The sequence below is a fragment of the Chiloscyllium punctatum genome, chromosome 10 (assembly GCF_047496795.1).
Source record: "Chiloscyllium punctatum isolate Juve2018m chromosome 10, sChiPun1.3, whole genome shotgun sequence".
In the NCBI taxonomy this organism is placed as follows: Eukaryota; Metazoa; Chordata; class Chondrichthyes; order Orectolobiformes; family Hemiscylliidae; genus Chiloscyllium; species Chiloscyllium punctatum.
In genome coordinates, this window is record NC_092748.1 from 8,118,431 (window position 1) to 8,179,378 (window position 60,948).

The following is a 60,948-nucleotide window of genomic DNA, read 5'->3' on the forward strand; positions in this document are numbered from 1 at the left end:
GTGCTTGGATCGTTTACGATTTATATAATGATTTGGATGAAGTGTTAGAAGGTACACGGCCAAATGTGCCAATAATACAAAGACAGGTGGGAGAGTAAATGGTGAAGATGACGCAAAGAGGCCACAAGATGATGTCAAATGGAGTATTATGGAGGAAAAATGTGAAACAGTTCATTTGGTAACACGAATAAAAAGTGTACTGTAAATGATGAGAAATTGCAGAGCCTTGAGGTACAGAGGAATTAAAATCTAGTGCATGAAACACAAAAGGTTTGAATATAGGCATAGCAAGTAATTAAGAAAGCTAATAAAATGTTATCATTTATCAAGGAGGAAACTGAATACATAAACAGGAAAATTATGCTTCAGTTATATGGGGCACTGGTTGAGATCACATCTGGAGTACCTTGCACAGTTTCAGTCACCTTTTTAAGATCAGAAGGATGCAAATATGTTGGAAGCCGCTCAGACACGGTTCACCAGACTAATACCTGGAAATTGCTTTATGAGTAATGATTGGACAGGCTATTGCATCTGTTGGAGTTTGGAAGAGTAACAGGCAGTTGATTGAAACATTGAATAACTTGAGGGGTCCTGACAGAATAGATGCAGAGAGGATCTTATGGAAGAATCTAGAACTATAGGTCACTGTTTAAAGATCAGGATCACCCATTTAAAAACAAAGTGAATCTAAATGTTTTCCCCTGACAAGGTCATGAATCTTTGGACCCTTCTTCCTGAAAAGGTAGTGGAAGCAGAGTCCTTGAAAGTTTTTATGTAGAGGTAGGTAGATCCTTATGATGCAAAGAACAGAGAGGCTGTCAGGGTAGGTGGGAATGCAGACTTGAGGTCAGAATCAGACTGGACCTTATTGAATAGCAGAACATGCTCAAAGGCCTGAAGAGCCTCCTCGTACTCCTCGTTTACATTTTGCATGATAGTGTGCATTGAACCCATAGTTCATCAAGGGCTCACATGGACAGAATCTTGTATCCCAGTGGAAGACAGTACATGAGGAATGCGTAACCCAATGGTGTCAGTACACGAGGAAGCTGTCCCCCTGTGACAGTCAGTATGTGAGGAACCCATGCACACTGAGAATTAGTACAAGGAACCTGCCGTCCTTGGAGAGTCAGTACCTGAGGAAGTTATTCTTTCATCAAGGAGCTGGAACTCGCAGGAACTTAAGCACTTTGAGTGAAACAGCCAGGTGTACAAAAAGGAATTAAGTGAGCCATGCTGCGAGAGATCAGTTCCAGATCACTCCACAGGCTATGGGAACAGGAAGCTACATGGCAAAATGGGGGAAAAGAGGTAAACTCATCAGAAATGGAAAGTGATTTTGGAGAGATTCCTGTAAAGAATAGGTTGTAATGTATAAAATGCAGAAGAGTGTTGTCGGTCTTTATTCAGATTGTTAGCTGCCTACTCAGTAACATTTACCTGATGATTTTAGATAAAGTCTTAAAACTTGTAACCTTCTGGCGATGGCTTTGAGTTGGTTAATGGGAATTCAAATGTCTTCTAAAAAACAATTGACCTGTGCTCTAACTAGACAGGGATCCAGACAGCAGGTGACATTTCAATCTGAAGATCAATGATTGGCTCTCACTGTCACAGATTCCTTTGCAACAGTGAGTGTAAGAGACTGTGTGGGGTTTTTTTTGGGGGGGGGGGGTGTGTGTGTGTGGTGGTGAGGGGTGGAGAGAATGGACCCAACAATGTCTTCCTCTGATGGCCACCTTGGTGTGCGGTTTCATCATGCTGTGCATAGACCCTTGGTACATAAACATCATGTTACCAGGTGCTGAAGTTGTACCTTTCAGAGGTTGTGGATCCAGTCATATTAGTTGGACTGTACCATAACACCTGTGCTTCATGGAAGAGACTGTACAGAATACCATCTTTGACCACAAGTCCATCAGGCAATGGTTAACACATAACATCATTGAGGCCTCGCAGGGAAAGGAAAGGGTCAATCCTGTCAGATGGTTCCAGGAGCAGACTGTCACAAGTTATGTGGCAGGATACCACATCACCAGAACTTTCTAACCAAGACATAGCTTGACCTGATCAATCAGATCATACAGGCACACGTGGATTCTTTCTGCCACTTTAGAGACTGCTGCAGTGGTAAAGAGACCGGCTCACATCTCCACCTCGAATGTGCTTTTGCAAAGAAGGTCTGGAGATGCAGTGGTTTTTGTCAATGTTTACCATGAGCAGGAATGTATAATGCAGAATTCTGTACTCTACCAGCTGTTACCATGGATGTACACAAAGACAAACATCTACTGCAGCTGAAAGGATGATCCACTCAGTGACAGACACTCTTCAATCTGCTCGAAACTGATTGATCTGCCGGTGCAAAGAGTTGACTCAAATGAGTGTTGCAGACTGGCACGTTCCATACTGAAGGACACAGTAAAGCTTGGGACAGCCATCACAAAGGCACAGTGGGGAAAAACTACTATCGAAAGCCTTTCTGTCCTGATATCCTGACAGTCTGTAAACTTATAGAATCCCACCTACACCTTATTGGAATTCAAATAATTTCAGGTCATAAATGTTCTGCACTACATTTACAAGTCACTTATCACAAAGAAGAAAAAGTGTGATCTTTGGACTGTGACCAGACTAAACCTGTATACTGGTTTTTCAACTGAGCAGTTTCAGTCCCGAGTACCAAGTCCATTACACTTTGTAAAAATTACATTCAGTCCACCTCAGTTCAGTTATTTCATATGCCATGGCACTGGGGCAGATAATTATGTTTAAGAAGGTGCATTTCAGAAGTGCATTGTGTCAGGATATACATACTCTCAATTTATTACGGTACACAATCTGACAGAAAGCAGTGACTCAGAAAGCTCTAGACAAGGTAGTTTGCAAGATTGATAGAGCAGTTAATCATGGTCCCTGATCCTCATGACACACAATGCACTGCTTGAGTGAGCTGGGGTGTATTTTCCATCAGTACTAGGTTTGACAACAGTCTGAAGAGCTATTACTGCTGACGATCACAGAAGCGTGACTGAAGCAGATGATCCAAATGAACATGCCCCTCAGCATGAGTTACAAACATGCTGCTATCCATAGACAACTGGGCAGCTTCGTGACTTTAAGATGCACAATCACACATCCACAAACACCAACCGGTTTAACAGCTGCTAGGGTCAGTCATGCAATGCTGAAGGGAGACACTGTAACCAAGCCAGAAAACAAAGGCGAGACCCTGGCAGCGATGAGGATCACAGGACCTTCCAGGAATTGCAGACTGGGTGCTAATGTTACCAGACATGCAATCAGAAACCTGGGCTTGGGCTGCTTAATCCACTGAAGTTATTTTCAGAAAAGAGTAGACAGCCGGGCTCAAGCTCAGAAAGCATAGCATCACCAAATGACTAAAAGGAGGCCATTCAATCCATCACGTCAAAAGGAGGAATTCACCTAGTGCTACTCTCCCACCTTCTTGCCATAACTCTTCATAATCGCTTTTTTAGATAATAATCAAATTCCTTCCTGAATGCCTCATTTTAAGTTCAAATCCCACCATGGCAGCTGGGTGAATTCAAGCTCAATTAACTAAGATACCTGGAATTAAATTCTAGCCTCATTAATAAGAATCACAGAGCTATGAAACTGTCATTTAAAACCAGTTGGTTCACTAATTTCCTTCAGGAGAGGGAAGGAAGTCTGCTACCTTTATCTATTCGTGTGCATGTGACCACGGAACCACAGCAATTGTGGCTGGCTCTTTACTTGCAGTCGCCTTTTGAAATGGCATAGCAAGCCACTCAGTTGTACCAAACTGGTATAAAGAAAGCAATGTGGATGCATCTACACTTCACAGACTGCAGCAGTTCAAGAAAATAGCTCATGATCAAATGCAATGAGGGATAGGCAATAAATATTGTTCTGGTCAGCAACGTACACATCCCACAAATGGATTTTTTTTAAAAACTCCTCAAATTGCAATATTGTCCAATAAAACAATAAGGTTTAATTTCCACTGCACTCCTCCTGCCACAGTTGTTACAGGTGCAACAGAGCGTTTCCAAAAAACAATTATTAAATCGGACACCCAGTCTGGAAATTCTGTTGTATCCAACCTCTTCTCTTTTAAATAAACATTAAACAGGTCAGACAGCCCATGGTGAGGCACTGCAACAAAGTTGTCTACAGAAACTAATGTTAAAATCTTATCAAAATGTCATTACCACAGTGATGATGTACCCCAGCCTCTGTGGACCCCAGCGTCCCCAGAAAAAGTATCACCCTCCATCCAGAATAAATGTTACACAAATGATCATACAGTGACATGTGACATAGGATTCAATTCACACACGGTTCAATTTTTGATTCACCCTGCATTGCAGGTTACCACTGAACATTTCAACACAACATATGTGTATAAGTCATTGAAGTTAGCACGACAGGTTAAGAGCATTATTAATAAAACATATTGGATCTTGAGAATTATCATTAAGGACAAAGAGTACAAAAGCAATAAGGTTATGCTAAACTGGTATAGAATTCTGGTGAGACCTTAACTGGAGGATTACCTCTAAATCTCGATCCTGTAATTTAGGAAGAATGTGAAGCAATGAAGAGGTTTCAGAAAGGATTCATTAGAATGACTCCAGAGATGAGGACCTTCAGTTATGTTGACAGATCAGAGGAATAGGAACCGTTTTCTACAGAGGACAATAGGTTGAGGATGGAGGGATTTAAAGTCTGACAGATCAGATAAGGAGAAACTGTTCCCATTAGTGGAAGGATCAAGAACCAGAGAATTCGACAACTTATGATGTTTGGCAAAAGAAGCAATAGCAACATGGAAAAAATCTTTTTCCACACGGTTGGTGGTTAGGATCTGAAACGTACTGCCCAAGTATGCATGAAGGCAAATTCAGTCAAGGCATTAAAGAGGGAAGTGAACTATCATTTGAAGAGAAAGAATGTGCAGGGTTATGGGGAGAAGGCAGGGGACATGGCACAAGGTGAACTGCTCTTTTAGAGAATCAGCATAGAAATGGTGGGATCGAATAGCCTCCTTTTGTGCTATAACCATTCTCTGATTCTGTGACAAGACACTGGGGATTCAGCTCTGAGTGACAGCTGCAGCTGCTAATCTGCCAGTCAATATCCTGAACTAGTGCCTAAGTTTTGCAGAAGAATCAAAACCTCAGTCATTGAATGAGGCTGGTGTGATAGAGAGGGCTGCATGTCATCCAAACCCAGGTCTGACACCCTGGGAAAATGAACAATGTGCCACATGTGGCACAAGGGTAAATAACTGGCAAGTTGGTAGCAAGCACAGCTCTCTCCCCACTGCTTTTGGATCAGTAGGAAGAGAGTTCATTTCATCCCATCAGAAAACTGCCACCTCAGCTTCACCATTTAGAATTAACTTCTGACATTAGAAATCTCCGTTGGCCAAAAGGCCTGTTTTTATGTGGTTATTACTCTATGATTCTATTCTATCACTCTGAACCCTCACAGAAATTGGAAAAGCAGGCCAATTGTTATGAGATGTTTGATGCCCAATGTTGCAAAGGGATCAGTAAATTCCAAGGGTCTGCATTTAGACCAGGACTGAGAGTTGACAAGAGGGGGAAAAGGAGAGGAAACTGGAGGCAAATTACTAGCAATTCTCAAGGTGCCTATATAATTTCCAAAGCACAGCTAGCTCCCTCATTACAAGAACAAACCCATGCAAATGAGAGGGCAACACAATATGAGGTCTGGATCATGGAAACAGATGACAGGAATATGTTGATAACATCACGTTACAAGCTGCCTGCACTATAGTCCTCCACATCATAGCTGTGGAAGTGACCTCTGTTGCTGCCTCACCACTCAGAGTCCCGAATGGGAATCAATAAATCACCTTCAATGTGCAGATTGCAAATGAGAATACAGAGTATGACAGAGGTAAAATATAATTATAAACTCAGCAGCACACAGTCACCACAGAAGGGCATTGAATGCGCACAGTAAACAGGAAAAAGGTTGGACATATGTCTTTAAAAAATTTAGAAGATTCAAAATCAAGCCCAGATATGTGTAAGTACATACCTACACATACAGGACTATAGACCTGTATTTGTGAGATTACAGAGCTATACTCAGACACACACAGTTACAGGCCCACAGAAAGTCTCATACACAGGATTACAGACAGATGCTCTGACACACACACACACACACACACACACTGCAGTCAATACATACAAATGAGTTCAGACCGTAAAGTTGACAGGGCAAGTTTTAAAATGTACAAGGGGGGCAACTATTTTCCCCACAGTGTGGTTTGTGTGTGGAATGAATTGCCAGAGGAAGTGGTAGATATAGGTACAGTTACAACATTTAAAAGACATCTGGATAAGTACATGAATAGGAAAGGTTTGAAGAAATATGGGCCAAACGCAGGTAAATGAGACTAGTTTAATTTGAGAAGAGGGTCAGTTTGGACGAGTTGGACAGAGGATGTGTTTCCAGACTGGATGACTCAATGCACACACAAATGCATTAAGTAGTCCAGACCAACACATAGACACAGGATTCAGAAGCATGAGGTGCACAGAGTGAATACAGACATGCACACTGTATTACAGTTCAGCACATGTGCATGACTGGATTAGAGCTACACACTTCCAGATTACAAAAGAAACACACACACACCCATAAACTTGATTACAGACCCAAGGTCACACATGTATGCTGGACTTCATACCAACACCTCATCGCCAGCAAATTCCTAGATGATTCACAGAACAGATGGCAAACTGGTTAACGAATGCCACATTTAAAGCAAGGCCACACCAACATCATTGAGCTCCAATGTGCAAAAGACACCTGTCTATGCACCCACTCAGAGCCTGAGCTCCAGGTCATTGGAGACTCCATTTCTGAAGCACACAAGAAAATGGGTCTTTCACTGAACATCCAAACAGCTCCAAAAAGCATGAGAACACCCACATTTGGTTAAGGCCAACTGCAACACATTGGAAAATGTCATTTTCCTTATGTTTGGAGCCTTCTCTCCATGATAGAGGCATGGACGACCATGTCAGTCATCACCTTCAATGTGCCATCTCAGCCTTTGACTGACTTGAGAAAGAGTATTTGAAGACCAGGATCTGATGCCAGAGACACACCATATAGAAGTATGGGATTACAGACCCCTGCAAACAGACAGGCTATGTGTTAAACACAGTGTATGCACAGAGTTACAGACAGGGGAATCCTTTCCCTCGCCGTCCTTGTCCCACTCACCTCCAGCTCTAGGCCCGAACCTTCTTTCCGAAGCCTCTCAGCCCACGCCTTCCCTCGGCCCGTCCCCCGGAATCTACCTGTGCTGCCGGCAGTGTATGTCCTCCGTTGTGCGGGGGTACACCCTGACTCCTCAGGCCCGGCTCCGGTTTCCTGGCTTCATTCCCCTCCTTCAATAACATCCAGGAGCCGGCCCCTTCCTCCACTCCATCCGCCTCTCCCATTGGCCCTCCACCCGCCACAATCCGCGCCGCCCATTGGTCAGGGGCGCGGGTGTCACACTCTATACCCACCGGCTACCAGCCGGCTCGGTGTCACACACTAAACCCTCCGGGTCTGCAGGTTTCTCGGCGTCCGCTGGCTGTTTCGAGCTCCACAACCGATACAAAGACCTTTTTTGATGTCTCCGGATCCCCTCACTACGCTAGGCATGTCTTTGCCATTTCTCTACTGTATTTCCAGTTTGAAACGGTGGTTGTAATGGAGGGGGAGTTATCCCATTATCCACCGCGGCTGCGGACCCTCTCCATTGAAGCCCAGGTTCCTATTGTATCAATAGGGGGGTGTCACCAGCGCTCTGCATGCTGGGACCTCAGGATTGCCATCATTGGCAGCTGGCGCAAATGAATACATGACAGCTGAAAAAAAACAGGAGAAATACACACTGTCGTGTAATTCCCACTTCTGCACTGCTATGTCTCCATCATTTGCAGACTTTTCAAACGGTGGCATAGTGGTTAGCACTGTTGCCTCACAGCGCCAGTGACCCGGGCTCAAATCCCGCCTCAGGCGACTGTGTGGAGTTTGCACATTAGACAATAGACAATAGACAATAGATGCAGGAGTAGGCCATTCTGCCCTTCGAGCCTGCACCGCCATTCAATATGATCATGGCTGATCATTCCTAATTAGTATCCTGTTCCAGCCTTATCTCCATACCCCTTGACTCCACTATCTTTAAGAGCTCTATCCAATTCTTTCTTAAAAGAATCCAGAGACTGGGCCTCCACTGCCCTCTGGGGCAGAGCATTCCACACAGCCACCACTCTCTGTGTGAAGTAGTTTCTCCTCATCTCTGTCCTAAATGGTCTACCCCGTATTTTTAAGTTGTGTCCTCTGGTTCGGCACTCCCCCATCAACGGAAATATGTTCCCTCCTGCCAGAGTGTCCAATCCTTTCATAAGCCTATACGTTTCAATCAGATCCCCTCTCAGTCTTCTAAACTCAAGGGTATACAAGCCCAGTCGCTTCAGTCTTTCCGTGTAAGGCAATCCTGCCATTCCAGGAATTGACCTCGTGAACCTACGCTGCACTCCCTCAATAGCCACGCTGCACTCCCCGTGTCTGCGTGGGTTTCGTCCGGGTGCTCCGGTTTCCTCCCACAGTGCAAAAATGTGCAGGTTAGGTGAATTGGCCATGCTATATTGCCTGTAGTGTTAGGTGAAGGGGTAAAAATGAATGGGTTTGGGTGGGTTGCGCTTCGGCGGGTCGGTGTGGACTTGTTGGGCCGAAGGGTCTGTTTCCATACTGTAAGTAATCTAATCTATCATTAACAGGTATTACTAGAGAAGGACATGAACTCTCTGTGACCTTAGGATGTACGACAGATTGATTACGGCACAGAAGGACCCCATTTGGCCCGTCTGTCTGTAATGCCTCTCAGAAGAAGCAATTCTTTTGGGAGCTTTGCACATTCTTTCTTTTTTGGACAACAATCCAAATCCCTCTTAAATGCTTTGATTGAACTTGCCTCCATCACACTCTCAGACCTTAACCACTCAATATGTGAAAGGGCATTGCCTCATATTGTTTTTGCCAAACATTTTAAATCCATGTAGAAAGTGAGGACTGCGGATGCTGGATAACAGGATCGAGAGTGTGGTGTTGGAAAAGCACAGCAGGTCAGGCAGCATCTGAGGAGCAGGAGAATCGACATTTCAGGCATGGTTTCTGATGAAGGACTTATGCCCGAAATGTTGATTCTCCTGCTCCTCGGATGTTGCCTGAGCTGTTTGCTTTTCCAGCACCACAATCTTGATTTTAAACCCATTGAGAAACTCAGCAGGTCTGGCAGTATCTGTGGAGAGAGAAGGCAGGGTAGATGTTTCCAATTCCTTGGCCCTTCTTGAGACTGGACCCGAAATGTTAATTCTGCTTTCTCTGTCTGCAGATGCTGCCAGACCTGCTGAGTATCTCCAGCAATTTCTGATTTTGTTTCAATTTTCCAAAATCCGCATTTTTTAAAACTTTAAATCCATGTCTTCTCTTTTATGACGCTTTCATGGATGGGAAATATTTCTCCCTGTCTACTCTATCCAGATCCCTCATGATTTTGATATCTCTATCAAATTTGCTCTCAGCCTTTACTTCTGAAAAACAATCCTGACTTCTCAAATCAATCTTCATAACTGAAACTGCAAAGCATGTTTTAGCCCATGACACATTCCTGAAGTGCTACAAGATCCCACAAACAGTCTTATGATAAGGATCAGATAATCTGCTTTATTTAATGATGTTGACAGCGCAAATATTAGACTGAATACTGGGCAGCACTCCCTTGAATAATACAATGGAATCAGATGTCAAATTAAGTCCCTTTCTGACTCTTGAGTGAATGCGAAAGATAACATTTTAAAAGAAAATCAGGGGAATGCTTGATGTCCTGGCCAATATTTATCCTCAATCAACTTCTCAAAAAAAGACTATTTCCTTATTCTCACATTTGGTTTGTGCGAATTTTTTATGCACAAAGAGGTTGCCTTGTTTCCTACATTACAGCAAGAAGTACTCTTCAAAACAACTACTGGTTGTAAAGTACTTTGTGACATCCCAAAGTTTTGAAAGGCATTACTCAAATGAAAGTTTTTAATCATTTGCATCTTCCACAAGGAGAAGATAGGGCCTCAGTTACAGCTCTCATTCTCACCTTTGACAGTCCAGCCCTCCATCAGTAATGCACTGGGAGTGGTACTCTGAAATATGCACTCAAACTGCAGAAAATCTTGAACTTATTACCTCTGACTCAGAGCTGATGAGGTTAGTGTCCAAGCCATGTTTACACTAAGTTGTACAAAATGACAAAATTACTCATAAAACTTGCCAGAGATGTGGATAATTCATATTATAGCACTAAAAAAAGTGACTTGGTAATAAAAGCATTTTTGCACTTCACAGCACTGGAGAGGATGCTGAAAGTCTATGCATCAGTACAGAAAGAAAAGTCAGGGTGTACTGCACAAGATAGGGGACTGTAGAAAATGACAACATCAGAATGACACCTTAGTATTGTTTCAAACTCTGTGGGAGCTTGTACTAAGGAGATCAACAACTCATATTTATATAGCAATATTTATATAATAAAATATCCCATGGTGCTTCATAAGGGTATTATAAAACATATTATGACATTCTACAAGATGATATTAGATCAAATGATTGCTGCTTTGTTCAAGGAATTGTTTTTTAAAGAATGGCACAAAGATCAAAAGTGAGATGGAAAGGCTTAGAACCCAGGCAACTGAAAGCAGAGTGATCAATGATACAGTGATTATATTGTGAATGCTCAACAGGCCAGAATTAGAGGAGTGCAGAGCTCTCTGTGGGTTTTAAAGATAGAAGAGATTACACACATAGGGTTGGATGAGGCTGTGGGGAAATTGAAATCCAGATTTTAACAGGAAGATGTTTAACTGGGAGATACTGTAGATAGCATGTTCAGGGATTAAAGAGGAAAGGGACTTGATGTCAATAAGATATAGGTTGAACTTTACAGATGGCCTGAAGTTTCTAGAGGGTAGATGGTAGGGACCAGTCAGAAATAGTCAAATCTGAAGTTAACAAAAGCATGGTTAGGCTTTCAGTAACAGTTGATATGAGGGAGAGACAAAGATTGGCAGGGTTATGCAAGTGAGAAAAATGGTGGTATTGGCAATGCAATGAAAATGTAATTAAAAATTCATCTTGGGACCAAACTGTTTGTTTCAGCCTCAGGAGTGGAGTTAAATCAGAGGTGAGGGAGAAGAGTGCCGAGGACTAATGATGTTAGATTTGGTAATTATAATATTGAACTAGACAGAATTTCATCCAGTACTGGATACTGGACAGGCAGTATGGTAAAATAGACACAATGGAGGAATCTAAAGACATGGTTGCTGAGGTAGTGCTGGTTATCATTAACTTGTATGGGGAATTTGATGATGTATTTTTGGACAATATTGTCAAGGGCAGCATGTAAATGAAGGAAACCAAGAACTGATTCTAGGGGGTCACCTCAGATAATGATGCAGGAGCAGGAAGAGAAACTACTGCTGATGATAGTGTGGCTATACTTAGCTTTTTTGAGGAGAAGGCAAATTTAAAGGAGAGAGGTACAACATGTAAAAAGAGATAACTGTTAACAGTATTAACTAATGTGCAGGTTAGGAGTGTAAGTTGAATGCTCAACAGCCTAGTGAGAACACGACCAAAGGAATGGGACATGGGTCTCATGGACAAGATGAACTCAAGAGATGGTTTGAGGAGAGATAGTAGAAAAATTCAAGAAGGAATCAAGTTTTGGCTTAAGATATGGGAGTCCTTGTTAGAAATGTACCTTGAAGGACTGGGGAAAGGATGGAAGTGAAAGAGGTGAGAGTAGAATGAATGGGAACTGGAGTTTTAAGAAGATGGTTTGCAGTAAAAAAAAGACAGGAGTTTTGTTTGCATTCAAGGATATCCTGAAGAAATGAATGCTGTAATTGTATTTGACAAAAGCAGAATATGATGGAGCTTTAAGTGACCTAGTCAGATCAGACAACAAATGGCTATCCCAGATGTTCACCATATCCTATCAAATATATGGTCCTTTGACTTAAGGGAGTGGAGGTGAGGGCCATACTGAGAAAACAGCAAACAGCCAGTATGTTATGAATTTTTTTGGGTAACTAGGACATCACATGTGGAAGAGAGGGCACAGTTGAGCAAATCAATTGCTACAGAAATCTGATCAATGGAGGGTCAAAGGATAGAAAGTTGGGAATTTGAGAGTACAGCTCAAAGTAAAATTGGGAGATTGATTGGACCAGGAATGGATATAGAAGGAAGTAGAGTTGGGATGGTGAGGCAGAATATGGGTATTAAGTGATACAAAAAGTTTATCAATGATATCTGTATTTGTGATTTACATTATAGGTGTAGTGTTGGAAGAAACAAATAATAAATATTGTGTTGGAGGGCATAATGCAGAAGATACAGTTAATGAAGGGTAAAAGGGCAGTGAACTCATTAGAGAGAAAATGTTGAATTGAGATGGAGATTAAAATCACTGAGGATGAGAAGCTGTCTGGAGCAAAGGTTCAGGAAGGAAACCAGTTGAGACATCTCAGTGAGACATTGGTATAGAACTTGGGAGGATGATTGAGAAGCGGTATTTAATATGAGAAGAGAGGAGGAGAACAAAATAAAAACCTAAGGGTCAGAGGAGTAGGAGGTTAGACCAGGGGTTGAGTGAGACATAATATGAAGAACATAGTCAGGCAGGGAGCCTATGTTACTGGGAATTGTGTCATCTCCCCTCAGTCAGGTTTCTATTGGTGGAAAATTGCTGGAAGAACTCAGCAGGTCTGGCAGAATCTGCGCTGAGAAAGCAGAATTAATGTTTCAGGTCCATCGACCCTTCTTCAGAACTCTTCAGTTAACAACACTTTGTCTCCACAGATGCTGCCAGATCTGCAGTGATTTTTGAGCAAATTCTGATTTGGTTTCTGATTTCCAGCATCTGCAGTTCTTTGGGTTTTTGGTTTGGTTCCATTAGGGCCATGATTTCTATGCAATCATTCATAATAAGTTCATGGTTGGAAAGGGCTTTGTTCACAAGTAAATGAATAATGTTGCAGAGAGATGTAGAGGAGATGTGTGCTGATCCACTGGTAGAATCTAAAGGATTAGCAACAGGAGAGATGGATGTGACAGGTCAAAATTGGCAAGGTTAGTCTCCAGTGGGCACACAACACAGAAAGATCAGCAAGAATAGGATAGGGTGGTTCAATTTGCTGTTTATGAGGAGGGAACAGTGGATGCCTTAATGGCCCATGTGAAAATTCTACCAAAGACCCAGAAAGAACTGTAGACCGACCTATCAGGGAGTTAAGCCTGTGGCAGCAGCAGAAGAGCAGGAAAGTTCAGAAAAACTGGATAGTTGGGGTAGAGATTCAAAAGGACAGAATATCTGAGAGGCTAAAGTCATCATAACGATGAAAGGGAGTGATCGAGGAGGGGCAGAGAAAAAATAAAACGAAGGAGAAAGGCAGTAGAAGTTCAATTGAAGTGATACTATTAGGTCAGGAGCAACAGCCAAAGACTGCACAAGAATGGATGAAGGGAAGCCTGAGTTACATGACAGAATATTTAGTATTAATTAGGATACTTATAGTAGTACTAAAAAGGGAATATAGGGCAACAATAGGAGATAGTTCAGAGTTAAAGTCAGAATCCCATGTTAAAGTTGTAGCTGGAATTAGTATGGAGCACTGATGAATGAGTGTCCACATTCAGAGATAGGTATTGCAGGTAAGTGAAGGCCAGGCATTATTCCAAAGGGAGACCATCAGTGGACACACTGGATTCCCACTGGATGAATATCAAGGTCAGGATTGGGGGAAGGGGGGCACAAGAGCAGAATAGATTATAAAACAAAAGATGATGATCACTGGTGGCATGAAAGAACTGGCACCAGTGGATATATTTAGAACTTTCTTTATACATTCTGTGATGTGGACATTGCTACTTAGGCTAGCATTTGTTGTCCATCCCTAATTGCCCTTGCAAACATAGTATTGAAGCATGTTCTTGTGTTGCTCAGGAGGGAGTTCTAGTGACAGTAAAGAAACAACAATATACTGAGTTGAGTGTGGTGCTGAAAAAATACAGCAGGTCAGGCACCATTTGAGGAGCAGGAGAATCGACACTTTGGGCATCAGGAATGAGGCCTCTGACGCTCCAAAATCTTCAGTCCTCACTTTCTCCTAGTTGATTATAACCTTACTGCAGAACAACAATATACTTCCTAATCAGGATCAAGAGTGGCTTGGGGGGAACTTGCAATACGTGGTGTTTCCATGTATTTGCTGCCCTTATCCATCTATATGGAAGAGGCCATGGATTTCAAAGGAGCATTGGTGAGTTGCTGAAGTGCATCTTGTCAATCATACACACTGTTGCTACTGTGCATCCATGGAGGAACTGAATATCTGTGGAATTGGTGCCAATCGAGTGAGCTGCTTTGTCCTGGGTGGTCTCAAATTTTTTGAGTTTTGCTGGAGCTGGATGTGGGGAACATCCCATCACCATTCTGAGTTGTTTCTTGATAGGGATGCACAGGCTTTGGGGACCGAGGTGAATCACCTTCTGCAGCATGGAGGAATGGGTACTGCAGACGCATGGAGATGAGAGTGGTGCTGGAAAAGCACAGCAGGTCAGGCAGCATCCGAGGAGCAGGGAAATCGAAGCCCTTCATCAGGAAAGGGCTGCACCATTCCTACCCTCCGACCTGCATTTTGTAGGCACGATATTAATGTGGCCATCCAGCTCATTCCCTTCGCCAATCCCACTCCCTATCATGATGAGAATTCCCTGACCCATTCCCACTAATACTGATGATCCCCATTCTTTATCCACCTCCTCATTCCTATTCCTCTCACCTATTCCCGTTCACCATTCGTGTCTTCCTCGCCCCCATCCCTACTTTAATCCAGCCACCCACAGTCTCCCATCCAGGTCTCCAATCCCCCCCCCCCTCCTCTGTCTCTGATCCGATTCAACTGAGTGCGCAAGCGCGGAGGCGGAATGCTCACGTGGTGGAGGTGGGCGGGGCGAGGCGGAGTGGAGGGTGTGTGTGGGTGGTGTTTCCGGGTCACTCGGTGTATCATTGTTTCCGGGTCAGCTGGAGGGCACATACTCGCCATGGGGACGGGCCCGGAGCTGCCGGACACCCGGAGCTGGAAGGTCGAGGGGACCCCGCTGGAACTGGTGCAGGAGAGGTTGCGGAGACGAGGCCTGAGCGACCCATGGGCCCGGTGGGTGAAGTGGGACATGGGACATGGGACATGGGGCATGGGACATGGGGCATGGGGCATGGGGCATGGGACACGGGGCTCGGGGCTCGGGGCTCGGGGCTCGGGGCTCGGGGCACGGGGCTCGGGGCACGGGGCTCGGGGCACGGGGCTCGGGGCACGGGGCTCGGGGCACGGGGCTCGGGACACGGGGCTCGGGACACGGGGCACGGGGCTCGGGGCACGGGACACGGGGCTCGGGACACGGGGCTCGGGACACGGGGCTGTTGGAATTGAAAACCCATAAATGGCGCTGGGAGCTTAAAAATGGCATGACACCATCTTATAGTCCAACAGGTTTATTTGAAAGTACTATATTTGATGCTGTAATGGTAGTGCAGTGGTAGCCGTGACTGATAATTGTGAATTGTTGTTAAAATTCCCGCTGGTTCACCCAGGTCCCCTTCAGGGGAAGAAACCTTCCATCCCTGACCCCTCACCCCTGATGTTAACCTGCCCTCCGAAATGGTTCGAGACAAAAAAAACTGCAGATGCTGGAATCCAAGGCAGACAAGCAGGAGGCTGGAAGAACACGGTGAGCCAGGCAGCATCAGGAGTTGGAGAAGCCAATGTGTAACCCTTCTTTAGAAACAGCTTCACAGGCATCCTGTTCTGCTGGTCTTGCCTCCCGTGAGAATAATCTGCCCCTCCACTTTCTGCCCCCCCATCCCCCGACTTGGCTCGCAGGGGCAGCACTTTCACCCCTGAATCAGAGGAAAGAAAAAAAGTCCTTGCAACTTCCTATTTCCAATCTCAATGTCCATTGCACTGTCTTCCAGATGTAGTGTTAGGCTGAAGCCTTATTTGTCTCATTGTAGGAATATAAAATACTGTATCCTCCCCCAAGGCACTATTTTAAAAGAGAGTAATCCACCCTGTCTTGGCCAATGTTTAGCCCTCAAAAACCATTGAGAAAGATAACAGGTTCTGATGGTTTAATTGCTGTAGTGGGGTTTTTTTGCTGTGTACTATCTGGCAGTCATGTGTACGTTACAACAGGAGCTACAATTCAAATTTATTTCATTGGCTGTGAAGTGTTTTGGCACTGCCTGAACTGCTCTGTGCCAGTGTTTATATTTTACCCAAGTGTCCTCCCACACAATGTTATTCTAACCCCATTATCTGTCTTTTCATTCCTTTTCTTGTGCTTATCTAGCTTCTCCTTAAATATCTCATCCTTTCCCTTTGGAACCGGGTTCCACATTCTTACTGCTCTCTTGGTAAAGATGTTACTCATAAATTCTCTTTTGGATTGATTAGTGAGGTGGCTCCAGTCAGAGGTCCTCTGCTCGCCCGTTCCTTTTCATTTTTTTTTCTCCTCTTTATAGCTTTCTTTTCTCTCCAGCACCGCTCCTCCCTCACTCCCTGCAAACTTTTCACTGCCCTGTCTTGCCCTACCTGGAGAGTACAGTCAAGGGAGATGATGGGTCATGACCAGAACCCAGGAGGGAGCAGAGCACATAGGCTGAGACAATTGGCAGCAGAGTGAGCACATGTCAAGTCCTGCGGCAGAGCAGAGTGAGCACATGTCAAGTCCTGCGGCATAGCAAGTGGGCTGACTCCTGGAGGGATGGCGGAGCAGGCTATATCTAGAGTGGCAGCAGAATGGGCACGGCCCAGGCCAGTCCCGGAGGGAGGCTGGCACGTGGAGGCAGTGTGGCCACTTGTTCTGGGGCCAGCTGGCACAGACTCCTGTTGGAGAGGAACTGGAGCTTAAGTACATTATGGTCACTTTCTATTATCATTCTGGACTTTTATAGCTCTCTTCCATGCTCACCTTTTTTTTTAAACTCTGTAACAATACTTAAAGTATATGTACTTAAGATAATGTTGAGAGGCAACTTTACAAACTTTTCACTGCACTCATTCTATTCTATTCTTCTCTTCATATTTCTTAGTTTGGGTCTTCTCCACAGCTAATCAATTAAAATCTTAAAAACATCTTACTTTGATTTTTACCAGTGGTTATTACCCCTTTTTGGTAGAATCTTGCAAATCTCTTTTTCAGACTCTCCAGTGCGTCTATGCCCTTATAACGTGGAGAGCAGAAATCTGTACAGTGGCTTTGTGTAATCTGGTTGAACTTCCAATGAAGTTTAGCATACGTTCTCTGCTTTTCAATCTTTTTTTGGATTCTTTCACAGGATTTGGATAGTGTGGGCGAGGCCAGCATTTATTGTCCATCTTTAATTGCCTTTGCAGAAGGTGGTAGAGAATATCCTTGTTGCAATACTTGGGATGTAGATGCATTCTTAATGGTGTAAGGACTGGAGGTTTGGGATTTTGACCCAGTGACAGTGAAGGAATGGCAATATATTGCAAGTCAGAATGATGAGTGACTTGCTGATGGTGGTGTTCTTGTGTGTCTGCTGCTCTTGTCCCTTTAGATGGTAGAGGTTGTGGATTTGAAAAATGTCAAGAGAATCTTGGTGAGTTGCTGCAGTGCTGCTGCTGCTGTGCTTCGGTAGTGGAGAGTATAAATGGATATTGTGGGTGGTGCCAACTGGGGTTCTTTTATTCTGTTAGGTGTGCACGTTTCTAGATTATGATTGACTATAATAATATTGAACTTTTATTTGGAAAATTTTCAGTCAGGGTGCTGATTACTGAGCTGCTGTGAGCAGTTGTTGATGTTTCTATCCCTGGCAGCATGTAATGATCAGCTCTGGTTGCTGATTCACTGCTGGCTTGAGAGGACTGAGAATTTCATTTTGCCTCTTGCCAGGCAAGCTGGTGAATTTCTAACCCATGAATGAATTCGCCAGCTCATTCTGGTGTCTCACCCAGGTCAGTCTTGACCAACCATTATCAAGGTTAGTATTGACCTCACTCAAAATTTAAGCTTTAAACATGGCATTGCTACAACAGTCATCAGCACATGGAACCCCGAATGATTTTCTCACTTCGAGCTGAGGCCGTTTGGCCAGTTTTTCATTCCTAATACCAGCTAACCCAGCAGAGCCCATGGAGAGCTTTGGCTTTGATACTCAGGAGTTCCGTGGGCACAGATGTGGATTTATTATTGTCTGTCCCCCAGTTGGGAATGAACAGAGCAACTTTGTACATGTGTGAATTATGAAAGCTTGGAAGTTGTTTTTTAAAAAAAAATAATTTCATGTTCTCGTTGCTGGCAAGGTCAACTTTTGTTGCTCATCCCTAATTTCTCTTGAACTGAGGAGCTTGCTAGGCCATTTCAGAGGACAGTGAATTACAATGCCATTGGACTGGAACCAGACCAGAGAAGCACTGCAGATTTACTTCCCTAAAGGACAATGATGAACCAAATGGGCTTTTAGTGATTGCCAGTGATAGTTGTTACAATTACTAGTCCAGTGACATTAGACTACACCACCATCCACTCACTCTTGCGCGCGCTCTCGCTCTATCGCGTGTGCAATCTAAAATCAGAAAAGACAGAAGCCATCCTAGCTAAATCATTAAATGTTTGAGATAAAATCTCTCCAGTAATGGTGACTCCTAGAACAGATTCCTGTCAGATTAGTGTTGCTATTGGCAGAGGCAGGTCTCTGCAAGTCCAGCTATTTGATAATCACTTTGCTAATCATGCCCTGGGTGTTGGAACGTGTGACCATAACAGTGGCTTATGTTGCTGCTGTCCCTGACTGCTCACAAACCACTTTGTCCCTGAAGTTAGAAAGCAAGATCGGTGTAGAGATAGGACATGGTGTGAGTCTGCATTAATAGGACATGAGTGAGCAAACAGGAGGTTAGTACTTTGTGTAGAATAAACTAAATGCTGTAGACAGGATTGCTGAGACTTCATGTGAATTCAGGACACTACAGCACAGGCAGGAGATGCAGAGCTGATTCACAATGACACTGGCACAATCTGAGGGCCAGTTTAGTAAACGTGGATTGTGTTCCTTTGAATTTACACTTTGACAAGTTCAAAGTTTGTGAGAAGATTTGTAGCTCGGGTGCTCATTGTGGTTCTGTTCACCGAGCTGGGAATTTGTGTTGCAGACGTTTCGTCCCCTGTCCAGGTGACATCCTCAGTGCTTGGGAGCCTCCTGTGAAGTGCTTCTGGGATGTTTCCACCGGTTGACAACTGGAAGCGGCAGATTCAAACCACTATAAATGCCGAAGGAAACATCACAGAAGCGCTTCACAGGAGGCTCCCAAGCACTGAGGATGTCACCTAGACAGGGGATGAAACGTCTGCAACACAAATTCCCAGCTCGGCGAACAGAACCACAACAACTTTGACAAGTGATCTAATTTAGTTCAAAATGTTAAAAGGATGTTCTTAAGTTCTCTGCCTGAAGGCAGATTTGACCCACAAAGTCACCATCTCTGCCATGAGTGCAGGAAGGAGGCAGGTCCTGAATTTGCCCCCATCAGAACAAGAATCAAACTCCATTTCACTAACACAACAACCATCCGGCTATCTGAGCAAAGTGGAGTCAGTGCAGCGTTGGCAAAATGCACATTTACATGTTGTAGGCTGGAGCTAATGACAACCATGGTTGAGGCTCCAATTTCTTTCCATCCCATGACCAACTAGGTTCACTTCCCAGTCTTACTATCTACCATTGGCATGTGTTGGAAGGATTTGTGGGTTGGTACTCATCGTAACTGGCACGTTATTGGCTCCCCTTTCTTGACAATCTAATCCTGGGGTGGGAATACAAACTGGTAGCTTCTGGTTCAGGCAGGGACAAGACTGCTGGCATTCCATGGAGTTGACCAGGCAAAACTGTTCCTTGTGGAAATTGAAACGAGCGCTCTACTTCGTTTAGGAGTGAAACCAGTAAGTATATTATCATAATCACAAAGTGTGTAAACTTGGAGCTCATTCCTCAAAAAAATTAATTGAAATTGGAGGAGAAAGATTGCTTTTGTGTGTAAAATGATCAAAAGAAAGTTTGTGGAGTTAAGTACAAGTTAGGCATGTTCTGATTGAGACTGTTGAACCATTCAATCAGTAGAATCGCTGCTTCCTGCTCCCTATATTTTATATAGATCTGTAAACATGACAGCCACCAAGCTGTTCTACTCTATCTCTAACTCCATTCCTCTCCAATCTGACTGTGTCTGAACCAGACCATTTGCAATCTTTATTTCCCCATCCTCTCCTCTCCAACTGCAGAGTCCTTATGATTGTCCCTCTCTCTCCTGCAACTTCCAGTGAGGTGGATTGTTGCCGGTTCAGACAAATCTGTCATTTGCCTTTTTTTATTGACATTCCTTGCCTTGTGCTGGTTCAAAATCCTGCAATCCCACTCGAATGCCATGTGAGAAATTTGCCTTCAGTTAATACTAGAGACCTGACCATCAGTTGTTCAAAGTACACATGACTGCTTTGTGAACTATGCCAGAATTAACAGTTCACATCCAATCTGAAAACCATTTTCTTTGTTTTCTTTTCTAACAGTAATGAAGCCTGGCGGTTCAACGGAGGTTTTCGTAAACCTATCACCTTCATCAATGTCTTTTCTCGAGGCTTCAAATGGGGATTTGCAGCATTTGTTGTGGCTTTGGGTGTTGAGTATGCACTATTTTCTCCCAAGAAAAACGGAGGACATCACTAATGAATGAAGACTGAAGAGCTTTGAAATTATGTAAAACTCTCTCTCTCCTTTCCAGTCAGTGAGCTGTAACCAATGTACGAGACAAGAAGCAAATGTCTTTATAGAATAAAATAATAAACTGAATCAGCACTTATGCTCAGTCATGTTGCTTTTGAAGTCTTTTCAGCATTGATATCAGCTCCCATCGTCTGTTTTCACCTGGTGACTGCCCGATACTTGTTTCGTGTGTTCTTTTTGTTGATTGAGAAGTGTGTGACGTTTTCTCTGGTGCTCACACCTACGAGTTACCTTTGGCCCGTTCTTATTTCTCATTTGCCTGCTGCTCCTTGGAGACATCATCAAAAGATAATTCAGGATCCATAATAGGGAGTCTTATCACTTTTCTTGATTTTTCCACTGTGCCGTCAGGCTGCTTGTTTAATGTCCAGTATTGGATAAGGTACAAATACCTCCAGTGAAACATTGGGAAGCCTTGTGGCCTTTGCCTCAAGGTGTCTTTGAATCACAAAATAGCAAGTAATTACAAAGGCTAATGAAAATATTGGCTTTTATTGCAATGAGGATGGAGTATAACAGTGGGAAAGTTTTGCCCCAGCTGTGCATGTATAGTTTTGGTCTCATTAAGGAGTAACACTTGCATAGCAGACTGTTCAAAGAATAATTAGTTTGGGGTTGCCTTATAAGAAAGGTTGATTGGGTTGGGCCTGTACTGTTTGGAGTTGAGAAGAATGAAAAATGATCTTTTTGAAACATAAGATTCTGAGAGGGTAGATGCTGCAAGGATATTTGTGGAGGGAATCTATAACTGGGGGGCATGGATTAAAAATAAGGGCTCTCCCATTTAGGAGATAGATGAGGAATTTATTTTCTTGGAGGCTGGGTCGTCTTCTCTCCAGAGAGTATCATTCAGGACTCTGGGGTTATTAGTCCAGTAACACAAGAAGTTTGCTACTGTGCCTGAAACAAAAGCAGTAAAATTCTGAGCTGGCAGCATCTGTAGGAGAAAGCAGAGTTAAAGTTTTGATTTTGACCACTCTCTTCAGAACAAATCTCTATTTTTGTTTCAGATCTCCAGCATCTTTGCATTATGTTACAGTACCTGCTGAGCTCTCTATGTTGTGTGGAGGTGAGGGGCATGACTTGGTATTTGAAGAGTCTATGTTGGAGGGGATGAGGTATAAAGGGACAGGAAGGAGCAGAGGATGGGGAGGGTTGGGGATATGTAAAGGGATGGGGGTATATGAGGAATGTGGATACAGGAGCGGTGGGGTATATGAGGGATGGGGTATATGAAGGATGGGGAGGGAAGAGAACATATAATGGATGGATGATGGTATATAAGGGAAGGGGATGTGGATACAGGAGGATTGGGATTATGTGAGAGATGGGAATGCTAATACAGGAGGGTTGGGGATATAGAAGGGATGAAGGTATAGTAGGAAAGAGGATGTAGATACAGAAGGGTTGGGGATATATAAAGGGATTGGGGTATATGAGGGAAGGGGATGTGGATAGAGGAGGATTGGGGTTATATGAGAGATGGGAATGCAGATACAGGGGTGTTGGGGAAATAGGGATGAGTGAAGGGGATGTGGATACAGGAGGATTGGGGTTATATGAGAGATGGGAATGCAGATACAGGAGGGTTGGGGAAATGGGGATGTGGATACAGGAGGGTTGGGAGTATTTAAAGGATGGGGATGTGCTATATACTGTGTGTGGGAAGACGGAGTAAGTGAGGCATGGTGTTTAGGAAATACCACAATGAAGACGGTTCCGAGGGAGAGGAGATGTTTTTACGATGTTCAGACAATCCGCCCGCCCAGAGCCTGGGGTCAGAGAGCGGCGCTGAGCAGGAGGAGGGGGCACGGGGCCCAGCCCCAGCCCCAGCCCCGGCCCCGGCCTTGATCATAACGCGATGCTTTCACTTTCATTTTCTCCAGGGGACGAGAACAGGTGATCGGGGCAGGTCGGTGTGTGAGGCCCGGAATCCGGCCCGCGATTAACCACTACCGCAGGAGGAGGGCCTGGGCCTGGGCCAGGGCCCGCGGCTGGAGCAGGAGCAGAGAGCGGGGCCTGGGGCTGGGGCTGGGGCTGGAACAGAGGCCGGGGACTGGGCCTGGGCCCGGGGCTGGAGGAAAGCCTGGGGCGGGGCGGGGCTGGGCTGGAGCAGAGAGCGGGGCCTGGAGCTGGAGGAGAGGCTGGATGTTTGGATACCCCACCCCCCCACACTAGGAGATGGTATTTGTAGGAGATGACGAAGTTAAATTGATCAAGATGTTGATGGTTAGACCTTGTGGCAGAGCACAGGGGATGACACCATAAAGTTAGAGTGTCAGGGAAAGGAGGTGGATGGTGGGACAGCACAGAATAGAGGGGGTGAAAGGCCTCCTCCATACCTGGCAATACTGGAATCAGATCAGTAACAATGAAAGCAACGAGGAGAGTATAGTTTGAGACTACACTGACAAATCCCAAAGGGACAAATGGCCTAGGATGCGAGACAGTTGGTCTCAGAGACATGTCAGCCTTCAGACCTGTTGATTTTCTTTGTGCTGTTTCTCTAGTGACATTGTTTATTTTCAGTTTCTCCCACTTGCCCCTTGATTTTTTACTATTGTTGGGATGCTGTCTTCAGCTGCTTCATCAGCGTGTTTCCCTCCAGTGTAAGATCAAAAGTGGGGATGTCTGCTCACGATTGCATAATGTTTAGCACCATTCAAGACTTCTGAAATACGGAAGCAGTACCACAATCAAATGCAGCACAAACTCGGCAAGATTTGGGGTTTGGGATGAAAAGTTGCAAATAACATTTGAAATAGATAAGTGCCAGTCAATAACCATTTCCAGCAAGAGAGAATTGAACCGTTGTGCCTTGACATTGCAATGGTATCACCGTCAGTGACACCCCCACTACCAAGTTCCTGGGTGTTACCATACCAGAAATTGAAGAATCAGTGCTGGGTCCACCGCTTTTTGTCATTTATATAAATGATTTGGATGTGGATATAGTAGGTTTGCAAATGACACCAAAATTAAAGGTGTAGTGGACAACAAAGAAGGTTACCTCAGAGTGCAATGGAATTTTGATTAGATGGGCCAATGGGCCGAGAAGTGGCAGATGGAGTTTAAGTTAGATAAATTCATTCTGGAAAGGCAAATCAGGGCAGGACTTATACATTTAATGGTAAATTTAATGGTAAATGGAGTGTTGCTGAACAAAGACAAGCTGGGGTAGAGGTTCATAGTTTCTTGAAACTGGAGTCGCAGGTAGATACGATAGTGAAGAAACCATTTAGAATGCTTGTCTTTATTGGTCAGAGCATTGAGTATAGGAGTTAGGAGATCATGTTGTGTGCCTGTGCAGAACATTGGTTAGACCACTTTTAGAATATTGTGTGCAGTTCTGGTCTCCTTCCTATGGGAAGGATGTTGTGAAACTTGAAAGGGTTTACAAGGATGGTGCAGGGTTGGAGGGTTTGAGCTATAGGGCGAGGCTGAATAGGCTGGGGCTGTTTTACCTGGGGTGTCAGAGGTTGATCGGTAACCTTATAGACGTTAAAAAAGTCATGAGGGGCATGGATAGGGCAAATAGACAAGGTCTTTTCTCAGGGGTGGGGGAGTCCAGAACTGAAGGCCAAAAGTTTAGAGCAAGAGGGGAAAGATATAAAAGAGACCTAAAGGGCAACTTTTTAATGCAGAGGGTGGTGCATGTATGGAATGAGTTGCCAGAGGAAGTGATGGAGGCTAGTACAATAACAACATTTAAAAGGTATCTAGATGGGCATACGAATAGGAAGGGTTTAGAGGGATGTGGGCCAAGTGCTGGCAAATGGGACTAGATTAAATTAGGATATCTGGTCGGCATGGACTGAAGGGTCTGTTTCCATGCTGTACATTTCTATGACCCTATATAAGTACCGTGGCTACAAGAGCAGGTCAGAGGCTAGGAATCTTACAGTGAGCTACTTACCTCCTGATTCTCAGAAGCCGATCCACCATCTACAAGGCATAAGTTAGAAACGTGATGCAATATTCCCCACTTGTCTGGACGACTGAAGCTCCAACTCAAGCTTGATCCCATCTAGGACAAAGCAGCCTGCTTGATTGGCACCACGTTCACAAAAATCCATTCCCTTCACCAGCAACGCTCAGTAGCAGTAGTGTGCACCATCTACAAGATGTCCTGCAGAAATGTACCAAGCCTCCTTGGACAACACTTGTGAAACCTACAGCCACTACCATCTAGAAGGAGAAGTGCAGCAGATATATGGGAACACGTCTTTGCATGTTCCCCTCCAAGCCATTCATCATCCTGATTTGGAAATATATTGCCATTCCTTTATTGTCGTGGGGGTCACAGCCCTTGAATTTCTTCCGTTATGACATTGAGCAAATCCTACAGGACAAGGACTGCAGGGGTTCAGGAAGGTGGCTCACCACCAAATTCTCAAGGCAACTTGGAATGAGCTGTAAATGGTGGCTCAGCTAGCAACACCTACACCTTGTGAATTAATTAAAAAAACTCTTTGATTGTCTTCTACTATGAAGACATATAGTTTACTTGTTATGAAGGAAGAGGCTTATGGCAATGGATTTAGATGAGAAATGTAGGAAGAGGCTTGAGTGGAGCCATAAACATTGGCATCACTGGTTCAACCAAACAGTAGAGTCATAGGTAGATAAGCTAATGAAGAAGGTGTTTGGTATGCTTTCTTTTATTGGTCAGAGTATTGAGTACAGGAGTTGGGAGGTCATGTTGCGACTGTACAGGATATTGGTTAGGCCACTGTTGGAATATTGCGTGCAATTCTGGTCTCCTTCCTATCAGAAAGATATTGTGAAACTTGAAAGGGTTCAGAAAAGATTTGCAAGGATATTGCCAGGGTTGGTGGGTTTGAGCTATAGAGAGAGGCTAAATAGGTTGGGGCTGTTTTCCCTGGAATCCATGCCCCTCATAATTTTGTAAACCTCTATAAGATCACCCCTCAACCTCAAGGTTGAGGGGTGATCTTATAGAGATTTACAAAATTATGAGGGGCATGGATAGGACAAATAGACAAAGTCTTTTCTCTGGGGTGGGGGAGTCCAGAACTAGAGGGCAAAGGTTTAGGGTGAGAGGGGAAAGATATAAAAGAGACCTAAGGGGCAACCTTTTCTCACAGAGGGTGGTACGTGTATGGAATGAGCTGCCAGAGGAAGTGGTGGAGGCTGGTACAATTGCAACATTTTAAAAGGCATTTGGATGGGTATAAGAATAAGAAGGGTTTGGAGGGATATGGGCCGGGTGCTGGCAGGTGGGATTAGATGGGTTGGGATATCTGGTCGGCATGGACAGTTTGGACCGAAGGGTCTGTTTCCATGTACATCTCTATGACTCTAATTGGCCTGTTGGTGCCATGTATCTTGTCTACTGTTAATTATCTTGGGAGGCTGGGGTTCACGCTATGAGGATGGTAAGCATATGCTGCATAGAATGGGTTTAAGAAGACAGCAGAGAAATGGGAAATTTCAATTGCCAGAGTCTAAAATGTGTATGTCCCAATAGTGCAGAGACTACAAGGTCAGCAGTGAGGATGTGAACACCCTGGACTTTCCACACCATATGCTTCCCCCACGCTGCTCCCAGCAGTATAAACTGGTTGAGTAAAATCTCTCTTTGTTCTCCAGGCAATGGTTTCCCTTTGAACTGAGTATCAGACCCAAGATAGGTGGACCTACAATTTGTAGCAGATTCAAATGTGCAATGGCAGAGAAGACACTGTCACAGAAGCAGTGCGTCATTGAGAGTCCTTGAGCAGAATGCAGTTAAACATCAATACCAACAAGAAGTAGGGCAGCTGTAGGTTTGTCATAGTTCTGAGGAATGAGCTGAGATCAATTACTGAGTTATTGCTGAGAAAGCTGTTAGTGAGAGGAGGAGGAGCTGGGATAGATTTAAAATTGTAATAGAAAGGATAACCACACATGAGTATTGATGGGGACAAAACAAACCATCACCAAAATGGATAAATGAGGAAAATCTAACTGTTTAAAAGTTAAGAACAAAACAGGAATGCTGTTCTAGTGATAAGGATATTATGTTGAAATACAAATTGCGATGAACAGTAGGCCATTTTGCCTCTATGGCCTCCTCCAGTTTTCAGTAAAGTCTTGGTTGATCAGATTATGACTTCAACCCCAGTTTCATGCCCCGTTGATAACCTTAGATTCTGGACTAACAAGGGAGTCACTCTACCTCTGCATTAAAAGTGTTCAATAACTCTGTCTTTACTGTTCTGTAGGAATGTTCTCACTAGGGAGAGACAAGCTTTGGGAGAGGGGTAAGCATTTACTGAATCAGGGCAGAGGATAATTTGGGAGGAACGGAGATGTGGAGAAGTGTAGGGAGTTAGCACATATTAGATTAGATTGAAGCAATACAAAATAGAGGGAAGGGAGAAAGATTGAACTGAACAATAGAACATGGTTAAGTATTAATTAAATTTTAACTGTCTAATTTAGGACATGGTAAAGATTTCTCCACAATGTCTGCATCAAGCACTCCCAGGGCAAAAGGTGTGGGAGTTAGGTGTACAGTTAAGCTTGCTCAATAATATCCATTAAATAGTCTAACCTAGAATCGAAAATCTTAATGAAGAGTATGGAAACATTTATGTATCCCCTTGCTAATGTTCTCCACCTTTGTTGCTGTCACTGGCTGGGGTCTGTGGCCATCATTCAACCTGCTGTACGTCACTCCAAATGACCATTATTCCTGACTGTGCTTCAGCAGTGTATGTCGGTCTGAAATGTGAGTGAAGCTTTGATGAGCTAGATGGCTATGGGCTGTTGATATTGAATTGCAGCCATGACTGAGAGGAGATGGGCAAGAACAACTTTAGAATGGAACTTACGACATTTCTCTTAAATCTAGAGTTGGTTGTACAACACTTGCACAACATTTTGGTGTGTTCTAAACCAAAAAGCATGAGTGATTAATTAATTCATATTTTTCTTCTTGTTTAGATCTTTGTCAGAGTTTCGTTTTGTGCTGGAAAAGAGAAGTCAGTGGCGTCACCAGAGATGAGGTCACAGTACAATGTTATAGGCTGGGGAAATCTCAGTTTTCTGTAAGGAATTCTTGGGGCTGCTTCCTTCAATATTCAACAATATGTTCAAGCAAAATACTACGGATATCAGACTACTGGCATTGCAAATAGCTGATAAACTGTCGAAGGATGAAAGTGCCACCTTAGTGTTTTTGTGCCTTGATATTCTGAAAGATTACTTAAATATTGGGGAAGTGAAAGAGCTGTTTGAGATCCTGTCCAAGCGGAACCTGCTGAAGTTTGAGCTCCTAAGTGAACTGCTTTATCGAATAAAGAGGTTTGATGTTCTGAAAGGATTGAAAGTTGACGTGAAGTATTTGGAGAGACATTTGAACAGTGGTAAAGGATACGTATCTTCATACAGGTAAAATCAATCTCTGCGTAATGGGATGGGAGTATGAATTGCCTGTGATGGAAGTTTGGCTTCTCCAGTTCTTGCTCCCCAGATTTAGCAGACAACATTTGGTAACAACTGAATGAAGCAATTTGTTGGCTTTAATCCATGACAGGGTGTAATAAATAACACCTAGTAAATCAGCATTGTAGCAAATCTTATTCCCCAGGCTATGGTACTAAAATGACCTTTTATATGTTTTGGCATCTCAATGTCACCTTATGTCAGCGATGGGGCCTCAAATGTTATTAATGTTTTTGTTTGATGGAGCATGGGACCAATTTGAGGGTCAGTCATTTCGTGGGAACAGAAACTGGCCATTCAGCCCCTTGAGCCTTTTCTACCATTCATTTAAACCATGGCTGATCTGTGTCTTGATACTTTTGACCTGCCTTAGTTCCTTATTCTTTATTTCTCTAGGTTAAGTTGATTCCCAGCTTTAAAAACCTTTTTGGAAAATGCATTCCAGGTTTCTGCTACCCTTCATATCAAGACATGCTTCCCCTGAACACCCTGGCTCTAATTTTAACGTTTTTCCCCATTGCTCTGGATTTTCCCACCAAAGGAAATATGTTCTGTTTCTGACTGTACTGTCTTAACTCACAGAAATGTGGAAACTCAAGGCAGCAGTAGGCCATTTAGTCCTTCAATCCTGCATCTGCCATTCAGTATACTCATGGCTGCTTCTCTATCTGAATGCAATATTCCTGCTTTCTCCCCATACGCCTCGATGTCTTTAAAATCTTAAAAAAGAAATCTCTTGAATATATTCAGTGACTTGGCCTCCGCAACTCTGTGTGGCAGAGAATTCCACAGGTTCACTACTCTTTGCACCCTCATCTCAGTCTTAAATGATCTATCCTGAGACTTAGTTCCCCCAGTACTAGATTCCCCATAATGGGAAATCATCTTCCCTGCATCTCGTCTATGTAGTGTTTTAGAATTTTATCCAAATTTCACGTTTCAATGATCTAAGTTTCAATCAGATCCCGTTTCATCCTTCTAAAGTTTAGTGATACCAGGCCCAGTAAATCCAATCTCTCGATATGGGACAGATCTACCATCCCTTATATCAGATGGGTGAACCTCCGCTGCACTTTCTCTATGACAAGTATATCTTTCCGGAGGTAGGAAGATCAAAACTGCATGCAGTACTCCCGGGTGTGGTCTCACTAAGGCCCTGCTGTAAGACACCTGTACTTCTGAATTCAAATCTGCTTGCAGTGTAGGCTAATCTACCAGTTGCCTTTGTATTTGCTTGCTGTACCTGTCCATTTACTTTCATTGACTGGTGTACGAGGATAGTCAGATCCCTTTGTATATCCACATTTCCCAACATATCATTTAAATAATATTCTTCCTTTCTACTTTACACACTGAAATGTATAACTTCACATTTAGCTACATTATACTGCAAATTTATGTATATATTGTGAATAGTTGGGACTTAAGCACTGATCCTTGAAATATCCTACTAGTCACTGCCTGTCACTCAGAAAAATATCCATTTATTCCCACTATCTGCTTCCCGTCTGTCAACCAATTTCTTGATCCTTGTCAATGTGTTACACCCTCTCCCATCTGCTTTGATTTTGCCCACTAACCTCCTGAAAATCTACATACACTGGTTTTGATTCTCTTCAATTAATGGGATGTTATTTGTGCCATCTTTTGTGAAAACAGAAACAAAGAATGTGTTTAATTCTTCTGCCATTTCTTTGTTTCCCATTATCATTTCTCTGTCCTCTGACTGTAAGGGACCTACATCGTTCATTACCAATCTTTTTCTCTTCACATATTTATAGACGTTTTGCAGTCAATTTCTATGTTTCCTAAAATTTTAATCAGAAACTCTATTATCCCCTTCTTGAATAAACTACTTATCCTCTTTTGCTTTTTCTAAAATACTCCCAGTCCTCAAGCTTGTTGCTTTTTCTCACAGTTTTTGTGTCTCCTCAATGGATTTCATGCTATCCCTCATTTCTTTCATAAGCATTGTCTTTCTTCTACTGTTGTAATTTAAAATTTTCTAATATTAGGATTAAGTTTTATTGTCATTGTACTCCAGTACAGGGATGCAGGAATACAGAGAAAAGTTTAGAATGTCACCATTCACGGCACCATCGTAGGTACCTAGGTACAAAATCTTAGGTAAAAAGTAGAAATGTAAAGATGTCAGTTAAAAGTTTAATATTGTAGTTATTGTCAGTATAAGGTAGCCAATAAATAAAGTTAAAAGTCCCAAATTGCACTCTGGCTTCAGCCTTGGGCCTGCAGTTGCTCCATGCTGGGCTTTCCCCACGAGGGTTCACTGTCTCAATCGCCATGCTGCAATCTCTCTGTGCCTCTGTGCTGCAGTCTCGACGCTGAACACCATCCTCTCTCTCCCACATTTGGCTCAATCTCTCAATCCCTGTGCCTCGGCGCTGCCATCTCGATGCTGACTGCCAGGCTGCCAGAGTCCCGCTCTGGTGCTGCTCTGGGCCCCCAGCCCTGTCTGCAACACCACCACCTGACAGAGTTCTGTCCGGGCACGCCAACCCACCCAGTGGCAGACCGCCAAAGTCCCTGCTCTGGGGCCCCCCATCGCTACCACTGCCTCCATGACTGAGCTCCCTCCAGAAGGTAAGTAGAGGGGGAAAAAATCTAAAAGAACTTACAAGAAAAACAAACAAGAAAATCAGAAAGAAAAGGAATTGAATAGATGAGCAGCAGCTCAGGAGCACTACTGCACAGCCATCTTGGATTCATGCGCATGTTCTTTATACATGAACCATTTCTTATCAATTGCTTTAGTAAAGCAATCCCTTTAGTAAAGTTCCTCAATCCACCCCTGCCCAATCTTGCCTGATACCCTTATCATTCCCTTTATGTAGATTCATGAATCTAGTTTTGGATTTGACTACTTTATTCTCCATCTTAATGGAGTGATCATAACATGATAATCAAATGTTATGTTATGATCGCTCTTCTGTAAAGGACCCCACACAACAAGATTGTTAATTAATTCTTTCTCACTGCGTCGTATTTGGTCTGGAATAGCCTATTCTCTGATTGGTTCATCAATGTTTTGTCTAAAAATGCCATCACGTACGCACTCCAGGAAACCCTCCTCCACGATGCCTTTGTGAGGTTTGTTTGTCCAATGTATATTTAATTAAAATCATCCATGATTATAGTTTACTGTTATTGCATGCACCTCTGATTTCCTATTTAACGCCTTCCCTTGCATCTCCATCACTGTTTGTTGGCTAAACCCGCTAAATTCCTTTAATCATCTGAATCATTTTAGCTTGCTTATTCCTTAATCCTCAATACTTGAGTATCAGGCTAGTCAATTCCAACCTGAACTTGGAATATGACCCTTTCTGCAATGGTATCAGTCTGGTGTATGTGTGAGGCATCTCTTCTAAGGCCATTATGTATAGTGCTTGGAACTGAACATAGAACTCTGACTAAGATTATGTACACCTGTAGCCTCTATGACGTGAATACCCACATTCCATTAATTTTTGAATTATTGCTTGGATTTAAGTCAATGCAAGGCCTACACATTTAGGATAACTAACTGGTTGTCATCACCTTTATAACACAGGCAGTTGTTGACGGACATCAGCGAAAATCTCTGTCAAGAAGATTTGCAATCTATTTTGTTTTTATTACATTGCCAAGTACCAAAAGGCCACCAGGAAGCAATGAAGGTAATTACAATATGTTAACCCTACATTGTGTTCTGGGCTGAAGTTCATTGATAATGGATGCAGCCTGCAGGGAGGTTAATCTGTCAGCTCCACTATTGCAGCCAAATGATGTAAACTGCAGCTTCCTTTCATTAACAAAACTGATGGATTTTTAAAAAAAATTCCATAATCACAGGACAAGGGAGTGCACCTCAGGAGCACTTTAACACCATTCCAAGTGGGGTCCCAGATGACCACAATCGTAGTTACTGGATAGATGAGTACTGTAGCCATTTTGGTGCACAGTAAAAAAATGTATTGCAATAAGTGGTTGTGTGGTCTGCATCACAGAAAGCTTTTGTTTTGTTGACTAGCTTCCTAGATGGCAGTGTTTGAAAATTCTTTGAAAAGGTATATACACAACATTCACCATGTTTATTTCCTAGAATTAGATCCAGCATTTGCTTCCCCATTTGTTCAATTACAAATATCTTGATCAAGTGAGCTACCTGAGCACAATTCCTTTCTTATAGTCCTTCAAACTTTCGCGGTCTCTTTTTTTTCCCTTCAAACTAGTTTCTAAAATTAATATTGTAAGGATCTGGGCATCGCTGTCTTGTCATTGCCTATCGTTAATTACCCTCGAGAAGGTGATGGTGAGCTGCTTTCTTGAATTGCTCTCGTGCCAATGGAGCGCATATAGGGAGGGAATTCCAGGATTTTGATTCAGTGACAGTGAAGGAACAGCAATATAGTTCCAAGTCAAGACGTTACGTGACCTTGTGGGAACGTGAAGGTGGTGGTGTTCCCGTATTCCTGTTGTCCTTGTTCTTCCAGCAGGTGAAGGTCATAGGTTCGGAAGGTGCTGTCAAAGGAGCCTTGTTGGGTTGCTGTAATACATCTTGTAGACGGTGCACATTGTTCTCAACGAGTGTTGGACTGATTGTTTAAGGTGGGGTGCTAAACAAATGGGGTGCTTTGTCTTGAATTATGCATTGTAGGGATTCTATGGTGCAGGCATAAGGTTTGAACAAAATGTTGAAACAAAGTTATTTATTACATGGAAGGTGCAGCACATAAATAAGTTATTCGGCTCAACAGCTCCATCCTAGTGTCTTTGCTTCATGTGCGTTTCCTCCCACCTTACTTCATTCTTGTCCTATCAGCATAATCCTCTCTTCCTTTCACTTTCATGTACATCTCAAGCTTCCTCTTAAATGTATCTACAGGTCATTCTGCCATAACACGTTTCATTCACACATGTTTGCTGTAATGGCATTGACGAATCAGGGACACTTTTTAAAGCACAAACTTTTAAAACGTGTCTTGGCTGTAATGCGATTACATTGCCAACACTTTAAGCACTGTTTCTAAAGCATGATTTTTCTATACTGCGGGATAACACAAGAATGCAACTGTGGAATTATAGAAGAATTACCTGTATATTATTTACCTCAATAGTGGGAATCAGACTGTTCAAAAGAACATAAGGAAGACTGACTTTCTACAACAAATCCACTTTTTCATCCTGTTCTTATATCCCTTAATTCCTTTAATGCCCAAAAATCTATTAGTCCCAATATTGAACATATTCATTGACTGAGCATCCATGACTCTCTGGGGAAGAGAATTCCAAGAAAAATGCCAATCCTCAGAGTGAAAAAGCCTCTCATTTCAGATCTAAATGGTTTGCTTCGTATCTGAGACCATGATATTCTCTTAGTTCCTACCTTGTCAGTCCATCTCAGAATTCTAATTGTTTCAATTAATTCCTCTGAACTCAAGGGAGTTTAGGCCTATTCTATTTAACTTCTCCTAATTATTTAACCTCTCCTACCAGGACTGCCCTCTCCTGTCACAATTGAGTTATGTTTTTGAGCAGATTTCCTTCTGTCCTTCAGCCAGATTGGGATCTGTTACTGAGCTAACAAAGGCTTTTTATCTGTTAGACCTTCTTAGATTTAATTGTCGAACTGGAGAAACTTGGCAAGATTGATGCAAATAATTTGGAATTGATGGAAGATTGTCTAAAGAACATTGGGAGAATGGATCTGAGAAAGAGGGTCTCTAAATACAAACAAATGAGTGAGTATAAATAAGCAAAGGGGATTGGGTAGACAATGTAGAAATGCACACAGGAGGGAGATTCAGATTATAATGGTTAGATGGAGTGAAAGTTTATTGCTGGTATTATAAAGGTTAAAGTAGTTATAGTTCATTTCAGGGTTTGGATTACTTAATCAGAGTTACAGTTCACTCCAGGAGTAGCTGATACATCTAATTTGAAGTTTTAAGATGATAAAGCGGTGGATGAGAAAATATCAATGGATGTTATTTCTAGAAGCCATGCAATAACACTGTTCAGAAGATGCTGCTGCTTGAAGGTGAAGCTGGTGGAGTTGCTGGTGAATCATTGATCTGATTAGGCGAGACAGAGATTAGGGATAACGGAGCTATGAGTCCCGGTATCCTGTAAGAAACTTTATCCGACCTTTGTGCTAGGACTTCAACTAATCACCATATTTATTACACAAGCATAAAAAAACTACAAGGAGAAGTTGATTGCTTACGTGAAACATCAAATAGATTTAAATGTACACAATGCAAGGGTAACCACAATGGATCTAAAATGGATAGAATAAGGTGCTATCTAAATAAAAAGCTAGAAATGGTGAAGATCCAAACAGACTGTTGGTGTGGGTGCCAGGGAGAAGTAAAGGGTGTGATTCCTATATACACACCATTAAAATGCCCTGAATAGGTACAGAAAATAATCAAAGCCTAATGAAATGCTTCCCTTTCTATCTGAAGGACTAAAATACAAGGAAGTAGCAGATAAGCTTCAGCCAAGCAGAGTCCAGGTTAGATTGCACTTCAAATTACCCTGAGAATTTCTGGGCACCACACCTTAGGAAGGATAGATTGATCCTGAAGGAAGGGTAGTGTACTTTTAACAGAATGATACCTGGCCTCCAAAGGATAAATTCTGAGCATACGTTACACAAACTGGGGTTATATTTCTGGAACTTGAAAGGTTTCTGTGTCACTTAAGTGACATTTTTGAGGTATTAAAAGAACAGATGGAGGAGATAGCTCTATTGGGTGAGGAGTCTTGGACAAGCAGCATAATTAAAACCTAAGAGCCAAATCTGTGAAATTAAGAATTATGAAAGGCTTAGAACTCCTTTTTTTTTGCAAATATCAGTTGAATCAAAGTCTTGTTAACAAACTTTTATGAATCATCTTCGGTTTAAAGTTAAAGTTTTTTAATGGATTGGGATAAAGATGGGGGAGGGGCATGCAGAGTTAGATTGTAGGTTGGTGAGGACTCACTGAATAGTAGAACAGGTTTAGGGACTAAATTACTTCCCCCATATCTCTAATTAGATTGGTTAGAGAGGTGCAGATTATTGCAGATTGTTAACAAGTATTTAGAGGTAATTATGGTATTAATAAGGTAACTTTTATATTGTCTGTCTCTTCTGATTCACAGTTCTAGGAGCTCATTCCATGCAAAATTCCAATGCATTTCGGAATGTTATCCCAATTGCTGCTCCCTTTCAAGTGCAGGGTTCTGGCCATGCGCAGTTTGAACAGAGTCGGGTAGGTATTTCTAACAGTTATGAATAGTGATCAATCAGCAGAGCTTTAGAAATGTTCTTAAATAAATGGTCACCTTTCTAGCCTCCCAGCGGTGTCCTTGTACCCCTTTATTGTATATCACATCTTGCCCTGCCTTCCAGAATTGAGAAGATATTTTATATCAGAACCAGCACTCTCAAACTCGTATCTGAGCTGTTCATGTTCTTTGTGGTTAACCAGGGAGTTTTTTTATGTGTGTGGGGTCAGTGGGGAGGGGAGGAAAGACAGAGGTGGTAGTGGTCAGGGAGGTGCAGGAGCTTACAGTGCATAGGGACTGCACCTATTCAGTGGGGGTTGTTTACCATGCAGGGCAGGGTCAGCCCAGATGCAAATAACTTGAAGCTCCATGTGTGTGCAAGCATATGCCCACACTGACCCCATATGTACCTGCAAACATACATACACCCCACTGACGTGTGCACCTATATACCTACAATGCTGCTGACCGTACTCCCTCCATACATACATCTACCACCCTTATGTATAGCCCTGCTAATCCTGTGCATTTGCTTGGTCACCCTTCCATCGTCGACCTTACATTTGTATTTGCATCCAAATGCTCTTGTTAACTCATTGTGTGCATGCATGCATACACCACCCCTGTCCTGTACCACACTCCATACATGCTGACCCTGCACATCCTTCCCTAGATAGAGGGTCTAAAACTGCTCACAATATTCCAGGTGCGGTTTGTCCAGAGCCTCATACAGCCTCAAAAGTGCATCCCTACTCTTATATTGTAGCACTCTCAAAATGAATGCTAACATTGCCTTCCTAACTGCCAACTAAACCTGCATTTTAACCTTACGAGACTCCCAAACTAGGACACCTAAATCCTTTTGTGCTTCAGATTTCCAAAGCCCTTCCCTGTGTAGAAAATAATCTATGCTCTATTCTTCCTATCAAAGTGCATAATCTCACATTTTCCCAATTGTATTCTATCTGCCACTTTTTTCCCCCCCATTCTCCTAGCCTGTCCAAGTCCTTCGGCAGCCTCCCTCCTCCTTCAACACTACCTGTCCCTCTACCAATCAATGTATCATCTGCACACCTGGCAACAATATCCTCCATTCCTTCATCCAGGACAAACTATGAAGGTTGTGAAGCTGGAATATATTGCATGATAGACCAGACAAGGCCATGAAGAGCTTAAAAAAACCAGTACGGGAATTTTAAAGTCAGTGAGCACAAGGATGTTGGGGAACAGGACTTAGTGTGAGTTAAGATATGGGAAGCAGATTTTTGGCTATTCTTAGGTTCATGGAAGGCTGGTGTTGGGAGCCATTCCAGGAGTGTGTTGGAGTAATCAAGTCATGAAAAGAGTTCATATTACCCTAAGAAGAGGAGGTGCTGGAGTTCTTAAAAATGTATACAGGTAAGACCTGAGCAGGTGTTTCCCAGAACTTTGTGGGAAGCAAGGGAAGTGATTGCTGGTAACCTTGCTGAGATATTTGTATCATCAATGACTGAAGGGTCTGTTTGCATGCTTTATAACTCTATCATGTTCAGTACAGTTGAAGTCAGACATCTGGCTGGTCTCCTACCTCCAACTTTCCTTAAATTTCAGGGTGTCAGCCAAACATCTGCTCCCCATATTTTAACTGTCCGTATGTCCTCCTCCCCCAGCACACTCGTACTGAAATCCTGTTACGACAAAGGCCAACATACTTCTTTGTCCTCCTAGTTGCTTGCTGTGCTTGTTTGCCAGCTTTCAGTGCATTCAATGACACAGGTCCCCTTTGGAGATCAACACTTGCCAACCTCTCACAATTTAGACACGTGCTGCATCTTTGTTCTTCCTGCCAAAGTGAACGACCTCACATTTATCCAAAATAGCTGCTCCTCTTGGTTGAAGAGTTAAGCATGAGAGGGCATAGTTTTAAGGTAAGGGGCAGGGTATTTAGAGGGAATTTGGGGAAAAAACTTTTCCCATTCAATGGTTTTCTGTGTGGTTTTCTGGTTTTATTTGAAACTTTATGTCCCTGTTATTCTCACCCAACTTTCAGCAGGTGAGCAGTTGGATGCCAGCATTTGGAAGCTGTAACACTAGTGAGTTATCGAGACAACACGTTCACTCAAACTGTCCAACATCATTAGTGGCCTCATGTAAGTAATACAGCTGAACTTTGGATACTATTCTTTGTACCTAGTCACCTTCTAGTGTTATAATTGAGGTTTGAACTCTGCTTCAGGCAGAATTTTCAACTTGGAGGATTGTGTCCTAAATAAACATGAGAAAGAACATGTAAAACCATTTTTTACATACAGTGGACTATGAGCGTGTTTTTATTGTGATTTTTGGGGAGTACCTTGTTCCGTCTGTCTTTTGAGCACAGTCCCATACAGAATCAAATAGTTGGTGATGATTGTGGTTATGGGTGTTGGGGGTGGGGGGGGGGGGGGGAGGGGGGAGGTTAAATGAAGCAGTTTCAATACAGAGCGTTGCTCAGTGACTGAAATTGGGCAGAATGCCTGACATTTTAGTTAGGAGATGTGTGTGAAGTTGCCTGTTTTTACTCACTAGTTGAAGAGCAACAATCAGAGTCAATGATGAATCCAACAGTTGAATCGGTTCAGCCTCCTGGAGCAGCAGCTGCAGCACTACAGGTAAGAGCTGAAGCACATCAATGGAAGGAGCAGTCATATCTGTTAGGAGGTGCTGGTGGGGGAAGAGTGTTGGTGGTCAAACATTGGGAGAAAGCTAAAATGCAATGTGTGTGTGTAGGGGGAAGGATTGATTGGGGGAAGGAGAGTTGGACACAGGAGAAAGATAATGTGTATTGACAGGGCACTGGCAGAGGATGCGGTGGTCCAGTATAGAGATCACAATTCCAAGTGCAATCAGTGGTAGCTGGATGTATAAAGAGGGCAAACATCCTGCTGAGACTCCTCCTGGTGCTTAAATTCTGAGGCTACATTCTTGAGGTAGCAAGCTTGCTTCATGACCCTCCATCAATTAGAGCCTCCCCAAGCCCCTTCCCATACACCTCCCCACCTACATTCTGTTTAGATAGTTTAGATTTAGATTACTTACAGTGTGGAAACAGGCCCTTCGGCCCAACAAGTCCACACCGCCCCGCCGAAGCGTAACCCACCCATACCCCTACATCTACATCTACCCCTTACCTAACACTACGGGCAATTTAGCATGGCCAATTCACCTGACCTGCACATCTTTGGATTGTGGGAGGAAACCGGAGCACCCGGAGGAAACCCACGCAGACACGGGGAGAACGTGCAAACTCCACACAGTCAGTCGCCTGAGGCGGGAATTGAACCCAGGTCTCTGGCGCTGTGAGGCAGCAGTGCTAACCACTGTGCCACCGTGCCGCTGGTTGGACAACTACCTCATTCCATAGACATTTGACAGTAGCACGAGTGAAAAAACGCTTCAAGTGAATCTGAGATAATGACTCGTGGTCTGCATCACAACCAGTGATTTATGATTTAAACCTAGTGCTGTGCTGCAGGTAACTGAGCTAATACCAGCTAATTAGCTTTGTCATCTGTTCTCCATTATGACTTTTCAGAATTGGCTCAGTGCACCCAATGTTTCAAAGGGGACAATAGCAACATGGAAACAAAACTGACTTGAGTAACAAGAAACAGAATGTTGTGATGAAAGATTGTGTTTTGGGCTAGGAATCCTTTATCGTCAAGGTCTCCAGGGGTCAGAGTGAGTTGGTAGAATGGGCAAACAGATGGCAGTTAGAGTTTAATGCAGAGAAGTGTGAAGTAATTCATTCTGGTTGAAAGAACATGGACAGACAGTGTAAACTAAAGTGTACTACTCTACAGGGAGTGTAGAGCAGAGAAACCCATGTGTATATGTGCAGAAGCTATTAATGGTGGGACAGCAGTTTGAGAGAATGGCTGAGAAAGCGTTTCGTCCCCTGTCTAGGTGACATCCTCAGTGCTTGGGAGCCTCCTTTGAAGCGCTTCTGTGATCTTTCCTCCGGCATTTATAGTGGCCTGTCTCTGCCGCTTCCGGTTGTCAGTTCCAGCTGTCCGCTGCAGTGGTCAGTATATTGGGTCCAGGTCGATGTGTTTGTTGATAGAATCTGTGGATGAGTGCCATGCCTCTAGGAATTCCCTGGCTGTTCTCTGTTTGGCTTGTCCTATAATAGTAGTGTTGTCCCAGTCGAATTCATGTTGCTTGTCATCTGCGTGTGTGGCTGCTATCCTTAGTAGCGACACACGCAGATGACAAGCAACATGAATTCGACTGGGACAACACTACTATTATAGGACAAGCCAAACAGAGAACAGCCAGGGAATTCCTAGAGGCATGGCACTCATCACTTATTCAATCAATAAGCACATCGACCTGGACCCAATATACCGACCACGGCAGTGGACAGCTGGAACTGACAACCGGAAGCGGCAGAGACAGGCCACTATAAATGCCGGAGGAAAGATCACAGAAGCGCTTCACAGGAGGCTCCCAAGCACTGAGGATGTCACCTAGACAGGGGATGAAATGTCTGCAACACAAATTCCCAGCTCAGCAAACAGAACCATAACAACGAGCACCCGAGCTACAAATCTCCTCACAAACTTTGGCTGAGAAAGCATATAATCTCCCAGACTTTATTAATAGGGGCATGGGGAATGGCAACAAAGAGATTCTGTTAAAATTGTATAAGATACTGGCCCAGCCTTAATTGGAGTATGGTATCCAATTCTGGGCACTGCACTTTGGGAAGGACGTGAAGGCATTGGAGAGAATGCAGAAAAGATCCACAAAATGCTGTTCCAGAGACGAGGATAGTTTGGGAAAGTTGAGATTGTCTTCCTTGGAGAAGAGAAGGTTGAGGGGAGATTGGTCAAATATTGAAAATGATGGTTCTGGACAGCATAGCCATTTCCGTTTGTGAAGGAATAAAGAAGTGGGGGGGAGGGAACAAATTTAAGGTAGTTAGCAAACAAAGCAATGAAGACATGAGAAAAAAATTTCAAGCAGCATGAGGTTGTGTTCTAGAAAGCCAGCCTGGGAGAGTAGTGGAAGCACATTCATTTGAAGGATTGAAAAATAATGAAGTTACTATATGAAAAGGAAGAATGTGCAGGGGAATGTGGAGAAGATGTGAGGCTGCCACTGTCAGCATTGTTCATTCAGAGAGTCAGCACAGACATGATGGGCTCAATGGCCTCTTCCATTCTATAACGATCCTTAGAGCCCTGCCCTTTAAGTGTTACACTCTTACCTCTGAGGCAGAAGGCTTGTGGCCTTGAACACCATTCCTTGAATTCAAGTTCTAGGCTGATGTTTCCTGGTATTCAGACTGAGGGAGTGGTTCAGTATTGGAGGTGGCATCTTTCAGATGAGATGTTAAATGTTTAATAAGACTCCCCTGCTCTCTCAACAGAATTTAGAGAACAGCGGGGGGTGGTGGGGGGCGGGGGGCGGGGGGGTGGTGGGGGGCGGGGGGGGAGGTGGAGGTGGAGGAGGGGGGTCTTGTTCCTTTATTCATGTGTGGGATTTCAGTGTCAGCAGGAAGGCCAGTATTTCTTTCCCATCCGTAGTTGCCTTGAATTGAGTCATTTGCCTCACCATTTCAGAAGGCAGATAAGAGTCAGCCACATTTCTGTCGGTCTGGAGTCACATGTAGACCAGACCAAATATGGATGGAAGGTTTCCTCCCTAAAGGATATAAGTGAGCCACATTGTTTTTTCTGATAATTATTAATTTTAAATGGTCCCCCTTTAAGTCAGCTTTTAATTTTGGACCAGAAGATATCAGGGCAGAATTAGGCCAATTGGCCCATCAAATCTGCTTTGCTCATGGTTGATCTGTTTTTAACTTCATTCTCCTGTCTTCTCCCTGTAACCTTTGATCCCCTTACTAATTGAGAACCTACCTATCTCTGTCTTAAGTACATTCAATGACTTGGGTCTCACAGCTTCCTGTGACAGTTAGTTCCACACATTCACCACCCACTGGCTGAAGAAATTCCTCCTCATCTCAGTTCACTCTGAAGCTGTGCCACTTCCTAATGTAAACACCATCTTCACATCTGGTCTATCCAGGCCTCCCAGTATTCTGTAAGGTTTCAATCAGATCCTCCTCGTCCTTCTAAACTTCATCAAATACAGACCCAGAGTTCTCAACCGCCCCTCATGTGACAAGTATTTCAACCCCGAGATCATTCTTGGAAACCTGTACTGGAACCTCTCCAATACCAGCAAAACCATCCTTAGATGTGGGGCCCAAAAATGCTCTCAATATTCTAGCGATCTTGAAATGAATGCTGTCATTGCTTTTGCCTTCCTAACTGCCAGCTGAACCTTAAGAGAATCCAGAACTAGGACTCCTGAGTTCCTTTTGTGCTTCAGATTTCCAAAGTGTTTCTCTGTTTAGAAATAGTCCACGCCTCTTCTTCTACATGACCCCTGCATATCTCCACTAGTCACTGGCTGTCCTCCTAAAAAAGACCCTTTATACCTTCTGTCTGCCTTCTGCCAGGCAGCCAATCCTCTATCCTTGCCAGGTCCTTGCCCCTAACAACATGGGCTCTCAACTTATTAAACAGCCTCGTGTGCGGCACTTTGTGAAAGGCCTTCTGGAAATCCAAATAGATCATGCCCACTGGCTGTACTTTGTCTAACTTGCTCATTCCCTCCTCAAAGAATTCCAACAGATTTGTTAGGAATGACCACCCCCTGTGGGAGGTCCAGCCATGTGGGTCTCAGCCCTATCTTCCCACATAACTCCAAGTAGTCTACAATCTCATCCTTAACAATGGACTCAAATCTTAGCAACAACTGAAGTCAGACTAACCAGCCTATAATTTCCTGTGTTTTGCCTCCTTCCCTTCTTAAATAGGTGTGTTACATTAGCCAGTTTCCCGGTCCTCTGTGACCCTTCCTGACAGATCACTGTCAATGTCTCCACAATCTCATCAGCTATCCCCTTCAGAACCCTGGGCTGTAGTCCACCTAGTTTGGGTGATTTATCTACCTTCAGACCTTGCAGCTTCCCTCGCCTCTTCTCCTTAGTGATAATCACAACACTCACCTCTATCCCCGACCCTTTTGAAGTTCTGGTGTGCTGCTGGTGCCTTCCATTGTGGAAACTGATGCAAAGTACCTATTCAGTTCCTCCTCCATTTCCTTGTTTCCAATGTTATGGACAAGGCCAGACCTCCTCAAAATATTTCAAGGTGGTAACTTCAACCCTAACGTTTTCTTGTTTTAAAGGTAAATGTGAACCTAGTGTTCCAGGTGTGATGCAACTACTTGGCTTTAAGCAAAACACAATTTATTTAAACATTACAGTTAAAACACTAACAAAAGAAAGTGGAATTTAAAATAGCTTAACTATTGAAAAACGAAACCAAATACTCGATACAGTAACTTTACAAATTAAATGTTCCAATATAACAACATCCCACAAATACACTCCTTGGCAAAAAGGTAAATTCAAACACTGATTCCTACAGGCAGGAAGGTGCAAAGTCCAAAGAGAGATTTCAGAGAAGTTCAGTTAGGAATCATTTACTGAAGCTTGCAACGCTTCTGGACCCCAGTGTCTTTTGACCACTGCAGCTTTAAAAAAAACCTCCAAAAACCTGAATTGAGAGAACTGGCTGCTGCCCTTCCATTGTTAAACTGTTTTAAAACAAACATTGTTGATTCAGGCTGGCGCCCTGGCTACTTCAGCACCTCTGCCTTTACAACCTCTTTTCAAAAGAAACCCAGGACAAAATAACCTTTCTAAAGTGACAGCATAGCCACACCCATTACTACCTCCCCAGCCTCATTTTCCATTGGTTCAATGACCACTCTTGCCTCTCTCTCATATATCTAAAAGAACTGTTGCAATCTCCTTTTACATTACTAGCTAGCTTATTTCATCTTCTCCCCTCTCTTATTGCTTTTTTAATTGTCCCCCGCTGGTTTTTAAAGACTTCCCAATCCTCTGGCTTTCCCCTAATCTTCACCACATTGTCAGCTTTTTCTTTTGCTTTTACGCTGTTCCTGACTTCCCTTGTCAGCCATGGTTGCCTCACCCTCCCCTTTGTATCTTTCTTCTGCCTTGGATTGAATTTCTGCTCTGCCCCCAGAACCTCCTGCCATTGCTGCTCGACCATCTTCCCTCCCAACCCCTGGCTATTTCCTCCCTCATGGTCTTTCTACTTGCCTCAATTGTAAGACCATTATATCAGATTCCAACTTCTCCCTCTCAGACAGAAGGGTGAATTCTAAATTCTGTCATATTGTGGTCACTGCCCCCAAAGGATTCCTTCACCTTAAACTCTTTAATTAAGTCTGCCTCACTACACATGACCAAATCCAATATTGCCTGTTCCTCCAGTTGGCCCACCACAAGCTGCTGCAAAAAGCCATCTGGTAGACATTCCACAAATTCCTTTTCTTGGGATCTGCTGCGAACATGATTTTCCCAGTCCATATGCATATTGAAGTCCCCCTCGATTATTGCAATGGTGTATTTCTTACTTGCCTTTTCTATCTCCTGATTTATTTCCTGCCCCATTCAATTCAACTTCAACATGTGCCCAATGGGATTTGAATTTGTGTGCTTAAAACATTAGGCTGGAACTCTGGATTAATAATATAATGACAAAACTACTATACCACCACCTCCCCTATCCTGTCCACTGTCCTGATCGACATTTATCCTTCAAGCAATATCAGTAAAACAGATTATCTAGTTATTTATCTCACTGCAATTTGTGAGAGCTCAGAATCCTCACAACAGACATGGCACTTCCAAGGCACTTAGATGTGAATCACTTCCTGATATTGTGAAAGGTGCAATATAAATGCAAAAGCATTCCTTGTGAAATTGTGTTCTGTGTTACAGAATGGGTTGGAGGTGTACAGGGTACAGAGTACACCCCTCGGCCTCTGTTTAATCATTGATTGCATTGGAACTGATGCAGGTAAGATGCTGTTAACCTGGGTTATGGGGAACCCAGTAAGTCTGTAGGAAACACTCAGTGACAGGTGACTGACTGGGTAATCTCATCAACAATCAGTGCTTTCTCAAATTCTTCAACATAATTGGCAAATCTCAAATGCTTCAGATTGCAAGAATGTTAAGTGTTTTAAATTAGATTAGATTCCCTACAGTGTGGAAGCAGGTCATTTGACCCAACCGGTCCACACCGACCCTCTGAAGAGTAACCCACCCAGACCCATTTCCCTCTGACTAAAGCACTTAACAGTATGGGCAATTTAGCATGGCCAGTTCACCTGTCCTGCGTGTCCTTAGATTGTGGGAGGAAACCCGGAGCACCCGGAGGAAACCCACGCTGACACGGGGAGAATGTGCAAACTCCACACAGACAGTCGCTCATGGCTGGAATCGAACCCATGTCCCTGGTGCTGTGAAGCAGCAGTGCTAACCACTGAGCCACCGTGCCACCCTAATGAACAGCAGTTTGAGAATCAGATTTACCGTGATAGATGCTGGGCTAAAGCCCAGGGAATCGAATTTGAAACCATCTCATAGACATGAGACAAATTCACTTCTTTTCTATGGTTCTGAGGGAATAGTTGCTTTAATGATTGAAGATCTCCACTATTAGTAATTGCTTCAGTCGTATTGAATTGACCCTATCTCTGTTAATTACCCCTTTCTCTGTAAATTACCTGCTTACCCTGTTTTATCCCTATTCCCTCCTTTGTATCAAATTAAACTCACCTCATTCATAGTGTATTGTCCTCATTAAAAAATAATTGAAAGTGCTGTGGAAGCACAGTGTACCTGACAATGTCTGTGGAGAGTGAAACAAAGTTAACATTTCAGATTCAATGTAACATTTCTTCGGAAATGAAGGTGGGTGTTGAAAAGTGATGGTTCAATAATGTAGGAAAGGTGGTATTGAAGGTGAACAAGATTCAAACCGTTTTGTTTTCGGATGCTTTTTCCAGCTTTACTAAAGGAAACATTTGAGATTCTCCAGTTCCGGGTGGTCACCCACTTATATGTCGAGCTGGACCGTCTGAAGCAGATCCTGAGGGAAACCTCCCAATGCGAGGACCTGGCCACAGTCGACTGTTTCGTGTGTTGCATCGTGAGCCGGGGGATGACCAACAGCATCCTGGCAATCAATGGGCAAAGCCCTGGTCTCTTGTTTGAAGAAATCCAGCAGTACTTCAAAGGACTGAGATGTCGGGCCCTGGTGGGGAAACCCAGGCTTTTCTTCGTTCAGGATTTCCTCGCGGCCACACCTGACCCTGATGAGGGTTTAGAGACAGACACTGCTCAGGGTAACGGAGAGGTGGTTCAAGCTGATGGTCGTGCCTGGGAGGAAGTAATCCCACAGGAAGCAGACTTCCTGTGGTGTTGCTGCAGGGTGTCTGAACACCTGATCTTCCAGGCGGGACAGCAACCATCATCCTTTATGCGCACATTGTCAGAGTGTCTACGGGAACATCACAAGTGAGTACTGGAAAACATCGGGTAAACCCAGAACCCCATCCACAGGTAAACCTGCAGCCCCCACCACAGGTAAACTCAGACCCCCCACCACAGGTAAAACCAGAACCCCCCTCCATAGGTAAACCCAGAGCCGCCCCCCCTCCACAGGTAAACTCAGACCCCCCACCACAGGTAAACCTGCAGCCCCTTCCACAGGTGAACCCAGAGCCCCTTCCACAGGTGAACCCAGAGCTCCCTCCACTGGTGAACCCAGAGCTCCCTCCACTGGTGAACCCAGAGCTCCCTCCACAGGTAAACCCAGAGCCCCCTCCACAGGTAAACTCTGAACCCCCTCCACAGGTAAACCCAGAGCCCCCTCCACAGGTAAACCCAGAGCCCCCTCCACAGGTAAACCCAGACCCCCCCCTCCCACAGGTAAACCCAGACCCCACTCCACAGGTAAACCCAGACCCCACTCCACAGGTAAACCCAGACCCCCCTCCACAGGTAAACCCAGACCCCACTCCACAGGTAAACCCAGACCCCACTCCACAGGTAAACCCAGACCCCACTCCACAGGTAAACCCAGACCCCACTCCACAGGTAAACCCAGACCCCCCCCTCCCACAGGTAAACCCAGACTCCACTCCACAGGTAAACCCAGACCCCCCTCCACAGGTAAACCCAGACCCCACTCCACAGGTAAACCCAGACCCCCCCCTCCCACAGGTAAACCCAGACTCCACTCCACAGGTAAACCCAGACCCCCCTCCACAGGTAAACCCAGAGCTCCCTCCACAGGTAAACCCAGAGCCTCCTCCACAGGTAAACCCAGAGCCTCCTCCACAGGTAAACTCTGAACCGCCTCCACAGGTAAACCCAGAGTTCCCTCCACAGGTAAACTCTGAACCCCCTCCACAGGTAAACCCAGAGCTCCCTCCACAGGTAAACTCTGAACCCCCTCCACAGGTAAACCCAGAGCCCCCTCCACAGGTAAACCCAGAGCCCCCTCCACAGGTAAACCCAGACCCCCCCCCCACAGGTAAACCCAGACCCCCCCTCCCACAGGTAAACCCAGAGCCCCCTCCACAGGTAAACCCAGACCCCCCCCCCACAGGTAAACCCAGACCCCCCCCTCCCACAGGTAAACCCAGAGCCCCCCCCACAGGTAAACCCAGACCCCCCCCCCCCCCCCACAGGTAAACCCAGACCCCCCCTCCACAGGTAAACCCAGACCCCCCCTCCCACAGGTAAACCCAGAGCCCCCTCCACAGGTAAACCCAGACCCCCCCCCACAGGTAAACCCAGACCCCCCCCTCCCACAGGTAAACCCAGACCCCCCCTCCCACAGGTAAACCCAGACCCCCCTCCACAGGTAAACCCAGACCCCCCCCTCCCACAGGTAAACCCAGACCCCCCCTCCCACAGGTAAACCCAGACCCCCCCCCCTCCCACAGGTAAACCCAGACCCCCCCCCCCTCCCACAGGTAAACCCAGACCCCCCCTCCACAGGTAAACCCAGACCCCCCCTCCCACAGGTAAACCCAGACCCCCCTCCACAGGTAAACCCAGACCCCCCTCCACAGGTAAACCCAGACCCCCCTCCACAGGTGAACCTGGAGAATTCTGACCGCTCCGTCCCCTGTTCTCAGGCCCACCTCTCACCTACCTTGGCGATTTTTTTTCTACTATATGATTGAATGTAGTCAACCACCCTTCAGGTTCAGTAGAAATAGGTCGGGGTTAACTACATAGTGTCTATACTTTAGACTTTACCAGAAAATGCTGGCATCTCAGCAAATCAGGCAGCATCTGGGCTGGGAAATACAGAGTTCGTGTTGATTTGAATAAAGGCAAAATACTTTCTGGAGACCTGAAACAAAGAGAAACTCAACAGGTCTGGTAACATTTGTAGAGAGAGAATCGAGTTAATGTTTCGAGTACGGAATGACTTCCTCGAAATTGGATTATACATTACCATTATGTCCTGGTGGCAAGTGTCCTGTTGCAACTACCATATGCCAGCTGTGCCAATGCCAGTATGGTTGAGCAATGTAGGAGCATACCTCTCTATTACCTGGTGCAAAAAGGATGCCTCTGCTAATGATTTCCCACCTGGTATCTTCAAAGCAGCAACCATTTGAGGGGGCATAGCTTTAAATTAAGGGGCGGTAGGTAGAGGACAGATGTTAGGGGTAGATTCTTTACTCAGTGAGTCGTGAGTTCATGGAATGCCCTGCCAGTAGCAGTGGTGGACTCTCCCTCTTTATGGGCATTTAAACAGGCATTGGATAGGCATATGGAGGATAGTGGGTTAGTAGGTTAGGTGGGCTAGGATCGGCGCAACATCGAGGGCCAAAGGGCCTGTACTGCGCTGTATTTTTCTATGTTCTATGTTCATTCTCACCTTTGATTGCCTTTATTCCAGAACCTCAACCAATTTCCTTGCAGCCAAAATTTACCTCTTCTTTAAGAGATGTGCGGTGTGATTAAATGGATTAGCCTAGCACCTAGCACATCCCTGCTGCTCATGCCTTGAATCATGAAGTGAGTTGCCAGTTGAGATTATACATCATGCTGGCATGTCACCTGTTGAACTGTGGGCTCCTGGTGATTAGGTGCATGTCTCCTCCTCTACCTTCATTCCAGGTGCAAAGATTTGCCCTAGTCAATTTCTATCACTGTGTGTTTAACCAATCAAGACGGCAGTTGTGGGTGAACAGGTTAGCAACAAGGGCAGACAGGAGGCAGCTGCAGTGCAATGTAGAAAAGTGTGATGAATGATGGTAAGATTAGGAAGGGGTATGTTAATATTCTAGGGCATGTTAGTATTAAGGAAGTGGCGGTGTTGGTGTCTTGAAAACCATTAAGGTAGATGAGTCCCTAGGGCCTGATGGGATCTATCCCAGGATACTGAGGGAGATAAGGGAGGAGATTACTGGGGCCTTGACAGAGATCTTTGGATTCTCTTTAGCCATAGGTGAGGTGCCAGAAGACTGAAGAATAGCCAGTGTTATTCCTCTGATTAAGATAGGCGACAGGGATAATCCAGGAAATTATAGGCTGGTGAGCCATGTATCAGTGGGAGGGAAATAATTGGAGAACATGCTGAGGCACAAGATTTACTTGCGTTTGGAGAAGAATGGACGTATTAGAGGTAGTCAGCATGGCTTTATGCAGGGCAGGTCTTGTCTCAAAAATTTGATTTTGAGTTTTTTTGAGCAAGTGACAAAGGTGATTGGTGAGGGTAGTGCAGTGGATATTGTCTACATGGAATTTAATAAAGCATTTAACAAAGTCCCTCATGGTAGGCTGGTCCATACGATTAAATGACATGGGATCCACAGTGAGTTGGTAAGTTGGATCCAAAATTGGCTTGGATGATTAAAGACAAAGGGTGGTTGTGGAGGGGATTTTCTGGCTGGAGGTCTGTGATCAGTGTGTTCTGCAAGGATCAGTTCTGGGTCCTCTGTTATTTGAGATATATATAAAATGATTTGAATGAAAATGTGTGCGGTCTGATCAGTAAGTTTGCAGATGTAATGAAAATTGGTGGATTTGTGCATATTGAGGAAGGTTGTCAAAGGATGCAGCAGGATATGGATCAGTTGGAAATTTGGAAGGAGCAATGGCATGTGGAGTTTAATCTGGACAAGTGTGAGGTGATGCATTTTGGGAAGTGAAATACAAGAGGACGTTTTATAGTAAATAGCATGATCTAGAGAGGATCTTGGGGTGCTAGTCCATAGCCCCCTGAAAGTGGCAAGACAAGCAGATAAGGTGGTAAAGAAGGCATATGGCACGTTTGCCTTCATTGATTAGGGCATTGAGTATAAACATTAGCAAGTCATGTTGCAGCTGTATAATACTTTAGTTAGGCAACACTTGGAGTACCGTGTGTGTCTGGTTGCCACATCGCAAGAAGGATGTGGAGGCTTTGGAGAGGGTGCAGAAGAGGTTTATAGGATACTGCCTGGATTGGAACATATTAGGCACAAGGAGAGGTTGGACAAACTTGGATTATTTTTACGAGAGCATCGGAGGTTGAAGAGTGGCCTGGTAGAAGTATGTAAAACAACGAGAGGAATGGATAGGATGAATAATAGTCGGTGTCTTTTTTCCCAGGGTGGTCATGTTAAATACTTGGGTGGGGGTAGGTTTAAAGTGAGAGGGGGAAAGTTTAAGGGAGATGTGTGTGCTAAATGTTTTACATAGAGGGTAGTAGTGTTTGGAGCCCGCTGGCAGGGGTGATGGTAGAAACAGATAAGATAGCGGCATTCAAGTGACATCTAAACAGACACATGAACAGGCAGGGCATACAGGGACATGGACCATGTGCAGGCAGAGGGGATTAGTTGAGAATGCCTTCACAGTTAACGCAGACATGGTCGGCTGAATGGCCTGTTCCTGTGCTGTATTGTTCTATGTAAGGAATTGAAGAGCAAAGTCAACAAAGGGACAGCAGCAGGCCTTTTTGTTCCTCCCAGCCTCTTCTGCCATTCAGTAGTCCACAGTTAAAATGAGCATCATAATCTTTTGCTTTACTAACAAGGAAGTAAGGTAAAAAAGATAGGAAGTTGTGCCTGATCAGGTCTGGGCTGGAGGATTGAGTTCACATCTAGGCACCACACTTCAGGAAAAATGTGAAGGTATTTGAGAGAGTGCTGAAGATATTTATTCTATTATAACAATGTGTGAGTCAGGTGTTTGTGGAATGAGTGTCAGTTCATACCTTAAATGTTTCCTCCCTCCCTCTCTCCCTCTCTCTCTCTGGTATCTAGGAGTGATTTGATATCAATGCTAACGGAGGTGAACAGACAGACAATGCTGAGGAACCGTCTACTGGCTTTTGAGGAACCTGTACCACTGGTCCTTCGCCACACTCTGAGGAAAAAACTCATCTTGCCGTGAGGGGCCCCTGTTACCGCTACTGCATAAGTTATGTTCAGAAACTGGCCAACCACAGCATGAAACTAGCTTCACCACCTCACAAGCAATCTCCCAACACCGGGGCCTGGACACCTAAAGAAACGAGGCTTGATGCGTTGGTTCAGTCAGGAGAGGAGAATTAGATCCACTGAACGATTCAGTCACAAGTGACAAGGATCTAGGTTAAGATGGAGGGATCGAGGTGGTGAGGGATCAGGACCAAAGTTCAGGGATTAAGACAGGGAGATCGAGAGAGTAATACAAAGATCTAAACTGGGGGAGAGGGATCCTGACAAGAGCAGAGGGTTTGTGATATTTAAAGCAGGCAACAAAGGATGTAGACGGGCACAGTAATCTGGACTCAGAGGGAGTAAATTGGGAGGGATCTGGGCTGGGGTAGAGGGAGTAAAGCAGGGAGATATAGAGACAGCTAGACCAGGAATCAAGGAAGGGAGGGATCAAGGAATGCTGTGTTAGCCATCAAGCCTATTATGTTGTATGTCACTTCATCACTTAGTGAAATTGTTTATCAACGTATTCATTTGAGGTTTTTTAGCTATCACCACCATAAGCGTTCTTCAGTTTTTTGGAGCTTTTTCATGTTATCCATTAAGTATCTCTGAGTATGATTATACATTGTATAAATAATAAGATATTCACTGGAGTACTGGCTGCAATTCTGGCTTATGGTCCTCCGACGTCTATTGCCTGTTGTAGTGGCCATTTCTGGAGTTTATAAGAACATAGGAAAGAGGAGTGGGTCATATAGCCATTCAAGCCTGCTCTGCTGTTTAATAAAATTATGACTTACCTTCACCTAAAATGTTCGAATATGTACAATACTGTATGTTTTAACTTATGGTTTTTTGATAGATTAATTCTAATATATAAGTTATATTATTCCTATTATATGTTTAATAACAATAAATTCATTATCCCTTTAACTCAAAAAAAGAAAAGCCTGGTTAAATTGGCTTCTTTCAAAACATAAGTTGATTTAGTTTGGGAGAGAGGTATCCAAAGGAAAGGGATCCAGCCTCACTTTGACCCTTTCCCCATATTCCTTCATTCCTTTCGGTATCTAAAAATTTTATGAATCTTTGACTTGGATGTACTCAGGATAGACCGTTCCAAAGATTCATGACAATCACTGAAGAAATTTCACTTGATCTCAGTCCTTAACAGCTAACTTCATTCTGAGACAATGTCACTCAATTCTAGGCTCTGCAGTCAGTGGAAAGTGATATCCAAGAATTTTTATACCTGAAGGAGATTACCTCTTTCTAAACTCTAGAAAATGTAGATCTAGTCAACTAAATAGCTGCTCAGACGGCCTACTCTTCCCAGAAGTCAATCTAGTAAATCATCATTGGTTCTCTAAAACAAGTATAATCTTCCAAAAGCAGATCGTAACTTCATATACAGTATTTCAGGTTTGATCACTCAAATTATAATTGCAGCCAAACTTCCTTATTTTATTTCCCTTGTAATAAAATTTAAAATGTGTCTTTTCCTCGTTGCTTTCTGTACGTACATTTCAATTTTCTATAATTTGTGCCATTGTGAGAACCCTAAGTTATTTATGGACATATTGAACTCTTTGACAAGACATTTTTTTAAACCAAGACTGCAAGCTGAGCATTCTGACAATGTAACTTCTAAGAACAGCTAAAAGATTCAGTGTGTGCACTGCTGGAGCCATGCAGGGTATCAGAGAAGCTTCAATAATGGAGACTTTGAAAGGCAAAAGATGCAACACAGTCTAATTACAAGCAGGAAAACTTCTCCAGTGGGCCATTTTCCATTCTGTGGGAGTGATACTCTTGTGTTTGACTCTTCCAAGAATATACAAAAAGGGGTTTATAAACAAACTGCAGTCCTGAGTCTGTTTGTGTGCTTGAGCTGTTGCACTGGTGTGGTCTAGTGTATTGAGAAGGTCACAGCTTGAGGGTAACCCTTATGCACCCTGTGTGCAAATAAAAGAAAAGACACTCTCTTGCTGTCAGAGTGTTTAAAGTCAGAGTGCTGCCATCAGAAAGGAAACAGAACAAAATAGTTTAAGGTAACCTGCAGAGCAATGAATATTGAAGTGGACTGCTCAACTGCCAGTGTCAATATTACAAGTATCACCCAATGTAACAGCTGCAATGTCCCACCATGCATCTTCATTAATAACCGAGCTACTGATCGCTGAATGTTTTAACTTTTATAGGACTCCATTCTAATATGAGTTGTACTGTTACTATTTCTATATCTAATAACTAATAAATTCACTACCCCTTTAACTCAAAAACGCCTGACTAAATTGACTCCTATCAAAACATAAGTTGATTTCGTCTGGGAAAAAGGTGCACAAAGGAAAGGGATCCTCTTTCATTAGAATCATTACATTTCATTTCATCCTTGTTGCAGCTAACTGAGGAGGAAGGGGGTCAGGCGAATGAAGACGAGAACTCAATCCAACCCTCCGTACCCTGAAGCACAACAATTTGAGTTATTCTGTCTGGAACAATAACAAATTTGAGAAGCTCACTGAGGACTGGTAGTTAAGAAGTGAAGGCTCACTGAAGATTTGAGCTCACAATGAAATGCAAGAACCAGTGGACAAGTTGCCTCTTATAAATCAAATTGTACAAACAAAAGCTGCCAAGGATGTCTTGAGTTTACTGCTACGCTCCAGAAATGTCCACATTTCTAGGGGATTTAGGGTAAGTTGCTTTTGAGGAGTTAAAAGTTTAGTCTCTCAAACAGCTGAAAGGTTTAGAGAGGCAATTTAGGAAATTCCCAAAATTTCAAAGTGCTGGTCAGTGATTTAAGGGGAAATTGAGAGTGATGAAATGGGTCGAGCTGTGGTAAAGAGATTTTCACTGGAGCAGCGGGAATTAGAATTTCAATGAAAAGAGAAGGGGCGGGGGACAGGGAAGAGAGAAAAATGGGAAGGAGAGGAAAAGGCAAACAGAAGAATTTCAGGAAAAATAGCAGGAAAAGGAGTTTGCATTAATCTTGAGCTGAGAGGCAGGAATCTTCTGCTCTGACTGCAGCTGTGAATCCCTGTAAATACACTTACAAAAGTGCCAATGAGGTTAAAAGAATCCCTGGGAGCTATAAGGATTTTATATCCAAAGGTAAAGTGGCCACAATTTCCCAGGATGACCCCGAATAAGCCTGTACTAATACTGGGGTTAACAGTAGTTAAACTCTACTGCTGGAAAAAAGCATTCTCTTCTGTCTGGAGCTCAATGAGTGCTCGCCTGCCAGAAATGGAGGGTATGTGCCCCATCTCCCACGGGCATCTGGAGTGTGACCTTAGGTCGGGACCAGTGACCATGGGAATCGTCTCCACTTTGCCTATGGACACGGTCAAACTGCTCCTTAGCCATGACTTGAAATGATCAAGAGTATAACATCCCCTGTGGTCTCTGAGAAGCCCCCTAAGATCAGGCAGACCGGAAAACAGCAGGAGAAAAGGCCTGGCATTCTCCCTGACAAAGTGCTCTCAAGATCTATGGTCAGACAATCTAAGCCAGTGGTGGTGGTACTGCCAGTTGAAATTTTTCTGGTCTATTCATCTGAAGCCTTTTCTAAAAGTCTCTGAGTAATTAAAAATAGACCCTACTTGGTAGCAACCCGACAAGCTGACTGACCATTGAAAACACTAGCTCAGGCTACACATACTGAAGGTAAGGCAGAAGCAGTTCCCTAATGCTACTGTATTAAAAGTGCTGATGAGGAAATGCACACTTCGTCACAAATCTGCAGATGAGGAACTGGAAGTGCTCTGCCAGATAGCAATGCTGCTGTGTTACAGTAGGGAAATATTGTGGCTAGTGCATTTAAACCCAATAGCTGGACAAACTGGTGTATGCAAAACTCAAGCTTGCATCAGCTGACATTTCAACTTACCACAGATCTATAAGAATGTAGTAAGACCCGCCATACCTCAGAAACCCAAACTACAATAACATTTGCAACCTATACTGCCTGTGCTGCCTTTGGGGAACCATTCAGCAAGGTGTTAGTGAACTGTATGGATCCATTGTCTAAAATAAAATCGTGCCACCAGTAAGTACTTATCACTACAGACTATTTGTTTTCTATGATGTGGAGGTGCCAGCTTTGTACTGTGGTGAACAAAGTCAGAAGTCACACGACACCATGTTATAGCCCAACAAGTTCACTTGGAATCACAAGTTATTGGAGTGCTGCTCCTTTGTCAGGTGAAATGGAGGGAAGCACACATGCACAGAAGTTTTTCTTTCTTTCTTTTTTATTATTATTACCCCCACACTACCACCTAACCGCAGTATTTTTTTAGGCACAGAATTTATAGACAGAGAGATCATTGCAAGATAATTCCAGGTAATTAAGAGCATCAAAAGAGAATACAAACAATGAGTGGAGTGTCAACAGACTGAATAACAAATGAAGGGATGACCTATCATCCAATTAATTGAGGCAGAGAGATAATTACAAAAGATCAAAAATAAGATGGCGCTGGAGACAAACCAAATGGCTGGAATAACATACTAAATATAAGAGTTGCATGACAAATTTCTAACCAAAGTAACAAGTAATCCAAAACTTATTAAGGTAGAGAGATCATAGCAAGTTATCGAGGTGATGGTGGCAAAACAGAACAGTGAGGAAGATTTTACAAGCACAGAACAGTGTGGTGGAGTTACGTGTAGCATGATATGAAATTGTTTCCCCAAAAGGCATATTTGCAAAAACAGTGATAAGGCAATTAACCCGATTTTTCATCTGGTATGGTCTGCCCATTGAGATCCATTTGGAGCAGGGCTCAGATTTCAAGACCACAATATTCTGTTAAACCATGGCTAACCTGGGCATGACTCAGCTGAAGATCTCAATGTATCAATCACAGTCACAGGGATCTGCGAAGGGCCCACCGCACGCTAAAAGTAATGATCTGGGCATACTGTTGTGGGTATCCCCATAGCTGGGTAAAGGACTAGGTTTTCTGCTGCTTGCCATCAGGAACAGACTCAATGAATCTGGCAGTTTTACTCTGCTTGAATTAGTTTAAGGGCATCAAGTGACATAAATCAATTTGGTCTTGGAATAAGGATATTCATAATGAAGAAGATCATTTTTAACTGATAGAGTTGTAACCGACTGAATGTGGGGCTTAAGGTTGAATAATGAAAGAGAGCCACTTCATCCTCCCTCCTGGGAGCATCAGAGTTTGGGGTATCCATTCTGGAATGATAACAAATTAGAAAACCTCACCCAGGAACCCATAACAGTACAAGGACACCACATCCCCATTGATAAACAGCATTAATTGATTTGTTACTTAAGAAGGAGTTTTTAAAAAAAATTCTTAATATTAAAGTGGATAATTTCACATTTCCCTGCATCAAACTGAATCACTAGCCTATCAAAATATCCTGCAGCCTCTCTGCATCCTCTTTACACCTTTCTGTCCCACCTAGATTTATATTATCAGCAAACTTTCTTTTATTCATTTGTGAGATGTGGGAGTCACTGGCAGGACAGCATGTATGGCCTGTCCTGAGTTTCCCTTGAGAAGATGGCAGTGAGTTGCCTTCTTGAATTACTGCAGTCCATGTGCTGTAGGTTGACCCACAATGCCTGTAGGGAATTTCAGGATATTGACTCAGTGACAGTGAAGTGACAGCAATATATTTCCAAATCAGGTGGTGAGTGGCTTGGAGGGGAATGTGGAGATGGTGGTGTCTCCATATATCTGTTGACCTTGTCCTTCTGCATTGATGGGGTCATGGGTTTGGAAGGTGATGTCTAAGGATCTTTGATTTATTTGATTTATTATGTCACATGTACCGAGATGCAGTGAAAAGTGATATCGTGTGCTAACCAGACAAATCTTATATTACATATATACTTCAGTGTCATGGAACAGAATGCAGAATATAGTGTTACAGCTACAGAGAAGGTGCAAAGCATGATCAAAGCAGGTAAGATGTCCATTCATGAGTCTGATAACAGCAGGAAAGAAGCTATTCTTAAATCTGTTGGTACACATTTTCAAACTTTTGTATCTTCTGCCAGGTGGATGAGGGTGGAAGAGTGTATAACTGAGGTGGGAGAGCTCTTTGATTATGTTGGCTGCTTTCCCAAAGGAGCGAGAAGTGTAGTTGGAGTCAATGGAAGGAAGGTTGGTTTTCGTGATGGACTGGGCTGCATTCACAACTCTCTGTAATTTCTTCTGGTCTTGGGCAGAGGAGTGGTATCTTTGGTGAATTTCTGCAGGGCATCTTGCAGATAATACACAATGCTGCTACTGAGTGTTGGTGGTGGGCAGATTGGTTGCTTGTGGATATGGTGCCAATCAAGTGGGCTGTTTTGTCCTGGATAGTGTCAAGCTTCTGGAGTGTTGTTGGAGCTGCACCCATCCAGAGATGTAAGGAGTATCCAATCAGACTCATGACTTGTGCCTTGTAGATGGTGGGCAGGCTTTGGGAAGACAGAAGCTGAGTTACTGTCTGCAGTATTCCTAGTTTCTAACCACGCTAGTACCCAGTGTGTTTATGTGGGGAGTCCAGTTGAGTTTCGAGTCAATGGTAACCCTCCACAATGTCGTGGGATTCAGTGATGGTAACTCCATTGAATGTCAAAGGGCATTAGTTAAGTTGTCTCATACTGGAGATGGTCATTAACTGGCATCTGTGTCACATGAATGCTACACTTAATGCCCCCTTTTAGGTCATTGGCATAGATTGTAAATAGTCGTGCACTTACCTTCTGGAACAGAGGTAGATGGGCGGAGTCTATTGAATCATTCATCAGCAGAGAAACATAGCAACAATAACATCACAGCAAAGTCATAAGCTGATTGGTTGTTAAGAGACTGTTGTTAAGGACTGTGCTTCGATCTTTTAATTTTGAAAAAATGCAAACCTGTAATCTGGCACAATTATAGAGTCATAGAGTTCTAGAGATGTACAACACGGAAACAGACCCTTCGGTCCAACCCGTCCATGCCGACCAGATATCCTAACCTAATCTAGTCCCATTTGCCAGCACCCAGCCCATATCCCTCCAAACCCTTCCTATTCATATGCCCATCCAGATACCTTTTAAACGTTGCAATTGTAGTAGCCTCCATCACTTCCTCTGGCAGCTCATTCCATACATGCACCACTCTCTACATGAAAAAATTGCCCCTAAGGTCCCTTTTGTACCTTTCCCCTCTCACCCTAAGCCTATGCCCTCTCGTTCTGGAATCCCCTACCCCAGGGAAAAGACCTTGTCTATTTACGCTACCATTGCCCCTCATGATTTTTTTAAACCTCTATAAGGCCACCTTCAGTCCCTGGTCCTCCAGGAAAACAGCCCCAGCCTGTTCAGCCTCCCCCTGTAGCTCAAACTCTCCAAACCTGGCAACATCCTTGTAAATTTTTTCTGAACCCTTTCAAGTTTCACAACATCCTCCCAATAGGAGGGAGACCAGAATTGCACACAATATTCCAAAAGTGGCCTAACCAATGTCCTATACAGCCACAACAGGACTTCCCAACTCCTATATTTGATCTTCTGACCAATAAAGGAAAGCATACCAAACACCTTCTTCACTATCCTCTCTACCTGCGACTCTACTTTCAAGGAGCTATGAACCTGCACTTCAAGGTCTCTTTATTCAGCAACGTTCCCCAGGAACTTACCATTAAGTGTAAAAGTCCTGCCCTGATTTGCTTTTCCAAAATTCAGCATCTCACATTTATCTAAATTAAACGCCATCTGCAATTAAAATAAGAATGTCTCAGCACAGGTGAAACAGCTGATTTGTGTTAACTCCTATGTTCTACTAATCTCTCTAGTTTGTAATAAACAGTGCAAAATTAAATTTAAAGTAAGAAAAGTTTAACTAAGGTAAAAGCTTAAGGTATGACAGGGCTGGGAGTTGAGTGAGGGGTATGAATACCTGGAGGTCGTGGGCAACATTAGAAACAATGACATCGGCATGAAGAGGAATGTGGTCCTCCAATCAGAATTTAGGGAGAGAGATAGAAAACTAACAAGCAGGACCTCAAATGTCGGAATCTCCAGATTACAACCAGTGCCATGTGTAAGTGAGTACAGCAAGGGGACAGGTGAATGCATGGTTGGAAAGATGGTGTTGGAGGAAGGGATTTAAGGTCCCGTGGATACTGGGAATGGTTCTGAGGGAGATGGTAGATGTACAAGCCAGACAGGTAACACCTGAGCAGAAGTGGAACTGATTTACTTTTGAGGTGTTTGCCTAGTGCAGTTGGGGAAGATTGAAACTAACTCAACAGGGATGTAGGAACTAGCAGAGAATATTAGAGAGTAATATCAGGTTGCATGAAATACTGGGAGACGCAGAAAGACTAGAATAGAGAATTGTGTCTTGATCCTACCTAACCTTATCATTGGCCAAGTCAGATCCCAGATTGAAATCTAGTTTAAAAGATCAGATCTTGCTTGTTTTTTTCAGTTTTAACAAGGCTATTTTTCACTGAAATATGAACACATAATGCTGTAAATTTGTGCTCAACAATAAAACAGACATATATGGTGTAAAAGAATGATTTTATGATAAAATAAGCCAAACTATTTAATCAAAGACAATCCCTGGTTTTGAATGTGTGCTGTTCCTGAATACTTTCATAAATTGATTTGTACGCAAGTCAGAGCATAATAAGATACAATATAAAATAGCTATTCTTAAGTACGAGAAAACATTTGCATGTAGTTTGTTAAAATTTAATATTTATTTGGAATCTTATCCATAAGTACAACTATTCGTCAGTAAATTGGGGACCGCCTATGTGACACAATAAAAATATAAAGATTTCAAAATACATGGTAAAAATGTAATCCCATTAATCCCAAAATCTTCCCTTTACAGTTCTAACACCAGAGAGAACGTCTGCCTCTGTCACCCATAGTGGGTTAAATTAAATCTGAATTTTACACCTAGTCTTGAGAATCTGAAAGGGACTTTGAAAGAGTTCAGAAAAGATTTACAAGGATGTTGCCAGGGTTGGAGGACCTAAGCTATAAGGAGAGGTATAGGCTGGGGCTGTTTTCCCTGGAGTGTCAGAGGCTGAGGAAGGACCTTATAGAGGTTTATAAAATCATGAGGGGCATGGATAGGATACATAGACAAGGTCTTTTCCCTGGGGTGGGGGAGTCCAGAACTAGAGGGAATTGGTTTAAGGTGAGAGGTGAAAAATTCAAAAGGGACCTAAGGGGCAATGTTTTCACGCAGAGGGTGATACGTGTATGGAATGAGCTGCCAGAGGAAATGGTGGAGGCTGGTACAATTACAATATGTAAAAGGCATCTGGATGGGTATATGAATAGGAAGGGTTCCGAGGAATAAGGGCCAAATACTGGCAAATGGGACTAGATGGGTTGGGATATCTGGTTGGCATGGATGAGTTGGACTGAAGGATCTGTTTCCGTGCTGTACATCTTTATGAGTCCATGTTGGTTAGAGTGAGCCACATCTTCTCCTTAGGAGGTTATCCTTTCCACACAGCACCAGTGAAGACCAGCATAACAATTGGCAGCAGTGAATCTATACATGGCATCTCAGATGGTTCCAGTTTGATCCAACATGACAATAATTGTCAGTTGTGTCTACGGTTAGATTTATCATTATGTTGGATCAACGTACACAAGGCACAAATAAAAGATGATACTGTAAACAGAAGAGCCTTGGTAAAAGTTGATGAGCAGAAAGATCTGAGAGTTCAGGTCCATTGTACCCTGAAAGTGGCTGTACAGGTGGATAGAATGGTCAAGAAGGCATATGGTATGCTTGCCTTCACCAGAGGGGGTATTGAGTGTAAGAGCTGGCAGGTCATGTTAAAATTGTACAAAGCTTTGGTTCAGCTGCATTTAGAATACTGTGTACAGTTCTAGTTGCTGC

At 43.6% G+C, this 60,948-nt stretch overlaps 3 protein-coding genes across 7 annotated transcripts in view; 2 read left to right on the top strand and 1 right to left on the bottom strand.

The window, feature by feature from the left end:
- The window catches only part of LOC140481863 (hyccin 2-like), a 96,903-nt gene extending 89,410 nt beyond the window's left edge, over window positions 1-7,493 (bottom strand). Inside the window, exon 1 of one of the 2 annotated variants that reach the window (XM_072578438.1) lies at window positions 7,282-7,493. The gene's annotated coding sequence lies outside the window, so the exon portion shown is untranslated. The remainder of the gene's footprint in view (window positions 1-7,281) is intronic. The other variant, XM_072578439.1, reaches the window with a different exon arrangement.
- Window positions 7,494-15,158: 7,665 nt separating this feature from the next.
- Window positions 15,159-21,056, top strand: ndufb3 (NADH:ubiquinone oxidoreductase subunit B3). Its single transcript, XM_072578440.1, has 2 exons — window positions 15,159-15,329; window positions 20,761-21,056. Exons 1-2 carry the CDS (start codon window positions 15,217-15,219, stop codon window positions 20,915-20,917), a joined length of 270 nt encoding a protein of 89 aa, XP_072434541.1. The 5' UTR covers window positions 15,159-15,216; the 3' UTR covers window positions 20,918-21,056.
- A 1,571-nt stretch (window positions 21,057-22,627) lies between these two features.
- On the top strand, window positions 22,628-53,337 carry LOC140481865 (CASP8 and FADD-like apoptosis regulator). Of its 4 annotated transcripts, none has more exons than XM_072578443.1 (10): window positions 22,628-22,648; window positions 27,926-28,372; window positions 31,998-32,103; window positions 34,032-34,167; window positions 35,576-35,685; window positions 37,731-37,830; window positions 38,249-38,331; window positions 44,553-44,631; window positions 45,626-46,136; window positions 50,897-53,337. In XM_072578443.1, exons 2-10 carry the CDS (start codon window positions 28,071-28,073, stop codon window positions 51,024-51,026), a joined length of 1,557 nt encoding a protein of 518 aa, XP_072434544.1. In that variant the 5' UTR covers window positions 22,628-22,648; window positions 27,926-28,070; the 3' UTR covers window positions 51,027-53,337. The 4 variants fall into 4 exon arrangements, with proteins under 4 accessions (XP_072434544.1, XP_072434545.1, XP_072434542.1 ...); XM_072578444.1 differs by lacking the exon at window positions 22,628-22,648 and adding an exon at window positions 22,731-22,886 and having other exon boundaries at window positions 37,734-37,830; XM_072578441.1 differs by lacking the exon at window positions 22,628-22,648 and adding an exon at window positions 22,733-22,886.
- Window positions 53,338-60,948: the final 7,611 nt, after the last annotated feature.

Excerpts from the sequence above, each read along its gene's own strand:
- LOC140481865 (XM_072578443.1), top strand. The coding sequence starts at position 28,071 with ATGTTCAAGCAAAATACTACGGATATCAGACTACTGGCATTGCAAATA. Across the intron at positions 38,332-44,552 it reads CAGCAGCTGCAGCACTACAG|AATGGGTTGGAGGTGTACAG; the intron begins GTAAGAGCTGAA and ends TCTGTGTTACAG. Across the intron at positions 44,632-45,625 it reads TTGCATTGGAACTGATGCAG|CTTTACTAAAGGAAACATTT; the intron begins GTAAGATGCTGT and ends TGCTTTTTCCAG.
- ndufb3 (XM_072578440.1), top strand. The coding sequence starts at position 15,217 with ATGGGGACGGGCCCGGAGCTGCCGGACACCCGGAGCTGGAAGGTCGAG. Across the intron at positions 15,330-20,760 it reads CTGAGCGACCCATGGGCCCG|TAATGAAGCCTGGCGGTTCA; the intron begins GTGGGTGAAGTG and ends CTTTTCTAACAG.